The following is a 72,089-nucleotide window of genomic DNA, read 5'->3' as shown; positions in this document are numbered from 1 at the left end:
CTTTATTTCTATCTCTTATGAAATATACATGACTCCGGCTTTTGCCAAAATACCTGTAAATGCGCCCGGATGTTAAATCTCCAGGGGACCTGTCTTGGTAGAAAGATATTTTCTCTATATTCTGATCCGATTCAAAGATGATAAGAACGCTGTATATATCATCAGCTTCTTGAACACCAGTCCCTGCTGTTTTAGAAGAGTTTTTTTTTTGTGCCAGTTCTTATGTAATACATTGATTTCTTTCTGCCAGAACTCAAGTGTGAACAAACTTGAATCCTTATTAAATGGATATCTTTGCGTATCGAATTGATTAATAATGGCTCTGATGCTCTAGAGAAGATGCTTTTCTATATATTTCTGAGCATATTTTGTCACCTACTGTGCCTACATCCTAGTTTCGAGACAATAAATCAGTATTTTTTGAGGATGCTTGCATTTTAGCACAAGTGATTTGAAAATTCTTCTGCATATCATAAATAAAGATTCCTATCTATCACATTAAAAAACTTTGGCTTCATGGTGGTTCCTCCCTATTAAATCAGAGGTCATGATTCAACTTTAAACTTCTCTTTTTAAAAGAAAGTATTCTATTTTTTGGCCCTAATATGTTGACGGTGCGACCGTTGGGGCGAGCGCATTGTTCACTTCATTTTAAGATCCGCCTCTTCAAACCGCACGAGACATTTGGAACGCCTAGACTGTGACGTCACATGACGTATGTTAGCTGCCAATCTCTCACCAGAGGGCGTATTACGCTTCGCTACAACGCTATAAGTGGAACGATAACTCTGGGTAGAGATTGGTTAGCTGCATTTCCATAAACAAAGTTTAAAAAGTGCAAATATTTTAACAAAGAACGTTTAATCTACTATCTGCATGCAATAGCCATTAAATTAAGGTGAGTTTATTTTTTGTGAAATTTTAGTTGTTGTCACCGCATGAACGAAGTTAGCAGCGAGAACAAGAAGCGATGCATTGTGGGTTAGAATAACTGAGGAAAAAAATTCTATTGAATGAATGTGCAGTAGTCCGAATTTTCTCTTCGCCCAGGCGTTGTCGTTAGAGCTCGCAGTGACGAGCGGCGCTTCGCGCCGCTCGCTGCGCTCGCTATTAATTCAGAAGGGAAGGTTTTAAAAGAATTATTTTTGACGATATCTTTATTAATGTTCCTAGAATGTTGGCTGATGAAATGAAGAAACTTGAAATCTCTTCACACTATGATGTCCTGCGATAATATTGAGCTTTATTGATGCATGTGTTCTGGAAAAGTCAAAATTGTTTAAAGTTAAGATACAGAATATATTATAGTTTAAATTTATAAATATTTTCGTTAAACGGATCTAATAGTTAAAATTAAAAAATATTTACATTTCCAATTATTTTTTCTCTGTAATAGTCCTTTGTAAGTTAGATCTATGTTTTGAGTGCCTTAATATTGTATGACGTCAGTGGGCGGGGACTATGGAAATTAACATGGAATGCCTCCTGTATCTAAAATGTATTTTTTTCTGTGTATTTACACTTTTATTTCACATAAAAATGTAAATATAAGGAATCATTGTCCAGTTTGTTTGGTATGCCAGGGATATCAATGACAGTTGGAAGTGTGAGGTAATTTATGCATAGAACGGACTTCGCCCGTTATGCATAAATTATCCTAGGTTTCCAACTATCTCCAAACTAGGCAGTGATTCCTTAAATATCTGCGTTATGCGAATCCATTTCCTTTTGTATAAACATAAATAGGATTTTATTACGCAAGAGATCAAATTTCAGTCAAGTTTGCAATAATCAAAGTACACTGCATAGTGGTACAAAAACCTTCCTCGACATTGAAGATGAAGGACACAGTTAACACATTCTATTTGACCGTAGTCTTGGCATATTGTTTCTGTGAGTATATTTTAAAATTCTTCTGGCGTATGAAATTTAAAGTCAGTTTCATTACAGAGTAATTTCATAAACCTGAAAAACTCAGCTTTTTATGTTGATTAATATCTATAATCTGTTTTGGATATAATCAATGATCTTAATCCATTGTTTAAATAAAGTTAAAATGTTACAAAACTTTTTTAATTATGTCCATTCAATATATCATTAATGAATTAAACTAATTCATGCATAATTATATATATATATATATATATATATATATATATATATATATATATATATATATATATATATATATATATATATATATATATATATATATATATATATATCCTAAATGCACGAAGTAAATGTGATAAAACAAGATGTGTTTGTGAAACACTGATACACTGATGCCCCCATATGGCAACTTATTACAAAGGTTAAACTCTCTCAAGTGCGTGCAAATCAAATATGTTGGTACCCAAAGTAAGGTCTTGTCTCGAAAAATATACCTGTGAAATATGAAAGCCCTGACAACAACCATTGAAAAGATATGGAAAAGATTAAAGTTTTTCAAAAGTGAGCCGAACATCAAAGTCATGGTAAAATGGTCAAAATTAATGGTGCCAAAGGAAAGGCCTTCTCACAAGAAATACACATGTGAAATATGAAATCCATAGCACCAACCATTTAAAGTTTTTCAAAAGAAGGTCAAATTCCAAGGTCAAGGTCAAAGCGTCAAAGCTGTTGGCATCAAAAGGAAGGTCTTGTCACAAGGATAATATATGTAAAGTATGAAAGCCCTTGCACCAACTGTTCAAAGGTTATGGCCAAGATTAATGTTGGGTAAAATTTTGCAAAACTGGGTCAAACTCCAAGGTCAAGGTCGAAAGGTCAAATATGATGGTACCCAAAGAAAGGTATTGTCACAAGGAATCACATGTGAAATATGAAAGCCATAGCTCCAACCAATCAAAAGTTATGGGCAAGGTTAAAGTTTTTGAGGACAAACAGACAGCTGGACAGACAGACAGACGGACGGACAAGGCAAAAACCATATGCCCCGAATCTTCGATTACGGGGGCATAAAAATTTATAAATTTAGGTAAGAGTTAAGCATTATTAGGGGCCACATGAATTTTCTATAAAAATTACTTTAGAATAGGAGCATTATTCCTGTTATTATGGTAAATGTTTAAAACGATTTTATTGCATTTTTCTGCCTCAGATTGAAAGAAAGTGAATTAAAGTGTATATAATGACATTTATAGATCTATGCAGTAAACCATTCACCCCCCCCCCCCCCAAAAAAAAAAAATTACATATATTCATGCCCATTTCAAAGTGTATGTTACATTTTTTCGCCACACAATGATAAATTCTAAGTTGGGATTATCAGAACTTAAATCAAATTTGTCTCTAAATCTTTGTGTATATCTAATTCACTATCTTAAATATTTATTAACTAAATGGAATGTCAATGCAGATTTTAATTTTTTTTTTTTGGTAAACTAAATTGTATTCAATATCTATTAAATCAGATTGCACTGTCATGAAAAAAATTTTGATTACTTTAGCAAAATATTGGCTGGCTTTACAGAATGATGACCTATTTCTATAATAATTCCCCCCCCCCTTTTTTTTTATTAAATCATGTCATATGTAATTATGCTTTCTCTTTGTTATTTTTTTTTTTTTTTATACCTATTTACTTCATTTTTATTATCATTTTTCAAAAAATCATTTCTGTTGCAAAAGTTTTACGTTTGGTCGACATTTTCGCTAAATTGACTGGACTAATACCCGAAATTATCCTTGAATTAAACAAAGAAATGGCTTCAGACTTTTTCCATAATTGAATCGTTAAAAAAAATTATGTTACAGACACAAGCGCTAGTACTCGCATCGAGACCACTGAAAGATATCTCCCAATATCTGGGGAAATCACAATCCAGTCACCAGGGTATCCAAATATAAACTACAAGAAGGATACAATTTACACGTGGATGGTCACAGCACCAAACGTTACAAAAGAGATATTTATTGTTATAAAAATGGATGTTCATCACACTGTTGGTTTCGGCTGCTATGATTACTTACAGGTTTAGTATATAAATAAATAAATTATATAATTATATATATATATATATATAAATCTAAATTCTTCCTGTCACAGTTCTGTTGAAGAAGTTAAACTGTTTTCTTCGCATTCGCTCTGTTTTAAATTCGCCCACTTATGTCTAAGACAAAAGGAGCGAAAATAAGACGGGGGAAAATCTATATTGTATTTATATTGAAAGTATCTTAGTATATTCTCTATGAAAAGTATAACTCAAAACATATATTTTTATTCTTTTAGAATTCGTAAGTTTTTATTATATGATTCATATTATTGAATAACGAACAATGGCCAATCTCAAAAATACAGTAAACAAAATGAATCGTGAACAGGATATAAAATACGAGCCCTAGAATCACCAGAGTTGTAATCAGTGTCTAACAGGAGTACCCCCAGTCGACCTATGTAGTGATCGGGTACTGCGTAGTAAAATCAAATATTCCGAAACACATCAGACAAAGAACGACCCAGCGATAAGTTGTATTTACAAAAAAAAAAAAAAAAAAAAAAAAAAAAAAAAAAAAAATTACCGTCCGCAGAATTTGAGACAATTTTACTTTTAAAGGGATTGTTGAAATCCTTATAATATCAATTCATTTGTCAGTGGCTTGCCATGGTTTAAAAATTGATCGTATTCAGAGCATGCTCTTGAATATTGTATTAGTAGGGAGACATGAACGGAACATGCTAGTGATGTTAGAATATTGCTATACTTAGCGATAGAAAAGCTGAAATTAATCTTTTTTGTCATTTTTTAGTTTAGTAATAAGTTGCCATTTATCGTGTATAAACACTTAAACATCCAAAAATGAAACAAATGTGGCAGACTCCCTGGTGTCTTTTTTTTCATTTCGAGTTAACAGATGTCGTTGAAATATCTTAATGTAGAGGGACATATCAAGAGCTTTCTTCTTCTCTTGTAGACGTTTTTGAATTTAAAAACAGGTCATTTAATAAAGGAGCACAATAAGTAACCATCGCAATTCCAACAGTTTGTAGGAAGGCCTAGTTTCAAAAGACTACAATGATATTGTCAATGAGGAACTCCAGCACATCCTATTAAAATAAAAAAAAATTGTGTAGATGATTCCACAAGATATGAAAATTTACAAGTTCAATTTTTATTGACGATGCAGTTGTATATGACTGTCCAAAAGTCTGCTCATTAATTCATCGTGAGGAATTGTATAAATCAAAGCGTAAAGTCAAAGATTTTGATGTTGTTGAAGTTTTTTTTTTTATAATACCTTTGATTCACAGCACTTCTTGAATATATTGTTATGCAATACGTTTGCAGTTTCACCTTTACAGCAGCTTATAGTTTGGTGAGGGGTAAGGACAGGGGCTTGGTTGTACATTTACTGGACCCAGCAATATATGTTTGTATGTTGAGATTTTTATGAAGTTTTGGAATCGAGTATTGGTATGGTAAATCAAACTAACTTCCACCGACAGGAATGTTAAACGAATTTAAAACTATAAGGTGGTTTTGAATCTATGATTAATATCTCGTAAAATAATATAAACAAAATGGCTGAATTCGATGACTTAGTAGCTGCATGGGTTATTGAACTCAGTACTTCAGTGAACTCAATATCAAGCTTTTTCTGTTGAAAAAGATGAGACTCCTCCCTCCCTCAACAAAAAAGATTAAGCATATTTGCAAAAATAAAAAACAAAAACACCTCCCCCCCCCCTCCAAAAAATAAAAATAATAAAGTCTTTCTTTAAGATCATGTAATTCGTTAATATCATGTACTTTTGATTTTGAATGAATCTTTACTGATAAAAGATTAACTATGAAATGAGAAGATTACGAAAAAAGAAATCATTCTCAAAGGTCCATTCAAACAACACAGATTGTCAGTAGAGCCAATAAGAACCTCTGAAAACAGAAGTGGGATCTCGTGCCTTGGAGGAATAATCATCCCATGTCCACCGGTCACACCTGCCTTATCATGGTCTGGCAAACGGAAAATCCGCAGAGAATTCAGTTTGAAAATAGTGGCCTAACAAATTGAATGACAGACACCAGTCAACATTCGACCTATCAGCAGAATGTATCTGCAAACAAAGCCATTGTATCGACCATAGATTTGCAAAATGTTTTATACGAGATTGTTTAATGTAAGAAAAGGTTACCTTCTAGAGCTCTGCAATTACCATCTAACAATTAAGTCAACGTTTCAATATAGTGTATTTCATATGGAAATTTTTATTAAATTCATCTTATAACTCCAAAAAAGGTCAAACGCACCGTCCAGGACAAACTAACCTGCCTTTCTAGGATAATGACAGAGAATGGTAGATAATGATTTTACAAGAGGAAATAAAGAAATTAATGTGACGTAGAATGGAAAAGAGTGATGATAACGAACAGCCATCGATCTCATAAAAACTTGAAACAATACAAATCATGGACAGGGCATAAACACGGAACCCTGGAAATTCCAGCGGTGGGATCATGTACCTTGGAGGAGTAGGCACACCCGCCGTGAGCATTATGTATCGATCAAGTAGACAGAACATTCCGTAGTCAAACTTAGTATAAAAACAAAAGTCTATCAATTAGTAGGATGCAAGTCAGCCAAAAAACGAGCCAGGGATATGTTATATTTGCATATAGGGTCATTATAACGACTAGAGAATTTACGAAATGCTGACTTCAAACGAGGATAATGAAATCCTTGTAATATAACCTTATGTGTGAGTGGTTTAAAAACTGTTCATTTTCAGAGCATGCTCTTGAGTATCGAATAAGTTGGGAGACATAAACACCAACGTGATAGCGGAATATTACTATATACATGTATTTATAAATAAGGGAAGTCGATAATTGATAAGCTGAAGTCATCTCGTTTGTCATACAATTTGGTTGTTAGTTGAGGAATATTTCTAAACATATACAGATGATAATTTGGTCACTCTACATTTGTAGATTATAATTTATGTAGGATGTACTCATCCAGACAACTTACGCATTCAAAAACATGTTCCTTTTGCAGCTAATGTTATAAATTAAGTAAAGGTTCAGTCGATGTTCAGAAAATGTAGGCATAACCCCAGTGATATGTTTTTTCTTTTTTATTTTCCAATTTTCCATTTGAGGATAAATGTGGATGTTTTTTTTTCCTCGGCATGCAGTACTGGATCACGAGAATCGATATGCTAATTCATTTCATCAAGATCGTTCGTTTTGAAAATAATGTTTATGCCAGTATCAAAAATATGAAGGTGTTATTGTTAAAGCGACACTGTGATGCAAAAAGGGGGAAATTGACAAAAAACGGAATTTTTGCATCACACCTGTAGCTTATGTTCTTTTTATGTTCTATGTTAAATGTATTCTAATTAAACGCTGATGATAACATTGATGCTAATAATCTTGAAAGTAACCGGTTTGAGAAAATTACAGGTTTCAGAATCTGAAAAAAATGTTTTAAAGAGAAAATGCTTTTGTTAGCCCCAAGACGAAAATATTGCTTCACGTCTTCCTCTTTATTGTGCGAGTGTGTAAAAAGGTAGAAGAAGGTACCATGGTCTCAACTGCAAGTTACAAGAAATGAATGTTGGTAGCGGTGCCTGGGAGGACTAAGCATCCCCTGTCGACCGATCACAGCTCTCTGTTTTAATCAGAAGATAAGGTGCAATAAAAAGGTTTCATTCTGTTGAGTCTATAAGGGACACAGACTCTACGAGAATGGTTGATGTCCGTCGGACTGTTCTTAGACATAAAAATTTGTCTTATAAATAGTCTTCAAATAACCAGTTTTGGTGTTAGACACCAAATTTATTGTAAGAAAAGATTGTAAATTTTCAATCAGGAATGTTTTTGACGATTCCTATTCGGACATCATGTATTTCCAAACGTTGTACAAAACATTGTGATATTTTGATAACCAGACATTCTTTTGACAGCAACTTTACAGGACAAAGTTTTAAAACCACAACTTGTGAAACTTGGAGTTGTAAGTTTCTATGTTGTCTTTGGAATTAATTCAATCTTTGTGGTCTTATTTATGTAGCAGAAACTAAGGGCTCCCTAAACAAGAGAATATCAGGGCATACATTGGAAATAAACTATGGGGGTCATCAACAACTTTATAAACATTTCAATTCTATTCTTTCTATGAGGTTCAAACTTTTAGGGGGAAAAATATATATCATCCAACAAATAGCCCCATTTTAAGTTCTCCATTCCGTAGACAGTGAGATAAACGCTGGACAAGGAAACTAGGCACTGCATTTCCATATACTGCAATAAGGACATCAATAATGTAGGAAATCTGTCAAGCCCGCAGTGTACCAATGTGAAATTTGACTGGAATATTTAACAGTACACTATGACGTAAATGTAGTTTAACTCTTTTCTCTGAAACTTTAATATGAATTATTCAAAGAAGCTAAAGCAAGTCCATACTTGGATTCTTTACACCAGAATACAGACTTGTGTTTGTAATTATGGATTTTGCCTATCATAGGCTCTTTAGACCGCCTTGTAGGCGGTATAGACGCTAGTAATATGTGCAACAATCTGAATTAAAACAAATCGGTCTTTTATTTCACCATATTTTAAGTTGAAGAATGCACCTTGTATTTCCTACAGATATACCCCAAACGTTGCACGTTTTCAATTATAAACAATCTCTGATATTGACCGTCTAAAACAAAATCCTGTAAAGTGTTCTTCTTCTTCTTCAGCTATTGTTCAGGTGGACACATCATTACTGGCCATGTAATTTAAAATAATGACATAAAAGCTGCTATTTAAAAGGTCCGAAATTCAGGGAGCCAAGACCTTTCAAATGGCGACAGAACTTCATTTCCATCATGAATTCCGTTGAGGAGTATGCTAAACGATAGGATAAATATGACGGGGAAGACCGTGACTGTCAGAATGGATTAAACTGTTTAGATAAACTGCACATGTACATTAGAGACTCGAATTAGAAAGGGCAAAATGTGAACTATCTATCTCTCCGTTTTTAGTAGCCTGGAGGTGATAAATGAGTAATTAAGAAAGACTACATAAAAACATGTTCGGTTCCAACTGCCAAAGCTGGTAACAAAGCTGGTAACAACACTGTCTTTGTTTGTAACGTTCATCATTTTAGCTGCATTTTAAAAGACTTTGGTTTTAAGTCCATAATTTGTTATTCCCTTTCAAAGCTTTAAATTCGTCTAAATCACATTTTAGTTTTAAATTCATTTAACGTCTCAGTAAATGGAAGTGAGTTCGATTCACCTTACCTTTAAAAAAATCATAAAACCCTCACAAACAAAGCTTTATTGCAGGTTGCAGTAAATGTTAAACAATGCCCTTATCCTTACTCCTCATCAAATTTATAATTAAAATAAATAAAAAAATTAGGAGATTTTGCAGAACGACTTTATTTTTGCAAATACTTTTATCTTTTTTGTTGGGGTAATGACTCTCATTTTAAACAGAAAAAAATTTATTATATCTCCACATTGCTCTATAAAAATTCACAATTAAAGCGATATACAGTAATTATGTATTAATAAAATATACCACTGGTATACATAGATCAGTGGTACATGTATATATTTTTAATACATTGTTATATCGCGTTAATTGTGAATTTTTATAGAGCAATATACACCAACGTATGCTTAAAAAATATATCATGAAAAAACTCGGAAAGCCCTAAATATATAGGGGGGAGGGGGGTCCCTGTCCCCAAGCACCTGTGCTATGTACTAGTAGTCTTTTTGTGACCAGGTCTTTCAACAATCTGTTGGAATTCCGTTGAGCACTAATTAGCCAACCTGTTTTTATATCCTATGAAGTTGAAATTATTGAAAAGATTTTTCACGAGAACGAGAAAACTTATTAATATGATGATTAATTGATTGATTGTATGTTGTTTTAAGTCCCATTCGAGAATTTTTCATTCATATAGAGACGTCACCATATACCGGTGAAGGGCTTCAAATTTAGACTTTTACTCGGCTCTCAGGGCCATTGAGCAGTGAGGGATCTTTATCGTGCCAATGCCTCCCGTGACACGGGGCCTCGGTTTTTAAGGTCTTATTCGAAGGACCCGCAACTTTCACGTCAAAGTTCCGAGCTCTTGGCGAAAGAATAATTACTACGTATTTTTTACCGACTTAGGTCGGTCGTGGCCGGGGTTCGAACCCACGACCTTCTGATTACAGCGCGAGCGCTCTAACGACTGAGCTACCGTGACGGTTATTCATATGATGATTTATCCCAGTAAATTCGAAACAAAAGACGCTATACAGTCTTCCACATCTGTTTTATATTTGGACTTTTTTAAAAAAGTTCTTAAGACGATTATGGCCAATTAATTACTAAACAATAAGACTAAAGCTTTTCAATTGTCAAATTCTCTTATTCATGTAGTCCGGTTATCGCAAATTCGCGTATTTTGTCTGACATGTTTCATACCATTTGTTAGGTCATTGTTTTTGTAATAAATTTGACCATGGAGTTCACCGTCTACCTGATCAATACTAGGCCTGACCTGTCGAGAGGGGATGTTAACTCCTCCTAGGCACCCGATTCACCTCAGTTGTTTCCAGTGTCCCGGTCCTTGTTTTTGCCATGTTCACGATTCATTATGTTTACTGGATTTATCAAATTGGTTATTATTTGTTATCTTCTTCAATTTTTACAAAAATTATTATAAGTTCAGCAAAGTACCTGCCTGTTTGCATTGTTACAAAAATATTTCACTACGTTTGCATCTAAACTACATCTTCTCAAATTTCCATGAATGATTATAGATATTGGAGATGACTGACATTAACTTCAAACTTTTTAAACAATGTGGGAATCGAACAACAATTAGAGTAGCAAGAGGAAACAAACTCAACATCACTCTGTATTCTAACTATGATGAACTTACAGCTAAAGGTTTTCAGCTGCATCTGAAAGGTTGGTATCATAATCTTATGGTTTTTTTAAAAAAAATTATTTATTTATTTATTTATATCAAGTCATATATTTTATGATTTAATTGCACAAGGAATAGGAACTCTAATTTAGACTAAAAGCAGAACTATCCTGGGCGATATCCATGGTTCATTAAACCCAAATCACTACCTTCCTCCCTCCTTAAATTGTCTTTGCCATCGAAGACATAACACATTCTTTAGCCCACGGCCGAACTTTCACCTACAAGTTCAGGGATGGTCTACTGCATCAATTGTAACGGAAGGGGAGGAAATGCAACGGACCAGACCAGGAATCGAACCCAGTCCCCTGAACTTCAAACAGGTGTTCCACGGACAGAGCAACCTAGCTACCCGCTAACAGATCGAAGCCTGACCGCCAAACCTCCACAAAGTTCACAAAGTTTAAATATTGCAAAACTTCAATGTTATTTTTATGAATTGATATCAGTATGCCTAACCATTATTTTCTTTGATGTTCAAATATCAAATGTAAAACAGGTTGCAAGATGAGTGTAAAAGTATGTTACAATTATACAAGTTGATTTAATCAAACTACCTCTGATTTGTGTTACCATAGCGAAATCACAGTTTCGCAGTAAAAGTCACTATTTTATTTAAATACAAAATGCAAAGTCTAATTGATCTATCATATAACAACAGTAAGCCAAAAAAAAAAAAAAAAAAAAAAAAAAAAAAAAAAAAAAGATGTAACGTCAAGTACTGCAAAAGGGGATGGCTGTTTGGTTACTAACAGAACTCTAAGTAATAGATAATATTTAATTATAGTATTGAAAGCAGCAAAACCATCAACAAGAAAAGCAACAACCACGAGGATAACCTCAGCAACGTCAACACTACAATCATCAAAAACAACAACAATCATAAAAGCAACGACAACAACCCCAACAACACAGGCAGGGGTGACCATCGCATCCTCTACAACAAAAACTAGCAAATTAAATACTACCAGTATTTTGAATACTAGTAAAATATTAAGAAAAACAGCTCCTGCAATAAAAGATTCAACTATCAATCCCGAAAAGAAAACAAACGCCTCAATTTTTTTGAAAACTACAGGAAGGAAATTCAAAACTTCAATATTTATACCGGAACTGTGGAAAACTACAGAGGCAACCAAGACAGATGTGAATAGTCAATTCTTGTCTTCCACACAGACTTTATTTGCAAGTTTGTCGCAAACACAACCCTCATCAAGGATAACAGACAGAGCCACTAAAACAAACGTTCCTTTTTCAACTAATGGTAAGAGTGTATAGAAGGAATTAGATAAATTTTGATAAGCATTAATTTCATATTTAAATGCATTCGCATTCTATTTTCGAAATGATTGTTTATCAACAATGTTGAGGGGAAAAAATCAATTCTAAAATTAAATTATTTCGTTATTTTGAAAGATTTTTTTTTTTATTAAAAAAGTCATTTACATAACTGCGACATGTTACAAAACTCTCTCACAAAAAAAAATCTGTCTTAAAAAATGTAGAACTTGCCTTTGACTTTTTTGTTTAATTAAAATAAGCAAAAATCACATAAAATATTAATAATTTTCAAATAGATGTAGACATGCAATACACATCTTCATCAGAAGGACCAAATTTATCCTCGATAGCACAGAGCGTTGAAATCACAAGAAAAACCACAGAAAAAAACGATGGATTTTTCTTTAGTCAAGAAATGGGTAAGACGGACATGATATAGATTTAAATATCTAAGTTAAAATGTCAACATGAATTAAAAGAGATCTCTTTTACTTAGAGAGGTATCTCTTTTTGGCAATATAAAGAGATATCTCGTTAACTTATAGTGATATTTCTTTAAAAGTTAACACTGATAAAGAGATATCTCTTACCATTAAAGAGATATCTCTCTAACTCTAGAGATATCTCGCTAAGTGACAGAGCTCTATCTCTTGGTTAAAAAGATATTACGTTAAGTTCCAGAGATATCCCTTTCAGTTAAAAAAATATCTCTTTAGATTAAAGAAATAATTATCTATCTAGATTAAAGAGATATCTCTCTGAGTAATAGAAATATTATTCAAGGTTGAGAGACATCTCTTTAGCAAAAAATCTCTGATTTAAGGTATATCACTCGTCAGCTTTTTAGAAAGGTTCAGGCAGAACCTCTTACTTCAAAACTATTTATTAAAATTCAATTTTCATAACATATTTAAATGAAATAATGTAAATTGTTCAACATTCAATGAAAAAACTGCTAAAAAATCATAAAGAAGGAAGATTTATGAGGGACTATGTCTTGTGGTGGAAGGATATTTAGCAGAAAGTTTTGCAAACCTGCACATATATTAAATTTAATATCTTGGAACTTTAGCCTCACATAAGTTTACTCAGAGAATATTTTCCGTTATGATATGCTAGGAATATTAAATATAGGTTTCAATATATATTTTTATAACAAATTTTACACCTTCCCTCAACAAACTTTGCCGAGAAATGAAGATATATTAAAGAAGTCAAGATAAAATTTTCACCGTTTTTTTTGCCTGAAAATTGCATATTTTGACCAATAGTGCAAAATTTACATCACTGACCCCAACTTTTTCTTTCATTATTTTAAACTACTCGATACTTGTGACTGATCAACACTTAAGTCGTAAACAGTTTGATACAAGAATATATTTTATTGCCTATTTAGATTCATAGTACCCCAAATATGTTTCTTTTTTAGTGCAAAAAGGTCACACAATAATTTACGCGCATTAATCTGCAAGATTTATTCAATGATAAATATTATTCAAACTATTTTATATAAATAAGATTATATTTATTGCCATGGTTACATCTGATAAAATATGATAAAGGTTAAAGTGGTTAACCAAAGAGTTAAAATTTAAGTGCAAAAGGGTCAACTTAATTGTACCGTAGCTCAGTAAGATGCACACTGACCCCCTGTTCTCTCTGCGATTTTGAGTCATACTATATGAGTAATTATCCAAAATATACTTCTCAAAAAATCCTTGATATAACAAGTTTCACGAGTGACATACCTTAAAAGATTTTTTCGAATTGTAAAAGGGCCTGCTCTACAACATGACTGACTCTGAAAACAACACAGCATTCAATCTCAGCAATTTAATTTTTTTATGTTAATGTTGAATAATTGTCTATGATTTTAGTGTTCAGTAATGACACCACATTTATTATTATTATTATTATACTTTTATATAGCGCCTCATCTAATTTCACAATTACTCTAAAGCGCTTAGTAAAAACAAGTACATAATAAAACGAAGAACATTAAATAAATCAAAGGATATAAATATAACATCAGACTAAAGTTCATATAGGAAATAAAATTAAAGGATTTTTAACAATAATAATATAATAAAAATCAACTGGATGTTTAGTTATTACCTTGTAAATCAAAAGCAAGTTTAAAAAGATGTGTTTATAGCTTTTGTTTAAAAACAACAAGTGACGGTTCGCATTGAAGCTCCAGCGGGAGGCAGTTCCACAGGGTGGCTTAGGAAACATGCGTGGTTTTAGAAGGCACAATGAATCCCCAGACCGAAGTGAAAGCTGTGGGCGGTAGTCATAAACCAGTTCCTAGATGTATGCTGAGGCTAGTTTCTGTAAAACCTGGAAGGTATACTAAAGGATTTTATATTCTTTGCGATATGCCACAGGTAACCAATGAAGAGTTACGAGAATTGGTGCAATATGCTTATGTTTTCTTAAAGTGGCACTAGTCTGACAGCAGTGTTTTGAACTTTCTGCACTTCTGCAAGGATGTGGCATTAACATCATAAAGAAGAGCATTTCCATAATCAAGTCGAGATGAAACGATTGATCTGTACGCATCCTCTGTTATGAGTGATCTTACGATGTTACGAAGATAGAAATAACAGGATCTAGTTACTGAATTCATTTGGAACTCCATACTAAGATTGTAAGATTGTTGTCGAAAAATAACCCAAGATTTTTGACACAGGAAGCATTTGTGATGACAAATCCACCAAAAGCGAGCTGACATCCTGAAAAGTCATTTGCTGTACGTTTTGGGGTAAAGATGATGAGTTCAGCCTTTTCCTGATTTATATTGAGTTTGTTGTTTTGCATCAAGTCATCTATATCAGAAAGACACCTTTCAAGTCTATTTGCAATATTGTCCCAGCTGTCCTTTGAATTTACTATCAGGTATACATGAGTGTCATCCGCATAACAATGATAATATATATTATATCTCCGGCAAATTTCTCCGATTGGTTTGGAGAACATACAGTATAGACAAGGTACTAAAACAGACCTATATGGGACACAAAAATGGAGTAAGAACTCTCTGGTGAATGTGGATCCTACAGCAATTTGTTGACTTCGACCAGATGGATAAGACTTTATCCATGACAAAGCCAATCCTGTAATACCAAACGCGTATCCGATTAGTATCGGGTATATTATGGTCAATTAAATCGAATGCAGTCGAGAGATCAAGGATTACGAGGGCAACGCATGAATTCCTATCCAATGCAGAGGTAATACCATGGTGCTCCCGTAAAAGGGCAGTTTCAGTAGAGTTACAATATCGGTATAGGCAGACTACACCTGGTCATGAAGCTGGTAAGTGTTTAAATGTTTCTCAAGTCGAACTGCCACCGCTTATTCCAATACTTTGGATAGAAAAGGTAAGTTTGGAACAGGTCTGTAATTTCTTAATTCGTCCTTGTCAACTCCCTGGCGCTTAATTGAGGGTCATACTATAGCTTTTTTAAAATTCACTGGCACTTTCGCTTCTAAGAAGGATTTGTTAATAATTTCAGCAATGATTAGCAAAACACACTCCAAACATTGTTTCAAACCTTCCGTGGGTCTAATTTGCAAGACTTTGTTGGCGCATCACCGATAATATCACGTACCTCAGTAATTGAACCTGGCTCAAACATTTCCTAAGGTATACCATCAAACTTGATGTCAGCTCGAAGGACATCATCCATAGAAGGAGATTGCCCGAAGAACATTAGACTTTCTCTAATTTTCTGAATCTTTCAAATGAAAAATTCGCCAAATTTGGTTGCAAGATCCGTTTCATGCTCATGCAAGACTGACAAATTGTGTTTCCCATGAGAGTAAGCTTGAATAGTTGTTTCGAGTCGTTGCCTATATCCTGAATTTTGCTCCTCTCATCATTGAATCAGCCCTCCTGCGATCTCTTTTGGTAGATAGAAGATCGTCCGTAAACCAAGGAGTATTAATATTTGGTCGTAAAACAATCTCCTTTGATTTCTGAGGAGCATGAAAATCAACGGCGGTTTGTAAGACTGTATTGTAGTGCATAGCATGGTTTTCAACGGATGTTTCTTTGTAAGTTATATTTGAAAAATCCAGATCCTTTTTTGAAATTGCCTATGTCGATGTCACAATTTTTCCGAAAAGTAATAGTTTTCCTCTCCCTTGGAGCTTTGAATAAACGCAGCAAAGCACGAATTGCAAGATGGTCCCCACTTGTGTTGCCATTGCTGTCACATATATCAGGATCTGCCACGAACGGTGCTCCTTGTAATGTTCGGCTATCATCCCTATTTATTAACACATCTGATGTGTGGTCATGACGATGTGTTGCATCGGAAATATGCTGCGTCAATCCTCGTCCCTTTACGAGTTCTGTAAACGTTTTAGCATCCTTGTCATTAGGATCATCAACTTGAAGATGGAAATCAACTGTGATAAGTACCTCACCAGGAATAAACATGAGACTGTCAAAGAAAACAGTTACTGAATTCTGGAATTTATTTGATTTTGATGGTGGTGGGGCGATAGAAAACAGATAGGCGAATAAAGTTTTTTTGACGCCCACAGAGCACTCTAGTAGATCTAGAAGTTCAAAATGAGTATAGTTGACATCTTTGTTCACAGGTCTCACACTAACCTGTTTTGCGTGGACAATCGCCAGATCCCCGCCCTTCGTTCCAGCCTTGGTTTATGAATGAAATTATATCCATCTCGTGTTAGTTTAGACAAAATGGAGTTTTATTGTTCTGATTAGATGGACATTAAAAATCTATTAATTCATAAAATTTATTTTCTTTTTTATTGCCCCGAATAATATTTCATACCTGATTTATATTTCAGTGATACTTATGGTTGCTGTGGGGATGGTAGAAGTTAGTCTGGTCATTGTGGGTATTCTAGTTGTGAGAAGGCAAAGAAAATACAGCTACAAATTATCATTTAAAAAGTATTTTCTTAAATTTGGTTAAGATAAACAAAGAAAAAAAAGTTTTTTTTCAATAATCTCATAAAATAATATCAAAATTTATGGTTATATTAAAGGAGTGCAAAAACAAAAAGGACCTTAGAGGGAAAGGATCGTCTCTCTGTTACCGAGAATGCAGTGTTCATCATTCCTGGTGTATATGACACTATACCATTCGATGAAGAAGATGATGGATGCGATGAGAATCCATATAAGGATCTACCTGACGGGTTTTACGATACAATTACAAAACGACGTTCTCATGTCATCGGCAACAGGAGTGATCATTCAAGAGGAAGTTACTTTTCACATTTGTTTCGCAATTCTAAAATTGTGGAGAGGGGGAAAATAGGGGAAAATCAGTTGATGGCCTTCTCAACATTTAGAGGTTCACGGAAAGAAGGAAATAAATTTAATCGATCAATGTACAGAACAACTGTCCAAAACTACGCAGATGGTAACGAAGAGACTGTGAAAATATAAAGAGATGAAACTGCTCAAAAGAAAAACTTAAACTATAATGTACATTTTGAAAAATATAAGTATTAATTAGTAAATATTTGAAGATTCTAGACATTCATTTAATTCAAATCATCAATAGAACTTTTTGTTGATAATTTCATTTTTCTTTTTAACCCCCCCCCCCCTTCAATGTGAAAAACGTTCTATACACCTAATATATGAACGAAAGGAATATATACAGTCATGTACTTCGAGCTGTAAAAGTAGAATACCGGTACGTGCTAACTAATGAAAATGTTTGTTTCTTTAATTACATACTAGTCATATGTACATTAATGTGGTTTATAATGAAATATCAGATGAATTTTATTAACATTGTATTGATATTTTACTTTCATGTGTATCTTTCGATGATAGAATATTGTGTTTCATAAACTTCTTTTCTCGGGCGTTCACTTTGCCCTGCGTGTGTCTCTCTGTCTATCCAAACATTGCATGCCTAACATTACCTTGAAAGAATATATTGCAGTAAGGACGAAGTCAGTCAGAAGTAATTAAGACTTTTTCGAGTTAAATTAAGAATCTGAGAATTCGTTGAATGAAACATTTGAACAAGTGAATTCTGATCATTTCCAATGATTTCAATTTGATCATTATAATGCCTCTTAGTTCTGAGAGCTGTGGAATTATATTTCTATCTGATTGTCAAGTTTTTTAATCGTAAATACTAACATTCAACTATAACAAATACCAGTATAATTATAAACACATATGAAAAACAATTGGTAACATGTATATAAATTAATAAACATGTGTAGCACTTCTACTTGAAAACAGTTTCATTATCCTTTGATAATTTTCAGGCCAGGAAAATAAATTATAAAAATAGTATGCAAAGAATTCAAATCAAAAAAGCTGACCTCACTTTTATTAATTTACATACTTAATGTTACTGTTAAAGGCAACAAGAGCACTCTAGTTTAAAGTATGAATCATGTATACATTGAAGAATATTTTATGGTTTTTTTTTTTTATCTTTTATTTCCCTTGAAAGAGGTTTTGAAAGAAGAAGGATAATGTCCAACTTAAAAGAAACAAAAGAGTATGTAATTTAATGCTCTTACACAATGACAAAGTGTCAAAGTTCGGGTTGCAGGTCAATATACTCAATGACATTCGACTATTCTTGACATTAATTAAAAAAAAAAGAAAAAAGAAAAATCACTTTGTAAATTGACCTTGCATAAATAAGTTACCGGTATAGCATTATTTTTCTAAAAATAAATGTCATAGTTGTCATGGTAAATATTAGATACACACAATATGTGACTTAGTTTTGATTAATACTGCCAATATATTGAAAGGTAAAACTGCGTGCACTTCGTGCTCGGTCGATATGCTTTTCTGTGAAGTCGATATATCTATGGATTGACAGAATGAAAGGGCTACATTTGTTAGATTATTTTTTTTCGAGATTGATAAAACACAATTTAAAAATAATGGGAACAAACCACAAGTGTTCTCTCTTGTCTTTTTTTAACACATAGAGACAAGAGATCAAAATAAATTAAGCTGTTTAAAGTAACTGTGTTTCCTTCATACTGATAGAGTAATTTATGGAATTTACTAATTCAAAAGACTACATTTGTTTTATTATATTTTGTTTCAATTTATGACAAACACATCTATTATGTTTTAATATAAAGTAGATCCCTATTCAAGGTAGTGTTACATCTTACCAATTATAGTAAAACATAAGTTATAAATAGGAATTGAAGTATAATTCTATATCAGAAACATCAAGTCATATTCGCTGTTGTGAAGTCAGCATTATTGTTGTTTTATAGAAGATTATTTCCATTTATAGAATCTTTAAAAAGGAACACAAGTCTATATGGTGTTATATATTTGACATGTGATCAGGTTTGAGTGTTGTATACATGTGTATATTTTATTGATAAAGACAACTCATTAGATATTTTCTTCATGTACTTATAATGATTTAGGCATTGTTTAAATATTTTTTTTAGACTTGTTGAAAATCTGTAATGAAATTTCATTGTTTTGTTTGATCTTAAGAAAGAGCATTACCGCACGTGTTTGTAATTTCTCATCTTGACTTCTCTCTCTCCCGTCCCACGGTATTGATGCCATTCGCTTATAATTGTTATCAGATTTACGTAAACATTACATGAGCCAATCAGAGAGCTTGGAATAATAGGCAAAAATAATATAGTGTAATATAGTTTCCCACTTTTTTTTTTATCATGCAAATAAAATATCAAGTCTTCGACAGCCATTGTCATTATTCTGCAGTAAGCAAACGTTAGTAATTGGAACTCTGAACATATCCATTTTTTTTTTAATTTTTAGGGCATGTTGCCATGGTAACCTAATATAAGCCAACTTTTGCCTAATATAATTTATCCTCTAATGAGTTTGGGAAAAAACATGCATGCCATGTATGGCTCCTAGCTATTAATAAAAAGTAGTCATTACAGGTGATAGCTTTTTAATATTAAAGTAATATGTTTTGCAAAAATAAAAAATGAAGTTTTAGGTAGAGTTATCTTTTCATTTATGATTTTTTTTTATTAAATGAACAGCTTCATTAACATATAAGTACCATTTTCCTGTTTTTGTTCGTTTCCGGACCTCGATAAAAATCACATTTAATCAGTTACATGCAACAGCATGTTTCAAAAAAGTAAATCGCATCAACGTAAATACGTATACATCCATTTTAATGTTCCAATTCATGTAACAATGGATTGATAAATACATAGTCCCTAGCTATAATAGATACATGTACTAGTAAAGTCCAAATTATTTTTGAACTCATATAGTTCCTATGCAGTCCTATAATTTAAACATAAGCATTCACATGATTTTTTTAAAATTACACATGATATGCCATTATACATTATAAACATTACATCCCATTGAATCATAAGGAAGATAAGCAATTAAGGAAAGGACTTCATGTTTTTTTTATGTTTCTGAGAAATAAGAGGGCAAAAGCACGGTCGGATGTTTAAATCCTATCTGTAAAATATATTATTAAAAATGAAGACAATCACGGAAATGCTTGAATTTTTCATTTTTTTTCCTGTGGATATATTTGTATGGACATCTGTTATTTCTGTAAATTGAGTAAAACTAAAATATCAAAATTGATGATTAAAAATTAATTCTGTATTTCACTAACCTTGGTTTAAATGCTATGATTTTTGTTTGTTGGATAGGGAAGGTGTGAATTGTAGTTCACATGGTGTGAATTGTAGACCCACACATATTTAAAAAAAAAAAGCTCAATATCTGCAAGCATGCAGGGAAAAATGTGGAAAACAAGTGGGATGGACTAAGTGACAGAAAGTGGGCAGGCGGACAGACAGACGGACAGGAAACCGAAAGACCCCTTCACTTTCACCGGTAGGGTACTGATAAATTGAGCATGATTTATATCACATGAAAACAACACCAAAACCTATAAAATAATCGAATTCCCTTTTGGTGCTATATATAATCTATTAATGACACATGTATAAAGCAAAAACGATTCACAAATATCCATAATATCCACTATCATAAAAACTATTTGAAACTTCCCTGCATATACCCCCTCCCCCTCCAAGTCCCATTTCAGTTTTAGCTCACCTGAGTCGAAGGCAAAAAATATTTCTTCAGAATAACACAGTTTCTCTAGAAATGTAATGGATCTTTGTTCCATATTTTGGAAAGTATATAGTGTATCTTCAAAGAAGATACTCTATACCTTAAAAAATACACTTTTATGACTCGAAATTCGTATCTTTCCTGGAAATGTTTGGTCCAATTATGTTAGGGTAAATGTACGAGGCCTATTGCTTTTAAGGAAAGGAGTGCTATGCTTATATTGACCAGCTTAAAATATACTGTTTTAAATGCTTGTAATTATTGTTTGTTAATATACAATAAAAAAAAATAATATACACAAAAAATACATTTAACATATCAGTAGTATTTAACATATAAGGAGATAGAGTAAGGCGAGTAAAGTGTTATAAAGTAATTTAATTTAAAAATCCACCATCTGTCAACAGATTCGATAGTGAGATGAATGTGTTATGAAAAAAATAATGCTGGTTTTCCGCTTCTGATAAAAATTGTTTTTCTCTCATATAATTATAATTATCCAGTTACTGATTAAATTGATTGTCAACTCCGGGATCGTTGTATGGAGGACAACTTCTCTAATTCTCTGCCCTTGACCAGATTGGCCAAAGTTAATTTTTTTCTTGTTCCTTTATTTTTCGACATTAAGCTCCAGTTTGGATCTACTTTTCCAAGGATTAACTCCCTCCCGGTCCATAGCGCATCACAGGTTATGGGGAGTGGCCCTGTTACATGTACCCAACCTGTATAAATACAATCAGAAAGAGTCACAATCCAGCAGACCACTACTTGGAAGTGTCTCACTGAGTTACATATTAATATACCCCCTTCCTGCCCTGCACATTTTAGTATTTCTTCAAAATTTGCAATAATGACTTTTAATTTTGGTTTACGTTTTTCCGACATTAATTACATTCCCAGCACACAGTGACCATGTTCATGCTAACATTGGGCCAACGCTGGACTAACATACTGTTACCAGCTTAAATAACCATGCATCTTTTAAATGGCTTAGCAAACATTTAGCCGACAATGGCCCAACGTAATACTCCCAATTTATATGCACGTTGTCCTATAGTTCGCAGTACGACAATGGGACAACGTTGGACCAATTTAAAGAAAACGCATGCTAACACTGGCCAAACATACTGTTACCAGATTAAATAATCAAGTTTGTTAAGGTTGCATTACAAACGTTGGGCCAACGCTGGGCCAACTTAATTTAGAATCCCAGCTTCTGTAGAAAATACAGCAAAAAGGAGTTTTTTAATGTTGGACCAACGTTGGGCAAACGTAGGAATCCCAACGTAGTTGGCTACTACAGGAAAGATTGACATGGTAACATTGGTCCAACGTTGTCTAGTCAACGCCAACCATTGGCCAACTGTACAACCATTTAACAACGTTGGCCCAACATAGTCATGTTATCTGGGTTGAGGGTTATGGAACCATATATTTTCTCTGATTGTCAGATTCTACTATCACTTATTCAGATTCATACTATAATATCCATGGATGCCATTGTTTTTCTTTGCAGGCAAATGCATGAACTGTCAGTCCATCATGCTTATAGTAAATAAAAAGCTGACCATCCTTAAATTTATTTACACTTTAGTGGAGCTACAAAGCAGGCGACACATGCGTTCCTTGGAACACTCTAGTTGTTATGATAAGTGTCTGACTAACCTAGTGAGGGTATCGAGATCGCTTCTCAGCGATACCAATATATTTCTTTTCTTAATAATGAAATTTTCTAAGTTCTCTCCTCGGTAGAGGCACGGGAAGGAGAATTTGAACATAGCAAATACCGTTTTAAATATAATTTGCTACTCTCCATTCCTGAAAAAAAAAAACAACAAAACAAAACAACAACAACAACAACAACAAAAAACAAGAGTGGCGTCAAAATTGAGTGGATTTTAATCAACAGTCATATATGACAATCAAGATTTAAAAGCAGTTTCCTGTTATGAGTTTGTTTGTTTGTTGTTTAACGTCCTTCTCGAGAATTTTTCACTCATATGGAGACTTGCTGGTGGAGGGCAACAAATTTTGACCTAGTATACTCGGCACTTAGGGCCATTGAGCAGTGCGGGATCTTTTTCGTGCCAGCACCTACTGCGACATGGGACTTCAGTTTATATGGTCTCATCCGAAGGACCGGTCTCCACGTCCCGCAGTGGGATTCCAACCCGCGACCTACAATGTAAGGATCAACTCGCGACTCTAGACCAAGCGCTCTACCACTGCGCCACGCGGGCGACAAAAGATGTTTAGTGATAAGTACTGTCAGTCTCTAAGAATAAAATGAAACTCGGGATTTCATCGCTTGTATCCTTATATAATATTTTTTAACCATAGAACAATATCTTTTTCACAGAAGAATTGTTCCACAGAAAGGTTTTTTGGTCATTATTCCATACTTTTCAATAATTACAACTTCGCTCTAAATATTTAATTCACAAATTGAACTTTTCTTCTTTTCATACATTTGAAGCTAGAGGCATTTTATACGCCTTGTTCGCCCATTAATTTATGCGTGCTCAGTTCACTATAATAATATGCATTTGTGTTATAAATTCCCTATAAGATAACAAATATTGCATGTAGGTGAGGGCAACATTGAAAATGTTCACTCCAAGAAAACCATCGTCAACCTCGGCGACTGCTTCGGTTGACAATAGTACTTCCAATGTTACTCTCGGTTGCGCCTTATTCACAATAATTTTCATGAAGTATATACACGTGAAAATTTTCAAATATTCACCTTGTATTAATAATAATAATTTTAAAATTAATAATAATAATTTATCAATTAATTAAAAAAAAAAACCCATTGATTTTGAGGTCAAAAAATCAAAGGTCAAGGTCAGAAATATAAATTGCATATATATGTTTTCGTTAATAATTTTAGTTTTTCTGTAAGCTTTTGCAATGAAACTTTTGCTCATGAATTTCTTTGACTTTAAAGCCAAATGCTTAAAGACCAAGGCTGACCTTTTTCTTTCTCCATCTGCAAATTTTTCCAGTTCTTCCAATTCCTTTTCTTTTTTCCCTTACGCGGGAGATACACATTCTCTGAATTGTTTCTATTGTGCTGGAAAACTTTTTTTTTTTTGTAGAATCAAACTGTGGCTTAGCGAAGGATCATCGGGCGACTGTTGGCCGACTTAGAATTATTTTTGAAAATTATCGGTGCTCCCAGAAATTAATGTGACTGCTCCGCGTCGCCCGATACCAGTGTCGGCCGATCATGTTTTTCAGCCGATCATGATACGAGAAATATTTGATCGCCCGATCATCAGCTTAAATGTGACCTAGGTAGTAGGTGTTAAACAGTGTGGATGTAGATTCTATTAGCAATTGTCATTTTGCAGAATGAAACAAGCCATAAAAATCATACTACAGTGTATTTATTTTAACAAAATAACTGGTGATTGTATAAACCATTGTTAACAAGTTAGGTATAACAAACAAATTCATACAGGTGCACTTTCATGCAAAAAATGAGCAATGATGTAAATAAAAAAAAAAAACCCAGATGTCTCTGATGAGACTGCAGCTCTACTGGTATGTACTTAAAACAAGGGAGCGTAAATTAGCACTTGCAACTATACAACAGTAATAAATAGAATAATAGTCCTTGTTTAGTCTCTTTGTGACAAGATTTATTGTAATCTGACTAAAACTGTTGGAGGAGAAGCCTTTTGAAAGAATTTCACTAAAAATTCTATTTTAACATGTAGTAACATGGCAACACCATTCATCAAAATAAAAAACTGATATACAGAATTATGTATCTCAGTGTAGTTTATGTGTGCGCAAAGTTACATCGAAAGCAGGATAAAACTGTAGAAGACGCAGTTTGAAAGTATTTCACAGTAATTTCTATTTTCAATAACTATAGCAACACCATTCACCAATGTTAAAAAAAAAATGCACTGAGTAATGCATCTTAGTGCAGTCTACATGAGTGCCAATTGATATTTAAATATTAATTAGACCAAAATTGTAGGAGGAATAGTGTTTTTAAGTATTTCACAGAAATTTTTATAATAACCATGGCAACACCGCTCATTGAAATCAAAAACCAATGCACAGAATTATGCATCTTAGTGTAGTCTACTTGCGTGCCAAGTTATATTGAAATCAGACCAAAACTGTAGGAAGAGTATCATTTATCTAACCACAAACCATGGGAGATTCTTTTTACATATAGTTTTTTCATATTTTACACTGTTTTATATTTGTAAATCCAACATATTTGACTTGATCAAATTCACTCAAAAACCATTGTGATATGAAAACAATATCCTATAAGCTATGTGCACTGTAAAAAGGATCAAGTAAACATGTGATAAAATTATGTATCTTAATGTTGTCTACTGTGTGCCAAGTTATATTAAAATCAAACCAAAACTGGAGAAGTGGCGTTTTCAAATTATTTCATAGAAATTTTTATTTTGAGTAACCAAAACAACACCGTTCATCAAAATTTAAAAAAAAAAAAAACAATATATAGATTTATGCATCTTAGTGTAGTCTACATGACTGTGAGCCAAGTTAAATTGAAATCAGACCAAAACTGTAGGAGTAGCATTTTGAAATTATTTCACAGGAATTTTTTTGAGTAACCATGGCAACATTGTTCATCAAAATTAAAAACCTATACAAAGAATTTTGAATTATGTATCTTAGTGTGGTCTACATGTGTGCCAAGTTACATTGAAATCAGAACCAAAACTGTAGGAGGAGTTGCATTTTGAAATGATTTCAATGATATTTTTTTTAGTTACCATGGCAACACCTTTTGTTGAAATCAAAAACTGATGTATATAATAATGTATCTTTATGTAATCTACCTGTGTACCAAGTTATATTGAAATAGGAACAAAACTGTAGGAGGAGTGTCATTTTGAAAATTTGTTTACAGACAATTAGACAGCTAGATGGCCAGACGACGGACACCTTACTATTGTATAAGCTCTTCTGGTCTCTGACCAGTAGAACTTAAAACCATAAGAAAAAATATAAGCTGTATAGAGCACTGATATTTACAGTGTTGATGCTTAATAATCAATATTGAACACTACTGCAGCAAAGGCAGGTTAAAATGAAATAATAAACACATTATTTTGCTGAATCAAAACATAGATTTTTCATATGAAAGTCATCTGGAATGTAATGTACAGTCGTATGACTCCCAAACATAAACAGAAGTCTTTAAAGCATCAATAATGAACATGTATTTATCTAAAAAAGATAAACAGGTCACTATTATATCAACATAAGAACCTTCTGTTATTATACATATACTGTTATTACACAGTCCTTATATGTATTGCACATATCCCTTCACAGATAGATTCCCCCGTGTCTTATTGCATTTTATGTCCATGTCACTTCCTTTACGCCTCCTCCAGTGTGCAGTCTTCATCTAACTCTGTTGGTAAGATCATCCCTGATGATAACGCCTCCTTCTCAAGAGATGCCAATAGCCTGTAATTAAGTGGAAGGTAGGCTTTATACATATGTACTCTCAGGTCATTTAAGTACATTGCAAAAGTTATGGCTGAAAATCATTACACTATTGAGTAATATTAGCATGTTAAACTTAAATTCTTCTCTAAGCCATGAGGCACATAAGGTCGGTGCCTGTACCTGGTTTCTTTTGGTGCAAAGTGGATGAGAGTCATTGACTCCCCCTGGATTGGGACACCAGTCCATCGCAGGTTAACCCCCAGCGTAAGCTGGTAGTCATTGGAACTGGGTGGAGTGAGACAATGCAGATAAAGTGCCTTGTTTAAGAACACAACACACAAAATCAAGAGCCCACAGTGGGGCTTGAACTAGCAATCTTTGGGTTACTGGCATAACACCTATGACCATTATACCATGAGCTTCACACTTACATTGTACTACATGTAGCAGGAATGCTACTATATTTACAAAATACATCTTTTTAACTACAAAGTCATTTATCAGACATCACAAAAGACAACAATCTTGGCTCCCTTTTTTTTTTTCTTTTTGAAGTTTACTGCTTGTTAGTAGAATAGAGATATGAAACAGCACTTCATAACCTGGATTTGAACACACTGATTGTTTAATACCTTCTAAGTTTAGCAACTCTGGATCTCAGTTCTTTGTCATGAGATTGGATCTTACTGATTTCCTTCCAAGCTTCCCTTTGTTTCTTGTCATTCACATAAGACCTCTGATACAAACTGGTCCACAGACCCTAGAAATACAATGTATCTAATTTTAATACTTAACAAAAAGATTCAGGTATATGAATTACTTTAATTAATACCAATTATTACTCTACGTGTTTTCATTATAGGCAAACAAAAAATTGATCATTAAGGTATTTATGATATCCACTATTATCTCCCTCTCTATACATTTATACTTACAAGACTCTGTGGTGCTACTGATGGCCAGATCACATGTGGATTAGGATCATACATTGGATTTAGGTACTGCTCTAATATTTCTGGTCTTGTTAAATATGTCCTAAAGAAAGATCAGATGTAAAATTACATCCAAAGATGTTAACGTCCATTACGTCCAAAGACCTGCTCATACTTAGATGCCAACTCAGATGGAGCAAGATAACAGAAACTTCTCACCAAAAAAAATCTGATAGATCACTACATCAAATTAAAAATTACATGTATAGAGAGTCTGAAAGTTATTTGAATTTTGGAGACTGAAAATACAAATACATAAATTTATTAATAATAAAATGCTATACCTCAATACCAGTATAAATATCCATTCAGAACATACCATAATGAAACTGTTCTTTCTGATAACTTGTACTTCTTCCTTTCATTCTCATTATTACACAGAAATGTTCCTAAAAATATACTCAATCAATGTACATAACACAGGTTATAAATATGGAAACTTAAAGATAAAAAACTAATAAAAGATAAATATGTGATACTTATTCCATCCTAAATGTATTAATTTTACCTTTTACATTATTAACTCCTGCTTATCTGAGCATCTTATAAATTAATAACTAAACACTATCAACCTAATACTGTAGAAGCACAAATTTTCATGGGGATAAAATTTCATTGATTTGTCATCTAAAAAGGTTTCATGGGTATTAAATTTTGTTGTTTCAAAAGTAACACTATTCAATATATAGTGATATAAAAATTTTGTGTGGGATTTAATTTCGTTGCTAATTGTTAACAATGAAATAAAAGCAATATGAGCTGCATTTTTGAGAATTTTATTTTGCTGTTAAAATGTGATATTATGATAAATTTATGTGTAAATTAAACTTTTTTGATCAATTAGACAGAAATAAAGTATCAAATTGTTTCAGGTAAAGGATTCTGCACAATCAAATATATAGCATTATATAAGAAAACAATATTGTACAGGACGACAATAATGTAATTTTACTTCAATCAGAGCTTATAAATAGTTCTTCCGTCATAAATATGAACAACAAAAGTTTATAAACTTTATTTTTTCTGTCCTAGAAATGTTTAATTACAATTTTGCAACAAAAATTTCTGACATCAAAGTTGCAGCTCATATTGCTTTAAATCCCCAATGAATATTTCTGCTTTTACAGTATATCATAAATCGAATTGAATTTATGAGACTTACCAAAGTCCGAGTAATAGGCATGAGTAAATAATTCAATTAAAAAGTCCTCATTAAACTCAAAGGAACAAGGGAATTGTTGCCATATCTAAAACCAGTAAGATTAAAATTAGTAGGGAATGAAGCCACATGGGGATACATGTATATACACTAAGTGTTAAACTTTAATAAGAAAAATTGATTTTAGCATTCAGCCCAAGTTCAAAACAAACAGAATGAGTAGATAACAACTAAGATGCAAAAGAATTGTGTGTCTCTGAATGCAATTTTAGATCTTCAGGCAATAATAATTTCTTATTTGACCATTCATCTCTAAGTCCGATCAAAGTCACCTGATCTCCTTTAGTTCAAGAGAATACTTATATCCATGTTTTATTTTGTGGACATAAGAACTAGCAAATAAAATGTACAAAAAAAAAAATCTTCAATCTTACATCTCCAAGACATGGTAATTATAATCAGTACTTAAGCTTTTAGACCCAGTTTGTCTTTTTTACCTGCCAGACACAGTCTAGAAAAAGGAGGAAAACAGGGGATTCTTGTCTGTTCTTAGAAACTGCAAAGGCTGATTTGGTACAGCGGTCATTAAAGGGATGTCCTGCCTGTAACCATTCCCTCTCCACTAGAGCCTCAAATCTGAGCAAGAAACAAGATAGACATGTAAATAAATCTTAGTTTTCAAATTGCCTGAGGCTTTTGATGACTCATTATGACAAGAAACCTGAATGACATATACAGTTGAACTTTGGTATCTTGAAAGCTGATTTATAGAATACTATGGATATTTCAAAGTGATTTGGGGGTCCCAAACACTTATTCCTTATATATTTTACCTTGAATATATTGAATTCTCAAATATCTTGAAGTATTTTCTCAGTACCATCGAGTTAGAAATACATGTAATAAGGTTTGAATGTAAATGCATAGCAAACTTGAAGAACTACATTTTTACTTTACACTCTCCAAATTTTATTTACTGATTACTTATACAAACAGTATGTCGTCTAATTCAGGTTTTAATGTATTCCTTCCCATTGTTTTTGAGTTTGCATTATATTAACAGTCTTACCCATTGATAGTTCTACAGTCATGATCAAGGACTATCTGGACTAGAGATGTAATCTGAAGTGTGCTGTCAAATCCTTCTGATCCATGTACAAGAACATTGGCTCCTATAAAAAAAAATCAACACTCTTGCACATTTCTATCTTTATCACTTCATGTGAAAATCAATGGTATCATTTTAAAATTTTTTATTGATATCATTAGCTCAAAAATTAGAGCTGATGCTGACAAAGAAGAATGTTCGTCAGCTTCTGCTACCTATAGAATAGGTCAGTACTGTAGGTGATAGTCAAAGCAGTATGACCTTACCCTGCTACCTATAGAATAGGTCAGTACTGTAGGTGATAGTCAAGGCAGTATGACCTTACCCTGCCACCTATAGAATAGGTCAGTACTGTAGGTGATAGTCAAGGCAGTATGACCTTACCCTGCTACCTATAGAATAGGTCAGTACTGTAGGTGATAGTCAAGGCAGTTTGACCTTACCCTGCTACATATAGAATAGGTCAGTACTGTAGGTGACAGTCAAGGCAGTATGTTCTTACCCTGCTACCTATAGAATAGGTCAGTACTGTAGGTGATAGTCTACCCTGCCACATATAAACTAGATTAGTACTATAGGTGATAGTCAAGACAGTATGACCTTACCCTGCCACCTATAGAATAGGTCAGTACTGTAGGTGATAGTCAAGGCAGTATGACCTTACCCTACTACCTATAAAATAGATCAGTACTGTAGGTGATAGTCAAGGCAGTATGACCTTACCCTGCTACATATAGAATAGGTTAGTACTGTAGGTGATAGTCAAGGCAGTATGACCTTACCCTGCCACCTATAGAATAGGTCAGTACTGTAGGTGATAGTCAAGGCAGTATGACCTTACCCTGCCACCTATAGAATAGGTCAGTACTGTAGGTGATAGTCAAGGCAGTATGACCTTACCCTGCTACCTATAGAATAGGTCAGTACTGTAGGTGATAGTCAAGGCAGTATGACCTTACCCTGCTACATATAGAATAGGTTAGTACTGTAGGTGATAGTCAAGGCAGTATGACCTTACCCTGCCACCTATAGAATAGGTCAGTACTGTAGGTGATAGTCAAGGCAGTATGACCTTACCCTGCTACCTATAGAATAGGTCAGTACTGTAGGTGATAGTGAAGGCAGTATGACCTTACCCTGCTACATATAGAATAGGTCAGTACTGTAGGTGACAGTCAAGGCAGTATGTTCTTACCCTGCTACCTATAGAATAGGTCAGTACTGTAGGTGGTAGCGAAGGCAGTATGACATATAGAATAGGTCAGTACTGTAGGTGATAGTCAAGGCAGTACGACCTTACCCTGCTGCCTATAGAATAGGTCAGTACTGTAGGTGATAGTCAAGGCGGTATGACCTTACCCTGCTACCTATAGAATAGGTCAGTACTGTAGGTGATAGTCAAGGCAGTATGACCTTACCCTGCTACTTATAGAATAGGTAAGTACTGTAGGTGATAGTCAAGGCAGTATGACCTTACCCTGCTACATATAGAATAGGTCAGTACTGTAGGTGATAGTCAAGGCAGTATGACCTTACCCTCTGAATCCATACACTGTGCCACTGTACAAGCACAGGTCAGGATGTCCTTGACATGAGACAGCCAGCTACTGGACTCCAGCTTTGACAACCATTTATCCATACTACAGCCATCATCAGTACATGCTGTAATCATTCAGGAAATATATTTTTATGCAACATCAGTCATCCACAGAACTGTTTTCAAACTTTACTATAATACTGTCTAAGCTATTTCTCCATAAGAAGTGGATATACAGTAAAAGAATGCTTACAACCAAAGCCCTATTAAAAGCAAACTTAAAAGAGTGAATGTTCCATCATTATTTCTTTTTTGTAAACTTGCTTCATTTATTTGTAATTAATATGGACACACCTTCCAATAGTTTGATCAAGGACTCATGGAATGTCTGTCTTTTGTCAATACTTTGGTGAATTCTCCTCCAGTGTGAGTAGTGTGCATCAGGTTCATAACCTCCTCCTACAGAAAGGTCAAAGTTCAATTCATACAACATGTACAAGTGACTTTCATCAAGTGTTTATGAATCTTTAGATTATTTGGAGGTTTCTTCTTTATCTACTACTTTGTTTATATTTGATTAAGTTAATTACATGTAATATGAGATCGATAAGTTTTAGTCTGTTTAACACAGACATAGATTACTCTTTGCAGTTTCTTCAGATCAGTTCTGAATGCTTATATCAATTTATCTGTTTATTATTCTCAAATAAACTGAAAATAAACTACATTGTATGCACATATCTTACATTAGCAAGTTATATAACATGTTATTTCTTGTCTGTGCAGCAGTAATATTACACTATATTACAACCTCTCATTTGTGCAGTAATAATGCAAGTATCTTAAAAGATAATTCTCATACTCATTTCGTATGAGCAACAGTATTCTTACAAAACTCTTCTTATCTATGCAGCTGCACTCTTAAATACATGCATGTACATGTACCTTTTGTCTGTACAACAGTAATGGTACAGTACCTGTTGTTTGTCCTGTATAGTTATGTTATTTTACCTTTTGTCTGTACAACAGTAATGGTACAGTACCTGTTGTCTGTCCTGCAGTTATGTTATTTTACCTTTTGTCTGTGCAGCTCTGGCTACTGCCTGAGACCTTGTGTCAATGATGTAGCCTTTTCTTCCTATTCCTAGGACAGCATTCAGCAGTTTTTCGTCCTCTTTACAGCGTTTGTTGTTTGGTCCTGTCAAGGGTTGGCTACACCTCATCATAACAGCCTGATTCATTTAATAGCAGAATATACCAAACAATTGATAATTATAAATTACAACTATCAATGTGTAATAGACTTATTAACTGACACAAAAATAATGACATACTTATGACCTGATCAGGTGAATATATATTCTCAACCTGCACTTACAAATAAGTCATTTCATATTAGTTATATTCATGGTGAATTTAAAGCTTAAATGACTTATTTTACCTTTGTTTGTCTGTGATAGTAGCTTAGAACAGGAAAGCGGCCATGTTGACGGAACTGTGAAGATTTGATAATGGTGTCATCATCCACGGACTTTGGAACAATAACGGAATGAGAGTAGGAGGGGCAGATCTACAATATAAAAGCAAGAGTAAGAGGGGCAGATCTACAATATCCAAAGCAAGAGTAAGAGGGGCAGATCTACAATATCCAAAGGGAGAGTAAGAGGGGTAGATCTACAATATCCAAAGGGAGAGTAAGAGGGGCAGATCTACAATATCCAAAGCAAGAGGGGCAGATCTACAATATCCAAAGGGAAAGTAAGAGGGGCAGATCTACAATATCCAAAGGGAAAGTTAGAGGGGCAGATCTACAATATCCAAAGGGAAAGTAAGAGGGGCAGATCTACAATATCCAAAGGGAAAGTAAGAGGGGCAGATCTACAATATCCAAAGCAAGAGGGGCAGATCTACAATAACCAAAGGGAAAGTAAGAGGGGCAGATCTACAATATCCAAAGGGAAAGTTAGAGGGGCAGATCTACAATATCCAAAGGGAGAGTAAGAGGGGTAGATCTACAATATCCAAAGGGAGAGTAAGAGGGGTAGATCTACAATATCCAAAGGGAGAGTAAGAGGGGCAGATCTACAATATCCAAAGCAAGAGGGGCAGATCTACAATATCCAAAGGGAAAGTAAGAGGGGCAGATCTACAATATCCAAAGGGAAAGTTAGAGGGGCAGATCTACAATATCCAAAGGGAAAGTAAGAGGGGCAGATCTACAATATCCAAAGGGAAAGTTAGAGGGGCAGATCTACAATATCCAAAGCAAGAGGGGCAGATCTACAATAACCAAAGGGAAAGTAAGAGGGGCAGATCTACAATATCCAAAGGGAAAGTTAGAGGGGCAGATCTACAATATCCAAAGAGAAAGTAAGAGGGGCAGATCTACAATATCCAAAGGGAAAGTAAGAGGGGCAGATCTACAATATCCAAAGCAAGAGTAAGAGGGGCAGATCTACAATATCAAAAGGGAGAGTAAGAGGGGCAGATCTACAATATCCAAAGGGAAAGTAAGAGGGGTAGATCTACAATATCCAAAGGGAAAGAAAGAGGGGTATATCTACAATATCCAAAGTAAGAGTAAGAGAGGCAGATCTACAATATCCAAAGTGAGAGTAAGAGGGGCAGATCTACAATATCAACAGTGAGAGTAAGAGGGGCAGATCTACAATATCAAAAGTGAGAGTAAGAGGGGCAGATCTACAATATCCAAAGTGAGAGTAAGAGGGGCAGATCTACAATATCCAAAGCAAGAGTAAGAGAGGCAGATCTACAATATCCAAAGCAAGAGTAAGAGAGGCAGATCTACAATATCCAAAGTGAGAGTAAGAGGGGCAGATCTACAATATCCAAAGCAAGAGTAAGAGGGGCAGATCTACAATATCCAAAGCAAGAGTAAGAGGGACAGATCTACAATATCCAAAGTGAGAGTAAGAGGGGCAGATCTACAATATCCAAAGCAAGAGTAAGAGGGGCAGATCTACAATATCCAAAGCAAGAGTAAGAGGGGCAGATCTACAATATCCAAAGCAAGAGTAAGAGGGGCAGATCTACAATATCCAAAACAAGAGTAAGAGGGGCAGATCTACAATATCCAAAACAAGAGTAAGAGGGGCAGATCTACAATATCCAACGCAAGAGTAAGAGGGGCAGATCTACAATATCCAAAGCAAGAGTAAGAGGGGCAGATCTACAATATCCAAACCATGCTATGATCCTTACTATCTTATTACATATTATCATAACTGCTGACATATCAAAACTTTGTTATTACACTATAAGTAATTAGGTAAAAATGCAGTTAGGTAATAACATGAAGCAATCCATTAAATACAAAGATAATAAGCATTAAATAAAATATAGAAATGAAAAAGATTAAAAGAAGTGACAATCTTTGACAATCTTATAATGTTCTTGTCACAGTGAATATGTTTTGGGAAGTTGATCATTCCAGATGAATAAAAAGCTATAAATGTAAATAAAAAATATACATATGAAGGTAAGCTTGAAAAAATCTGCAGAGTTCAAAAAAATTTGATAAATACAAATTTAATAGTGTGTATAATTTGCAGTCTATGTAAAAAACACCATGCTTGTGTAACTTTTACATACGTAGCAATGCTCTGAAGTCTCAACATGCAGCTTTACATAAAATGAGTGAATTAAGGAATATCAATCAGCATTCATGAAAATAAACGAAATGAAAAGTCAGGGCAAGTAATAAGGCTTACGTAGAAGACCTTGGGCAAGTTATTTTGCTACACAAATATATTGTTCTTGCCAACATATACATGTAGCTGGGTATGAAGTTTCATAAAGTTTAATCTTGAATAATTTTTTTTAAAAAAAGATCAAAATGCAAAATGGGACCTTCAGAAAAGAGAGAAATATTAACAGAAAAACCTACAGACATGATATATTTTATATCCCCACATCACTGGGCAAGGATTTAAGAAATATAACCTTTAATTCAATCACTTTCTAGCAAAAAGATTGACCTGAATAGAAATTTCTGTCTCTTACTTTATACTCTCTGTTGATATTGGTCACTCTCCACTCATCAGCACACTCTTTAAACCTCGGGTAATCATTCTCTGGTTGGAATGCCTGCCATCCATCTTCTAGTGGTTCAAACATGGCTCGATAGAAGAATGGATACTTCAAAGTGACATCATCTACAAATTTATATTCATTTAGTGTCATATCTATACATATACCAGACTACTATACATTGTAACTACATGCAAATACTGTAAAAAGCTTCTGGCTAACTTTAGGATTCTTAGAGAGCTGTTTGAATATTATCAAATGAACGTGATATGATATAGCTAAATGGCAAAATAGGGGATGTAAAATTCGGTATCTGAATATCTACAATGAGAAATGAGAATTATTTTTTTATCAACAAAAAGAGCTAAGAGATGCAGCTTTTTCTGTACTATGACAACAAAATGAGTCTATATATATATTTAGTTTGTATCTCAATATAATGTGCAGGTGAGTTTAGCTAAAGCTAAAAAATACATGTATAAATATGGCATAATTGGTAAAAACTTTGACTGGTTATCATGTGTTATAGATTTTCATGAAAGGAATTAAATATCGGTGAATAAATATCAATTTCAATTTGTGCTTAAGTTTCATTTTCTTTGAAATCTGATTTTTTTTTTTTTTTTTTTTGGATAAACTAATGAAAATTTGTTTATATATATCTGAAAAATTTACATGCTTTTGTGTAATTGTCTGAAGACAGAAATAAATTGCTGAAAAGTATAAAGAAAACTTTACTTACTTAAAATATAGAACTGTATGTTTTAATTTTCCAATCTTGATTTTTTTTTAAAACCCTTTCCAAATATAGTACATAATTTTGTGACAATTAAATACTCTGACTTGCATTTTGACAAAACCATACTGAAAATTGTTCTTGTGCAAGAGCCACTTAATTACCTATGTTAGAGAGTTGCTCTATGTATAACTTACCTATGTTAGAGAGTTGCTCTATGTATAACTTACCTATATTAGAGAGTTGCTCTATGTGTAACTTACCTATGTTAGAGAGTTGCTCTATGTGTAACTTACCTATGTTAGAGAGTTGCTCTATGGATGTTGCCACATTGTTCATAACATCAGCATTATCAAATTCTAGTGATAACAATTTAAAGTCTTTACACTTCAGGATAATGGAAAATCTGCCATTGGGCTGCAGTGCTGTTCTTTTCTCAACGGCATCCACTGCACTATGCAAGAGCTTTGAAAGAATTAAAGCTTATCAGTTTTAATTCACTCAAAAGTCATTTATACATTTCTTTACAAATGCAGATGGTTTATTAATCTCTATATATATTCATCCATTTTTAAAGTGATATTAACCAGAAGAACAGAGTACATACAGTGCAATAGTAATGTCACAGACAGTGCAATAGTAATGTCACAGATAACAAATTATAAATTTGTATGCAATAACTGCAACAGTTAAAACCAGCTAAGAAACTGTACAGGAAGAAAGATGTTTTCCTAAACATACTCATGGGAATTAGGTTTCACAAACTATTGATACATGATTTTAATGTGCAAATAGATATTTCGAAATCATTTTCTACAAAAGTTTTCTGCATGAGCAAAATTTTGCTGCTACATTGTATATTGTCTTTATAATCTTGATTACATATAATGAAAGCAATTTAACATGTACCTTTGAGGGTTAACTGGTTTATATGGTTTATTATTGACCAGAACAGTAACAATATATCAAGACAAGGCAAAGAATATTTCATCATGTCTATTAATACATGTAACATACCCAAAGTTCTTCCTGATTTTCTTTTTGTCTTGTTGAAAATATCATATGATGGCCTGTGATACAAAGAGTACCACTGTCTGGAACCTTGAATGGCCTGTACAGAGTGACATTGTCTACCATAGGTACTTTTATGAATTCTGCAAACTCCATTATTAATTGTGTCTCAATGACAGCTCATGAATCTTAATCTGTCACAGGCCCAGCTTTAACAAATCATTATGAATTCTAAAAAAACAACAACAAAAAAACAAAAACAAACATGTTTAAAAGATATTCAATAATATTTTAATTTAAAGGTATGAAAAATCTGTGTGAATGTGGCTGTTTTTGATACATATACACAAAAATACTAGTACATTTATGCTATTAAATTTCTGTAATTAGTAGTTGTTCTATTTTGATAAACATTATTTACATTTAAGTTCATATGGTATGTATAAATAATATAAGTTTAACCACTAGCTGCACAAATCTAAATACTATAGTGCTGCTCTTTTGCAGGGCAAAATTTGTTGTTTGTGAAATATACATCAGGTCCAGAACAATCTCTTGATTTAGCTATATAGCTTAATTTAACTATATAGCTTTATTAAGCTATTCAGAATAGCTTGATTTAGCTATTTTATCACATTTTTTTTTCTTAGATGTGTTATTTTCTCAGCATGCACAAAAAGTCGCATCTTGCTGCAGTGATAATATTCAACCTTGAACTCTTCTGAAAATAATGTATGTATATAAAAATCACTCATCAAATTGCGTCTCCTTAAGAGACTTTGTACTAAAAGTTCTAAAAGTTTTGGGGCTATATGAAGCAAATGATATAGTTACTTCTGCAATGAAATTATAAAGGAGGCCAATTATGGTCATCAAGATAACTGATTGGTAATAATTCAGTACAATGAGAAGCAATCATACTTATCCACACCTCAACGCACACAAGGTAGTGTACAGTTACTCAAACAATGGAAATACATCTTTTGCTTAAAAGTATTCAAATGCTGCAATATTAGAACTAACTTTGATTTCAGTTGTTGTTTTGATAGTCCATAGTACATATACGAATAGTCAAATACTTGCGACTTTCTGTTTTTTACTAAAAACATTTTTCTGAAAAACTGCATATAAATAGCTTTATCAAGCTATTTTGAATAGCTTGATAAAGCTATATAGCTATTTCAAGCTATATAGCTAAATCAAGAGATTGTGCTGGACCTGCACATGTACATATTAGTATGATGTAACAGCAATTGTTTAATAAAGTTCATTCAATTACCTGCCAATAAAAGCTTTGCTGAACATTATTTATTTGCCCTGCAAAGGGTACAAAACACAGTACCAATTTCTTGCCACAAATATATAATATATATATATGCCCCCCTCCCCCAATACAGTATTCCTTGCCTTAGCTTTTTCGTAAAAAGAAATGAAATGTTTCAAATAGGTTTGCTTCATAAGATTATCTGAGAATATAAATATACATAAGTAATGATTTGACAGTTGTACCAACCAACAAATCGTACACAGTACAGTGTCTTCTAAACGTAACTTCAAATTACTTCTTTTCTGTTTTCATAAATTAGTATACACCGGAAGTAGCAGACACCTGCTTTGCAGCAAATAGAATATTATTTCAGTAAATATTTTCAAATCTCTGTGCATTTTTGTGCATATATTATTATACATTTTCTATTAACGATAATGATCTATCCTTAAGATTTTTAAATTGAACTTTTAATTTCTTTTACCGGCTTATTTACTGCTGAACACCAAATATTTTTGAAGATGGAGGATTACGACGGTAAACAATTTGGTTACTACCGAAGTTTTTTCGAATATAATGTTTTTGTATAGATAAAAGAAAGTTTAATTATTATTGAACTTTTAGTTATATTGGAATATTCACTTACAACATTATAAACATAATTTGTTTTGCTTGTGAAATGAGATGAGCTCTAGACTAGAATCCGCTGGTTAGTATACAGGGGCTTGTGTGGAAAAAGAAAAAAAAAGCTAGTAAAGTTAGTAGCTCGGAGGAATAAAAACGTTATTTTTTTCCTCCGTGGTACGAAGTTTTCTAACTGATTTTTCTGTACACAAGCCCCAGTGGTCAGCAGCTGGTCAGAGGCAGGGACCTATATACTAATTTAAAAATAGGTCTTGTTAGAAATCTTAGTTGCAAAGTTTGTAACTGCGTTGTGGTGAGGGAGTGTATTTATTAGCATGTCAAGACAGGACAATTTTAAAAAATAAAAAAAAACAAGCAAACTAATTAACTAACAAAAACCTAAACCAAAAAATATAAATAAATAAATACAGAAGATTTATATTATATTTTGTAGAATTGAAGTGATTTGCAGCTAATTTGCACAATTTTTTTGGTATCCTTGCATGCATATCTCATGCTTCTTCTCACATGTGTATAGTTGTGTAATTATTGATATTGAGGAATGGATGAAAATTGAACATGCTGAGATGCAGTGAAACTGTGAAAGGTGGAGATATAAATGTAATTTTTACACTTGAGTCAAATCTAACATGATTCAGAGTTCATTCACTCCAACCCCCCCCCCCAACCCCCCCGAAACAGCTTTTTTCCCTGATGCCCATTCGTAATTTGATTTTTTATTTTGTATTTTTTGTAAGAAAGATGTTAAACATGTTAAAATATTTATTAATGTTCATCTAATAAAATGTAGACAAAAATCTATTTATTATCTTTATACTACAATGTAGAGTAACATTGGTGTACATGTAGCTCGAAAAATTTTATTACATACTTTTATTGTGGTCTAGGATGAAAATAATTTTTTTTTCCCATGGCATGCCATTTCAGGGCTTTCGAAAGATCAATAATAAGCGGATGATACTTTTACAAAAATAGGAGATAAAAACCTTGTTGAAGTGATTTTAAGTAAATATGTTGTCAAATTTTTCTCCATCAAATATTTTAACTGGTACACTCATGATTTCAGCTGGGTAGAAATACCAGGTACTGGCAGATTTTGAAAGGCCTGCCATTTTGACTTTTTGGTATTTAAACATGTTGAAATACATGTAGGAGTATCAGGAAATTCTTTTCCTGTCAATTCCTATGTAATTAGATAATGATGATTAAATTCTGGCCCTCTTTTAGCATGCTAAATGACAAATATATACTGGTGTATATAGTATGATTTGGGTTTCCAATTAAAATTTGCTTTTATTAATGAAGATATGGCAATAAAATCTGAGCAATGATTTTTTTAGGGGAGAGGGGGGTAGGATCAGCATACAAAGCTCAAAAAGTTTTGAAATGTATAATTTTATTTTTGTAAATCTATATGAGGATAAAGAAGGGTAGAAATAAATTTATATACTGATTACAGTTGTTATTATTTAAGTATTATATAGTCCCTAAGATTTCTACACCTTAGTTAAGGTTTATTGGGATACCTTAAATGATACTGAACATTTTTCTGTATGGTGATTGAGTATGGACAAAAAACAGCTTCAAGATAAGTAACTCATTAAGCTGGGAGCAATACCTTTAAATTAAAAATCTGATTTATTTCATCACGAATGTTTAATCTACCTGAGCATGCTGAGCACTAGGTATTTAAATATTAGATATCAGCTTGTATATGTTCTGTCAAATGAATGTTTAATGTAAACTCCTTTAAAGTCTGTAAATATGATTCAGGATTTATTGGCATTTCAAAACTTCATCAGAAATCTGTATGCCAATTAAAGTTATAAAGTTTACTTTTTACGCATACATTATAAATCTAGAAAGTTTTTGTTGTTAGAAACTCCATAAATATTTCTCACCAAGGTAATGAAGTTGTCAATAAATTCCTTGTAACACAGGTATTTTACTGTGCAATATAATTGACATTTGATAATTTGATAGGTCATTCTAGTTTCAGAGATAGGAAAAACATAAATGCAAATGAATCATTGATATACACTATGAGGGTCATTCAAAAATTAATGCTTAAACAATGTCACAATTTTTCATATGAATTTTACACATTATCATCTGTAAAAAAACAATTAACATTTACTACTAGTACTACTAGTATTTTGCTGATGTGTGCAGTTTCATTCCATTTGATCAAATTTAACTCATGAATTGATATCAACATGTTTTGTAACCATTGGACACTCTTGACAACACATTCTGTAATGTTTAAACATGAAAGTTTCTCAAACATGGTCTTTGATGCATTACCAATTCATAAAAAAATGTTTCTATACACTTGACACTTAGTAAATTGTTCAGTTGTCAGTATATATTTTCAAATTGTTTGTAGTGTAACTCTGCATTCAAAGTTCCACAATTAGTGAAAGGCCTATTGCTTTCTATAACATTTCTAACTCTTTTGACCAGAATTTTATTGTTGCAGCTGTCGCAGAAAAAATAGCTGCAACGTTTATTCCCATATATATGTCATTGTATGTTTCATTGATGGAAGAGCCAATGCTCAAGAAATCTAAGGGATGTTTACGTATTGATAAAGTCACCCACATGGCACAGTAGTTAGAGCATTTGCTCTAGAGTCATGGTGTAAGGAGCTGATCCTTAAGTTGCAGGTTTGAATCCACTACAGAACGTGGAGACTGGTATTTCGGATGAGACCGTATATACCGAGGTTGCGGTTGCAGTAGGTGTTGGCACGAAAAAGATCCCTCACTGCTCAATGGCCCTGAGTGCCGAGTATAAGTCAAAATTTGCAGCCCTTCACCGGCAAGTGATGGTGTCTCCATATGTATTGAGTGAAAAATTCTCAAGAGGGACGTTAAACAACAAACAAACAAATGATTTTTATTTTTATGAAATAAAGGAGATAATATCTATTGGATGTAAGGCCAAAAAAAATAATAGTCTTAATTCCTGCTACCCGACCTACCCTATTTTTTTTGCACCCGACCCTAAAGTTTTTTTTTAAGTTTTGGAAGAAAAAAAATTGGGAATTTCCGGAATTTCAGCGTTCTGTCACCGTAATCGGTTTCCGTGTTAACACAAAACAAGCATTTCATGAAATTCTTGTCTTAAATATGGACTTTCATAAAATACCACTTGAGTTGTGCATAAAAAGACATGAAATTTAATTTTAAAAGACAATATTGACCTGTGACATGTTTAATTTGATCTTGTATTAGTTCTTATCCTAAAAAATGCTGTTGGAAAAAAATAAAATAAAAATATAAAATAATTTTCCTACCTACCTACCCTATTTTTTTTCAGGCTTGTAGCAGGAAACAAGACTATTATTTTTTTTGGCCTAAATCATGTAAATATACTCATATATTGTCTGTTTATTTTTTGTAGCCAATCGTAATGTTGCTAGGAGGCCATGTCGGCAATGTGGCAGGCAGTTTGTTCCAGAGTCTCTGGTAAATATTTTGTATTTGTATTTTATTTGTATTTATTACCTGATACTCCTGTATTTGTTCTTTTATGATATACTCTGTACTTTGTCTCTATAGTTTGTTTCACTTGTTTTGCATTTCTATCTATTAATTGACTGTCGATCTATTGTCTGTCACATGACTGATCTATAGACTGAGGATGTCATCCCTATTTCAGTAGCATTGTGATGTCATTCTCGCAGTGTTATTGTATTCCAAATACTAGTTTATAACTTTTATAATAATTTTTTACATTTTTTTGCCTATAAACTCCAGTAACAGGTAATAAAACAGAAGTTTATAAAATGCCTAATCATGCAGACACATTAATTTGGTTGTCTTGAGTTGGATGAAAATCAATTATCTATCTTTAATTGACTTGAAACATTGGGAGATTGTTTTTTCACATTTTTCACTTAATTTTGATCATTTTTACTCCTTTTATGGCTTTTACATCCTCTCTTTTCATTATGCTGACTTATAGTCAAAATATCAGCCACAAAAAAAAACTGCAATGACATAAATTAGAAGCTCTCTTTGTATGTATTATTATACAATGTACATGTTACTTCAGGCCCATAGGAAGCAAATTCAGTTTGGGGGGGGGGGGGGGGGGAGGGGGGGCACAGCCGTACATTTTCAGTTGACAGTTGAGGGGGCACTACCAAAAAATTTCCTGACAAGCAAAAGACTGTTTATTGAGGGGGCACAATCATATATTATCTATGTTTACTATAGTAATCTATATATCAGCAAAATTTTTTTTTGGGGGGGGGTGCACCCCCCCCCCCCCCCCCCCCAGGTTCCTATGGCCATGTACTTGTAACTATTATTTCCTTGACTTTTAGCTAAACATTTGAACATATTTTTGGTTGTACAAAATTTCACAACCAATTGTACAAAAAAAAACAAAAAAAAAAACATAACAAATTTCGATCTACACTTCTTAGCTTTTTTATATCCAACTATCCATTTAGTGATGGTGTGAAAATAATAGAGGGAAATTCACACAACTTTTAAATTTGCATGAAAGTAACATCCTCTCCCTTGAACATCTGTGCATTTAGTGTGATTTTTTTTATGCCCCAGCCATATATTCATGGTGGGGCATATAGTGTTTGTTATGTCTTTCTGTCCTTTCATCTGTCCTTCTGTCATACTTTGCATTTACATGTATCTTAGTTACAAAGAAACTATTCAAGATGTTATGAAGCTTCATTTTTTAAGAAACTATTCAAGATATTTTCATTAAACTTCATGCACAGTGCCACTATTAGAAATTTTCATGTTACATTACTAATGAAATGTGTGTAGGACATTCATGCCCTATGGACACATTTCTAGTTCAAGTTGTTGCTCAGTGGTAGGTAAAATCATTTCAAACAAAATAAGAATAGCCACTGAGAGATAAAAGCTAGCAGTAAGAATGTCAGTGAAAATGACTCAGAATTGTCAGTGATATGCACAACAAACATTGATGTTGATATCTCTTTCTACTTTAATTAAAAGTAAAGCATTTTAATTATCATAGTTTAGCATGTTTTTTTATGCCCCACCATGAATATGGCCTGGGCATATAGTGTTTGTCATGACCGTCTTCCGTCCTTCTGTCTGTCTTTCCATCACTCTTTGCGTTTAGCTCTGTTTAAAGCTCAGTATCAAAGAAACTATCCAAGATATTTATATCAAACTTCATATGCTGATAGATATTGATGAGAGCTATGCAACTGCATCAACATTTTTGACCTTGACCTTGACCTCACTTTTTAGGTCATCTGAGTCACTTAGGTGACCTATTGCTATCCGTTTTTGTCCGTCATCGTTCGTCGTGCATCATGCATTAACTTTTGAACATTTTCAACTTATCTAGAACCGCTCAACCAATTTCAACCAATTTTGGCATATAGCATCTTTGGGTGAAGGGGAACAAAAATTGCGAATTTCATGGTCCCTGCCCCCCTGGGGCCCCAGGGGTGGGGCTAAAACCACCAAAATTGATGCAATCTTTCAAAATCTTCTTCTTTACTCCTGGACATCAAGCAGTCAATCTGTTGACATGATTGTAATAAGCATTAGGCCCTCTACCTAAATTGTAAAATTCATGGCCCCAGGGTCAGGGGTTCTGGTGCTAGGGCGGGGCTATATAGATCATATAGTGAAAGTGCATTATTTCTTTGAAAATCTTCTTCTCTTCTCCTGGGTATTATTTAAACAAACTAAGTGCATGGTTATGACAAGCAATAATGCCTTTTCCAAAATTGTGAAATTCATGGCCCCTGGGTCAGGGGTTCTGGTGTTAGGGCGGGGCTCTATTGATTATATAGTGAAAATACATTAATTCTTTGAAAATCTTCTTCTCTGCTCCTGGACATCAAGCAGTCAAACTGTTGGCATGATTGTAATAAGCATTGAGCCCTCTACCAAAATTTTGAAATTCATGGCCCCTGGGTCAGGGGTTCTGGTGTTAGGGTGGGGCTCTATTGATTATATAGTGAAAATGCATTAATTCTCTGAAAATCTTCTTCTCTGCTCCTTGGTATTATTTAAACAAACTAAGTGCATGATAATGGTGCACAAGGATGATTTTTCCAAAATTGTGAAATTCATGGCCCCAGGGGCAGGGGTTCTAGTGTTAGGGTAGGGCTTTATTGATTAAAAAGTGAAAATGCATTAATTCTTTGAAAATCTTCTTCTCTGCTCCTGGATATTATATAAACAAACTAAGTGCATGGTTATGATGAGCATTGATGCCTTTTCCAAAATTGTGAATTTCATGGCCCCTGGGTCAGGGGTTCTGGTGGTAGGGCGGGGCTCTATTGATTATATAGTGAAAATGCATTAATTCTTTGAAAATCTTCTTCTCTGCTCCTGGGTATTAATTAAACGAACTAAGTGCATAGTAATGGCGCAGAAGGATGCTTTTTCCAAAATTTTGAAATTCATGGCCCCAGGGTCAGGGGTTCTGGTGCTAGGGCAGGGCTATATAGATCATATAGTGAAAGTGCATTATTTCTTTGAAAAATCTTCTTCTCTACTCCTGGGTACTATTGAAACAAATTGAATACATAGTTATGAAGAGCAAGGGTGACTTTACCAAAATTGTGAAATTCATGGCCCCAAGGTTAGGGGTTCTGGTGCCGGGGGGGGGAGGGGCTCTATCGATATAGTGAATCTGTAGTAAAAATACATTATTTCTTTGAAAATCTCCTCTGCACCTGGGCATATCAGAGGCAAAAAGAGTAAAAGTTTTAATAAAGATTTTTGAACATCTGGACCATTTGGTCAAGTGTTCTGGTCCTGGCCAGGGCTCTATTAATTTGTATTCAACTGTGAGGAGTTATTCCCCTATGCCATTTACTTTTGATAATTAATCACTGTAAATAATGTACTTGAAAGGTTAATAGAATAGGAGAATTATGCAAGATTTTTTATTGTATAATACAAAAAGTATTTTTAAAGTTTAAGTGATAGACTTGTAAGTTATAGATAAATAAAAATGAGAGAAAAATAACTTGTCTTATTCAATGTACATCAAAGACTAAGAGAGTCCAATGTAAGAGATTTCATCAAGGAGTTAAAATAGTACAGAATCACTGATATTTTGTTAATATTCTGTGTGGTGATAGTGATAAATGGGGAACAGATTAGAACCTAATTTATGAACTGTTAATGAACACACGACTAATTATTTTGTTGATCCTGATCACCCTATTTTTCTAGCTTTTGGGCAACAAAGCTTCACCTTTCAGTTCATTTTATACCCTATGGATCCTCTAAATTGTTGTATTATACTCAGATGACCGTTAAGGCACTTGGGCCTCTTGTCTTAAATTAGTGTTTAGCTCAGTTTTAAAGATACCATTCAAGGTAGTGTAATCAAACTTCATATGTTCATACATACTGATGTAAGCTATTCAAGTGCATCATCATTTTTTTACCTTTCCTTTGACCTTGACCTCACTTTTCTTAGATTAGTGTTTAAATCAGTTTTAAAGATACCATTCAAGATATTTATATCAAACTTCAAATGTTGATACATACTGATGTAAGCTATTCAATTGCATCAACATTTTTGACCTTGACCATTCCTTTGACCTTGACCTCACTTTTCTTAAATTAGTGTTTAGCTCATTTTTAATGAAATCTTTCAAGATATTTTGACCAAACTTCATATGCTGATACATACTGTTAAGAGCTATTCAACTACATCAATATTTTTTTACCTTGACATTTCCTTTGACCTTGACCTCACTTTTCTTAAATTAGTGTTTAGCTTAGTTTTAAAGATACAATTCAATACAGTGTTATCAAACTTCATATGTTGATACATACTGATGAGAGCTATTCAACTGCATCAACATTTTTTGACCTTGACCATTCCTTTGACCTTGACCTCACTTTTCTCAATTTGTGTTAACTCAGTTTTAAAGAAAATATAATATTTTTATCAAACTTCATATGCTAATACATACTGATGTTACCTTTTCAACTGCATCAACATTTTTTGACCTTGACCTTTCCTTTGACCTTAACTTCATTTATTTTAAATTAGTGTTTAGCTCAGTTTTTAATAAACCATTCAAAATATTTTTATCAAACTTAAATATGCTGATACGTATTTGTGCGAAGTATTCAACTGCATCAAAAACATTTGACCTTGAACTTTCCTGTGACCTTGACCCCACTTTTCTTAGATTTGCATTTTGCTTAATTTTAAAGAAACCATTTAAGATATATTTATGTAAGTTATGCACTTATACATAATTTGGTGAGAATTTTTCATCTATATCCAACTTTTTAGATTTCAATTAAAATTTTAAAGGAACTTTTCAAGATATTCTTATCAAATTTCATACACTAATACAAATTTTCATGTTGCATTACTAATATACCCTTGGCGGGGCATTCATGTCCTATGGACATATTTCTAGGTTGGTTTTTTTTTTTTTTTTTACGACTTATCGATATGTTACAAAAATTTATTCGATTGCCATATCCCCACGTATTATAAACATTGTTTTATTTAATATACATGTATCTGTCACATATGTCAGAGTATGTAATTTGTGTTAATTATTTTCCAAAAGGTGAAATAGAAGTATGATGTGTTTTAGGCAAAACATGAACCTGCATGTATAAAAGCAGCAAAGAAAAAACCCAAGGTTTTTGATTCAGCCAAACAGAGAGCAGATGGGACAGACTTATCCTACAAACAAATTAAACAAGCTCAAAGAAAGGTATTGTTGAAATTTTAGTGAATTTCTTGTAATTTATTTTTATAACTCAGCAAATCTGATATGGACAGAAGGGATTTTTAACTTGGAATAAATTATTTGACCCAAATTTTCAGTTGTGACATGGCCAGGAATATTAGTGACTGATACATGTATTGGCATGTAAATTTAAACAACTTTCACAAAATGAACTGCACAGTTTCAAAATTTCATTTGGAATTTAATACAGGCATGAACAAAAATGTTACATGTATCTGTTCACATGAATAACGTTAGGCTTGAATGAAAAGTGCTGAAATAAGATAACTATAATGTATTGGATTCAATTTCATTCTGTGTAGGAGTTGGGATGCAATTTCCATTTATTTTTTTAATATGCTACACTATTACTTGGCAATTGAACGGTTTTATCTCCCTACAAAATGATAATGATTAATAAAACCTAGACAATTAATTCTAAAGTGATGGTTGCTCATAAAGCAGAGATATTTCTATCATAGAGAAAATATGAAAGAGACTAAAACAAATTAAAGCAGTGTAAAGACAATTGCTTTTCAAGTGCATAGTGATAAAATGAGAAATTGGATCGAGTGTATCATTTGATGTGCTATTTCTAGGACAGGTTTTTTATTTGGTAATATAACGAGGCCTCCATACATTTTAAAAGAGAGAAAATAATTTAATGTTATAGCCTTATTAATAATGATTTTATAATATCTGAAAAAGAAATTTATGTTGTTCTAAAACTCCAAAATTTAAATGTTTGGTGGTATTTTAGGAAGTGAAGCCCCCCAAAAGTAATTGGCGAGCCAAACATGAGGACTTCATTAACACAGTCAGGGCCGCTAGGGGAGTCAGTGTTGCTATGCAGCGAGGAGAACCCCTCCCTCCACCTCCACCACCCTCAATAAATCCAGGTATGAAGGGTTAGAAAGATTGGAATATCAGAAAAATATGAAGATACTACATGTATGTTAATTTGTTTAAAATCTAGATTTTAGATATGGAATATTTACTTCTTCACAGGTGATATACATGAACATGAATGAAAGTTGGAAAATTTGTTTCACTAATTCTTGTTAAAAAAAAAAATGGGAAAATGGATTAAAGAAATACCAATTTTTAAAAATGTTTTACACCAAGTTGTACATGTGATTCCCTCATCATCAGTTTTTAGTATCATTCCTTATTAACATCAATCCCTTTATTTTGCATGTACCCTTTGTTTTGACAGATTATGTGCAATGTCCCTATTGTTCCCGACGTTTCAATGAGAAAGCTGCTGAGAGGCACATACAGTTCTGTAAGACTCAACAGCAAAGAATGCCTAACAAACCTAAAGCAGATCCAAAGGCCACCGCTAAACAGAATATAAGGACACAGGTAGATATACAGAGTTACTGCCCTTAGATTGAGTAGCTGAACTATACATGCTTATGGTATTTATTCTGACATTCAAGGTGTATATTTATATAAGTATATATGAATCATTGTCACTTCCTGTGCCTGCACTTTAATCCATATTTGTGTTTTGTAACTGTGGCATATCTTCAACACAAGAGGCATTACATCTCAAATGACACACAAATTTAAAGAGCAGAGCATGTCTTATAACCTAGAATGAAAGTCATTGTGACAACATAATTGTAGGGAATTTGCATTATAAACCTGTTGTTCAAACCCAAAACTTTTTTATGCAGGAATTGCAGGACTTTATTGCCACAAAGCTGGTTCATTTCTTTTGTAGTTTCTAAATGGTAATTGAATTTATATATATTCTCAGACTGACAATTAAATTAAAAAAAATATTCAGAGTAGAATTCCTGCTATTTCTTTTCAGTACCAGCCACCCAAACCAAAGGCCAAAACGGAAAGTTCTCCTGGGTATGGAGGAGTAGCTACTACTAGGGCAAGCCCTGGAGGATCAAGGGGGAGAGGCACAGGTGAGGTTCCACTCGTACATTAGGGAGAGGGTTGTTTGCATGCTAACAGCTTGAAGCATATCTTAACATTTTACTATAAAGTCAATAGGAACATTAAGTTGCTTCTACACAACACAAATTAGCATTTATCTATCATCGTCCTTAAAAGTCTTACAAATTACTGCAGAAAAACAAGTACTCATTACGGTAAGCTCTATGTATCCGAAACATCTACACTGATTCAGTTGACACCTAAAGTAGGACTTTTATCATAAAGTCTGGCATGCTAAGTACAGGACAAACAAATTTATTGATTCATTTCTTTTCTTTATCAATCGCATTTACTGAATTACCCTGGTAGTATAACATGTATAATTGAGCTATTTTATTGATTTTTTAAAATAACAATAAGTATCATTTATGATTTAGTTGTCTTTATGTACATGTATAAAAGAAATCAATTTTATGTAGACAGAGTGTATACATATGTATTAACTAAAAGGAAAATTATATTAATTGCACAGGCAAATAGGATGAAGAAATGCAATTTAAATTTGTCATTTTTTAAATATTTTATTTCAAGGTAACTGTTATAGCTTTAAAAAAAACAACAATGTTGGTGGTGAATGAATGTTCAGTACATCATGAGCTTTTAATACTATTTGTAATATTTGTAATGGGTGCTTGGAATTTTGATTTTCATTACTATATAGATAGATAGAGATGCTTGACTACCATGTAAACATTTTGTAACTGTAGGGAGTAAAAAATCAACTAAAACCTCGACAAGAGACCCTCCTCCTAAGTCGTCCTCCTGTACTATATTGTGACCAGGTATATGCGGAGGCTAGTCTCGTCTGTTTTCGTGTATATTGTTGGTACAGCTGTGTTTTTAGCTTGGCTTTTTTATATCTTGCCCATGTTATAAATACTAATCTGACTAACTGTCAAGATTAAATTTGTACTAAAGGTGTGATTAACTAATTGAAATTTTAACAAGTTTTGTATGTCTGAGTTATCAAACAGGTATCAATATATAATATGGTTGCAAGTCATAGGTAGCACAGTTGTAAATTATCATTGTCCCCTCAGTCAGATATATATGTATACATGTATGTACATGAATACCTTATGATCTTTATTTCGTACGTTATCGTGCTATTACAATCATTAAAGATTGGACACAGAAATTAATTTAAAAATATGTCTGAAATGCTAAATTTACCGGTACATGACTATGAGATGCTAGCAGTTCTGTAAGTGTTCCATTTCCATCTTCTTAATCTTCCTGCAGATTCAATGTTTTTGTAAATTTTAGAAATTTTGGCATAAAATAACACAGACAAAGAATGTGATTATGAGAACTGAGCTTGTGAGTGGAAAATCTTAAATTGTTTTTTTATACAGTGGGAGTCTATTAATCTGTATTTCCAAAGGAGAGCCCCCATAAAGCACCTTCAGGGAATAATTTTCACATGCATAAAGTTTCTAGCAAGACACAAGATTTGTGGTTATTGATTTTGAAAACTTGAGCAATGATGTTATCTTCCTGCTCAATAAATCACAACAGTTTATACATTTAAGTAGGCTAGAGTGATTTGATCAGCTTCCTTTGTTTTATGTTAGAGTGATTTTGAAGAGAATGATTATAGCTGAAGTGTTACTTTAAATTCACAAGGTAATACACGGAAATCTATTTTCTGTGTAGGATGGAACAGTCCATCAATTTAGATATCTTTTGAGAATTTTTTTTTATAGAATTTTACTCAAAATTGTATGTAGCCTTTAGTAGTTATGAAATTCACAGTGACATAAAATTGTTCTCAAGATCATAAAACTGAGAAAAGACTTAAGTCAATTAAAATTTCAAATTAGTATAACTTTTGAAATAATTTTGAAAATGAAACAAAATTTTTACAATTTGTTTGTATTTGAATATTATGTACTGAAACACAAAAGAAATGCAACATCCTATTTTAGGGGAAAATATTATACAGCTAAACTTCGAAATCTCGAACACGGATATCTCGAATGCCACGGATATGTCGAAGTAAGGCCGACGAAATTTGCTTTATAAATGATTAAAATAAACCCCTCTATGTCGAACACGGTAATGTCGAATACCCCGGTTATCTCGAAGTAAAATTGTGTACCCATTTATTAAAATCACATGCGATATCTCGAAGTCAGGATAATTTTCCGCTCTGATGATCAAGTCCGTTAGGTAAACTGACCGCTCTATTGACAGCCACCTGTCTGTCAAGCACGGGTTACCTATGTTCCTCTGATCAACAAATAATAGCTCGATAATTATACGAGGTGTATGCATGGCTTACCTTGATTTTAATTATGCAAGCCAAAGGTTATGTGTATTAGTCTTATGCATACGCGTGGATGACACATTAATTGTTTCGTGGCTGGGGTACGTTTATCTTGATAATCGCTATTTAATGCTATGTGTATTATGCGCGCTTGCATAGTTTATGCATATGAAAGCGAAAATTATAAACATCAAAGTGAAACAAAATTCTGTAATTTAATGCAATTAGAATTTATTTTTCCTACACGTGTATATAAGCGCGCAGAATTTACAACCGTCAGTGCACACCATCATGTGAGCGTGTGTCGCAGTGAAAATTTTTGCTCTAGTGCCCTGTGATTCAGTGTTCTGTAGTTAAACAAAAGTGCGTGTTTCTTCTTTTGCATTTGATTTTATTATGGTAAAATATTTTATTTAAATCATTATACACGTATGAACATGTTTTCCCAATAAAACAATTGTATATTTCGTTAGAGTTATTCTGACAGCGACCAGTTTTAAATTTACAATGCATAGACGATATCCGGTTATGTATGCTTTGGGAAACGATGCTAGCGGTTGACTTGCCGGGTTGGTAGAAGGATTATACGTCTGTGCATATTATACAAAGTTTTCATTTTGTGAATTATAAAGAGGATGTAAAAATCCCTTTAATGCTAATTACATGTATATTAAAGAAAACGTATACAGATTTCAAACAAGAAGGAATTTGACATGTTTCTACTATTAAGAACATGTTCCCTGCACTAAGTTTATTTGAAGTTCATTAGAATTATAACCCTCGATATGTTGAACCCCTGGATATCTCGAAGTTCATCAACGGTCCCGTCAACTTCGAGATAACGAAGTTTAACTGTATATAGGATATAATTTTGTATCTAAAAAATAAGGACATCTTCATTACTTTGTAAATATCTGTAATTTATCAGTGGAATGATTTTCATACCATTACTGGAAGTTAAGTTTTAGTCCACTTAACAGAAATCAAAAATTGCATGTTTAAGAAAACATTTGGCAATAAAATGGGGTTTTAAGGGTTTGTTTTTGTATCTGTTCATCATAAGTAATGCAGCAATATTCAGAAAAATAAATTCTCCTTTCTTTTCCGTAAGCGATGCCAAAGCTTCCTGAAAATGACTTAAGTATACACATTTCCATTGCTCTAGCTGGAAAATCTCAAAGGTGATGGAGAGTTGCAGATGAAAATATGCACTACATCACGCCTCAAGAGGCTCTTACATATTATTAGCATGAATGACAGTCCTTACATGTATATTGAAAGTCCAAGGGTTACTAACTGCACTAGGCTAAAGAAAGTTCGACCTATACATCTGAAAAACGGGCATTTAAAAATGGCAAAGAATTTTTTTTTTTTCGCTCAGATCTTGAGATTGATGAACCTATTGCATCGTAGAAATCAATTACATATAAGCTGCAACTGTTGTGCATGGCAGTCTTGCATGCTGTAATTGAATGGCGGGGTTGGGGTTGTTTTAACAGTCATTTGTTAGTTTCTAAAGTTAAAAGATAATCATTTAACATTTTTGTCAAATCTCTGATGTTTTTAAATCCAGTTTTACCTTACCGTATTTATTTTTGAAAATCATTAGATAAAGAATTCAAATGTTTGCAGATTACTGCTTGTTGCGTTTTTTTGCATTTCAGTATATAAACTTGCAAGCTTTCTAGGTATGTTTGGAATCTTAAGATATTCAAAATTTTGATTTAATCTGTTTTAAGTTTATGATCTTGGAGGCTGTATAGGAGCCATGTTTGTTTGGTATTGAGGTATGGAATATACAGTCTGAAAGTTCATTGATAATCTGAAAAAAAAAAGAGATAACTCTCAATGGGATAATGAATATTTTTCTTCACAAAAAAAAATTAAAGCCAATTTCTTTGAAATTTTTGCACTGCAAGGTATACTGAAATTGTTCACATTTCAATTACAATTAGGATATCTTTTGGAAAATCATTCTCATTAAAGCAAAATTTATATGATTGAATGGAGGGTTGAGGGACCTTAAGGATATAGGATACTAAAAAAAATATGTTCTAGAAATTTGTAAAACAGTTTGTACAGACTTTTTTTTAATTGCTAAAACACAAAATTATCATGAAGCTTTCCTTCAAGCTATCCTCTCTTTTAGCAAGAAAAAAGCCAGTATGTCAAACTAATTTACAAATATAGTTGAACTAGATATCTCAATTACCAGGGATATGTCAAAGTGATTTTGCAGTCCCATCCACTTTTTCTTTATGTTTTTACCTTGTTTTCTCAAATCCTTGGATATACATGTACATGTATATTAAATTTTAATTTCAGTCCCATTGAGTGCAAGATAATGAGGTTTGACTGTATAAGATATTTTTTATGAGTACCCTACGTTTTTAATTACCTTTTCAGATATGAAGTTATACCTCTTTGTAAACACTAAGGTTTCCTTATATTGTTACAGCAAATGATATACACTGCCCCACAAGTGTTCAATTACAGAAGTTTGTAGGATCTGATTTTGTGTCATTAAAATCTTATAATTGATTTTTCAAATACCACTAAGTCAGATTGAGTAAAATAATCATTTAATCCTTTGGAATCTTAATCTTAAAAGAAATGTTGATAGTAACACTACTAACAAATTAAAGTTCTGTAAAATGTAGGTGAATGAATAGTCAAGAAACTATATCTTTTAAGTTGCAGACCACTTCAGCTCTTTCACTTTTTCAACCTACATGTATGTCATGTACCCAATATTGGATATGACTAATGACTTTTTAGCTCACCTGAGCTGAAAGCTCATGTGAGCTTTTCTGATCACCTGTTTTCCGTCATCCGTCCGTCTGTCTAGCTGTCCGTCCGTCTGTAAACTTTTCACATTTTCAACTTCTTCTCAAGCACCACTGGCTCAATTTTAACCAAACTTGGTACAAAGCATCCTTGGGTGAAGGGGAGTTTAAATTGTTAAAATGAAGGACCAAGCCCCCTTCCAAGGGGAGATAATCAAGAAAAGACAAAAATAGGGTGGGGTCATTAAAAAATCTTCTTCTCAATAACAACTGGGCCAGAAAAGCTGAAACTTATGTGGAAGCATCCTGGGGTAGTGTAGATTCTTAATTGTTCAAATCATGACCCCCCAAGGGTAGGGCGGGGCCACAATAGGGAATCCAAGTTTTACATTGAAATATGTAGAAAAATCTTTAAAAATCTTCTTCTCAAGAACCACTGGACTGGAAAAGCTGAAACTTAAGTAGAAGCATCCTGGGGTAGTGTAAATTCTAAATTATAAAAATCATTACCTCCGGGGTAGGGTGGGCCACAATAGGGAATCCAAATTTTACTTTGAAATATGTAGAAAAAATCTTTAAAAATCTTCTTCTCAAGAACCACTGGGCCAGAAAAGCTGAAACTTATGTGAAAGCATCCTGGGGTAGTGTAGATTTTAAATTGTTCAAATCATGACCCCCGGGGGTAGGACGGGGCCTCAATAGGGAATCCAAGTTTTACATTGAAATATGTAGTAAAAAATCTTTAAAAATCTTCTTCTCAAGAACCACTGGGCCAGAAAAGCTGAAACTTAAGTGGAGACATCCTGGGGTAGTGTAAGATTCTAAATTGTTCAAATCATGACCCCGGGGGTTAGGGCGGGGCCACAATAAGTACTACAAGGGGGGAAATCAGGTGAAAAACAACAAGGCCAAAGTTACTTAGGTGAGCGTAGTGGCCCAATGGCCTCTTGTATAAATTACATGTAGCAATGATTGAAGCATAGAAAACAACTACATGACTGTACATATACATGTAGATGTTAGTTTTTGAAACAGCACGCTTATTTTTAAGAATGTAGTTCTCACTCATTGAAACTCCTTAGCTATTTTAATATTTATTTATAAAAAAAAAAATTCTATAACTAAATGTAATGTTTTCGATTACTTTAGTTAGAATGTTGATTGTTTATATTTTACTTAACAGGTATTGGTGGAACCCCTCCGAGCATAAGTGGGCGTCAACCTAACTCCTACGCCAGAGGGCGTTCCACGACCACCACCACCAGCACCTACCAGGTCAGTAGTCAATAGTCTCTGTTTGATTTTATTAGAGTCTTTCATTCAATCATGTAGTTTAAAAGTAAATTAAAATCACTGTTATAAAGAATATATAGAGTATACATGTATATAGCATGTATTTACATTTTTACTTATTTTTCTTTTGTTTAGTTGCTTCACTATATTATAATTTTGCACTTTTATGGCACATTGAACTTATTAAGTCACCCCACAAGGTGTTGGTTGCTTTCATAATATTTTTCTTTGGGGATTGAGAACATATATTGATGATGGATGTATCTTGGTGATGGTCACATTAAGTAATTTGAACTAATCTGATTCTGAAGCAGGTGTTTGGACCATGAGTAGGTCTCCGGAGAAAGGAATGAATGACATCATTCATTAGAAAAAGTGATTGAAAACTATGGTTGAGTGCTTCTATTGATTATAAATATCAAGTTATTTCAAGTTCAGTAAAAGTCAATAGGATGCAATTAAACATTTATTTTACAGCAAACCACTCCTAGAATAGAGCAATATCTGACAATAAATCACTCCAACATTCCAAATGTGGAGTCTGAAAGTCAAACCTCACCCCCAAAAGCAGTCAAGTTCTCTGCGTCGTTGCCTCCTAAATACCCCCTCAAAAGGGGAGAGATAATTACACATGCAAAGATTCCCGATGACTTGGCAACTGGTTCTCTGATAAATGATAGTTCTGCTGTTGTCTGGGCAAAGCCGATTGCTCACAAACGGATGTTAGAGCCCCTAAGAAATGGACAGGATTTGGTAATAAATAGGCCAAAGTGCTGATAATAGAATGGAATAGCATGCTTTTTGTTGATGATGCTTAATTTTAACACCGTGTGTCTGTTACCTGAAATGAAGTATTTCCTGCATGGCTATGTGATTATCAGAAGTTCAGAAATGTAGTCAATCTATTTTAATCCAAAGAGTAGTAGTTTTTCTTGTCATTTCATTTATAAATTTTTAAAGTGACACAACTGAATCTCCTCTTTATTGAAGTATTGAATTAAGATCCATTCACGCATAGTACAGAGGCTCTTACAAATTGACCGATGATGTTCAAATTTTGTAAAATACAAAAAATCTTTCAATTTGAAACTACATAAACAACAATGATTGAAATGTTATAGGATGTTTTGGTTTTATTTGTCTGTCTGAATTTCTAATTGTTTCTCCTAACCTTTATCACAACTTCAACATGAACAAACGAACATGGACACTTTAATTTGCACTTTGTTTATTTGTGGCTTGAATAACATAATCCAACTTCTTACCAGGATCTGCTTGTACTGCAAGGTCATGAATCAGTTTGAATTTTGACAAGTTTAGGGGCATTGTTCCCTGCTGTATTTATAAAACATCTTGCTTAAAAGATTCACCCTGCTGATAAAATCGTACTCCGAAATATCTGACGTTTTCCTGGCTTTTTTTTACGATTTTGAAATTTTACGTGCCAGGAAAACGTCAGAACCGGCTCCATTACGAAAACTGGGAATTTGCCGCCTCGAACTGAAGGCGGCATTCTCGGGTTGATTTTCGATACTTGCGAACCGAATTAAATGTCAAACTCACAATTTATCAATAGTACAATACTTTTAGTACTCACCACCATCGTTTTTATGGGTCGTTTATAAAATATACAATCCAACGAAAACATTTTATCTGACTGTCGAGATTTGTTTTCATTTCGTGCATTTTAAAATCTTCCAAGTCCTGTATCGAAATTTGGAGTGATGTTTTCTTTTCATCGATATTTGCGAGTACTAGAAGCATTGTGCTATTGATAAATTCTGAGTTCGGCATTGAATTCGGTCCGCAAGTATCGAAAATCAACTCCGGTTGGAGTCGAAATTTCCAGTTTTCGTAATGAAGCCGGTTCTGACGTTTTCCTGGCACGTAAAATTTCAAAATCGTAAAAAAAGCCAGGAAAACGTCAGATATTTCGGACTAATAAAATCGGTGATGTTTGATTATTGTCATAAAAAAAGCTCGAAAATGGTTGGTGGAGATTACAGGTTATTAAAGTACATATTTCAACATCTCTTTTAAAATACTTTTGTATAGCATATTTTAGACTGTCACAATCTCTTGTTAATAGATAACATACTGAAAGTACTAAAAACGCCAGTTCAGTTAATAACGGTACTCAGAATTAAGCAATCAGCAACAACCCTGCTGTGCTCCGAACTTTCTCAATCTTCCGATTCGTTTTTCCCTTTTAAAACAGAATACCACATACTTTATGCATCACTTTAACCACTTCTTCATTACAGTTTTAACATTTAAAGTGCTGTTCGTGTATAATAACAAAATCTGCAACTTTTCAATCGCACGACTGACACAAAACAATGCAAACGATTTGTGTTTTCTGTGTCTGGTTACGTAGTATTTCTTTTCAAGAAAAAAATTACTGATTTATACATAAATTAATCCGATAATTTGTCAGGTTGTTCTTAGATCACTTGCTTTCAAACTTTATTGTCTTACTATCACAAGTTATAGTTAAGAAGGCCATATCTTTGCACGAGTTTGATAAAATGGAAAATCAAGACAGACTTGTTTTGTACAGTTAAAATGTTTTCGTTTACAATGTTTAAAGCATCTTTATTTTCTTCATGAAATATATAGATAACGAACAGTATTCAAGCTCAAAAGTCCATTAATACAAAATAGGAGCAGAGCAAACACGGACCTCCAAAACATCAGAGGTGGGATCAGGTGCCATGGAGGAATGAGCATCCCCTGCCGACCGATCACACCCGCCGTGTGAGAATCGTTTAACTCAAACACAACGAAACCAACCTAATTTTTTTTTACAAGTAGACCCTTCAATCATCGTTGGAAAAAAACCTGCTGATTTACAAACCGTTTATGTTTGGTTTCACATGTCCTGAAATGTATCAAAACAACTATTGCCGACTTCCGTAGAACCGTTGAATTTCTTTCAGATCCTACGGGGAATAGGAGATCTGAAGTGTAAAACCATTGTCAACTTGACATTTTATTCTGTGAAGTGCTACTGGAATCATCACAAAAAAACATTATGAATATGATATTGCTACAAAAAAGTTCTTTAGTATAACATGTAACTACGTTGTGCAAACTAATTTATTTGCACTTTCATTCAAAGATTGCATTAACAGACATGCAATAACTGCCTTATTTTATTAACATTCAGAGCATGATTTAAACTGCGGTGGATGACTAATTAATATGGATATTTTATACAAAATTCTCTTAATTAACAACATTGAGCTGTAGTTTGACTAAGTAAATATAATAAGTATGGAGGTATGGAAGGATATCAAATCAATAATTGGTTAAAATCTGTTTGTTTATAAATAGTAAAAACAAACAGAATATGGATTCTGTGACGTTACCTTTTGCTGTGTGTATTTAGGCCAGTGAGTACGGGGAGGAATCCGTGTATGATGGAAATGGGCGTGCCCTTAGAACTGGCCGAGATGGCCGGGCTTATCAAGAAGCTCGGCGGGAAATGCATTCGGCTGGCATTAAAAGTGCTTCAAACAATCGCCTAATGAGGTATATTATTGCATTTCTTCAGCACTGCAAGTTGCTACATTTGCGGTTGTCAAATTTCAACTTTTTTCTGTTGCCAAAACTCAATTTTGTGTGATCATCAAGTTTTGTTTTACTAAGGTAACACATGTTCCTTTTGTTCAAATACAGGTTGTAATTTTTTTTCTGTTGTACTTTAAGTTTATGATATATTTAATTTTTTGTTTTGTTAATAAGACGACACAAATCAGCGTAAGTAAATGCATGAGCATGACTATGAACAAACACTGCATGACTCTTTTACATGTTTAGATAAATAGTAATGTAACATTGATAATCATCGTGTAACCTCTGACTATTTTATCGGAATTGGTTAAAACTTTGCAAAAGGGACAGCCTTAAGCTCATAATGGAAGAGCAACCGGCTGATTTGGCATTTTTATTGTTGGAGAATAACTTATTTAATCGCTTATACTAATGGGATCAGACTTAAGTTTCCAGATTTTTTAAATAATCTTGGTGTGGCTAGTCTAATTTGCAGTAAAGGAACCAAACTTAATAATTTACTTCCTTGAATTAACCATTGGAAAAGCTAGGTCAATTATTCGTGAATGAATGGTTTTGTTGCCATTTTGTATAATTCATTGATGCTTGGTAGAAAGACTGAGCTTTTTTTTTACTTGGTTGACATTAACGTTAACTTTGTTTTTGCAGAGCATTTTGTTCATAAACAGGTTCAGCTGTACTTGTTCACTTGAAATAGATAATTAATCCAAGTTCTTATTAGCCGAGAAACAAAGCTAGTTTTTATACTTTGCCAACAGAAATCCATTGTTTTCCATTTGCAGAATTAATTCCTTGTGGTATTTACAAGATCCTAGACGGTTCTGTGACTGACTAATACATTGTGTATTAAATCTGAGTGCTTGCAGTTTGCATCCTGGTGTTAGAGAATTGATATTTACGAGGGTCGATCTTTTAAGAAACTCGTTTGATAAGCATTTATTGACTTGAAATCCAGCATTATTGTTATTGTTTCTAGCTGTTTTATTTTTCGCTGTCGCCACAAATCACAAAGTATTTGTACTTTTACATACTGATTTTCCTGATTTTGTTTTACAGATTTCACCCTGTTTTCCGCTCTTTTGTTAACAACAAACATAATTTCACTGTTTTCTTCTTCTTCTTTTTTCGTCTTAGTAAAAATTACGGGACGTACCTCCTTTTAAATACTAGAACATATAATTCAAAGGGATTCATATTGCTGACTTTACTTACTGTTGTATCATATACATTTTAAAACACGTGATTACCTTATATTGAGGACAAATTATTTCCCTTTTATGTTTCAGGAACTAGAGGACCTATATTGTTTCTCTGCTTTATTTTTATAGTCTCTTCAAGTTAATAATACCCTGTTTATACGGCGAGCTTTACTCATAAAATGATCTGCATATGTGTAAATATACTCATGTAAGCTGTATAAACGCACCTATATACATATATATGCAAAAAATACTCCTGTGTGAATATTTGCACCTAGTCAGGGGCAGGTGCAAATCTGTTAACTCATATGCAAAAAGCAAATAATGTGTGATAAAAGGTTCATCTATGGTGTTATTTTGATGGAAAAAGATCAGTCTTTTTGTTAATTCTAAAATTCTGCAACCATTGTTCATCATTTTCTTTTAGAACATCATCTCAAACTAGATTGTGGATTTATTTTAAATTTACGATCAAGGAAGCATCATACTGCAATTCCAATGCTTTATACATATGAAAGAACTCTCTTTCTCAAGTATGAGTCCATTTTATGGAATCTTGATAAAAACTTAATAAAATTGTAGAATAAATAATTATGTATATACTCATAGTAAATGAAATCCCAGGAGAATGCGTGGAAAATTTACTTTTGCACACAGTAACAAATTTGCTCATGAGTAAACGTGTGTTTATTCATCAATTAATTAAGGGCCCCCAGGGGATACATATTAAACAATAATATAATCATGATTATTAACAGGTAATGGTGAAATATTGCCCAGATCCTCACACTGCAAACATTCTCAACAATGACTAGTATGAGTTACATAATGAAATGTAAGCATCACATGCAATAAGGAAAAACAAACTGCTATGCACTTCAATGGAAAAAAGTAGTTATAATACAAATGTACAATATGCATGTGAGTAATTTTCTCGCCGTATAAACACAGTTTTAGAATCATTGAAAGGATTGCTATCAAAAATATCAACGTTCAGTATATTTCATTTAACATTAAAAGTTGATTTTCTTAACTTTCATTTATGCATCAATGTTTCGTTTCTGATTTTCTGCATTTTGAGAAAGCATTTTATAGTAGAAACTTGATTATAGCTTATTTATTTGGAAATTATTGAACTTGCCGACAAAGTTTCTGAACAAGGTAAAATTGTGAAGGGCATTTTTATTTATTTTTTCTTCTTTCTATTTTTTGCTTTCTTCAGTACAACATGTACAACTCCCTTTTCATTTATACTTAATTTTTTTTTCTCTCGCTCAACAGAGGCGCTAATAGGGGAACCAGTTCACCTGGAGTCATACATTATGGAACAAAAGAGTCGGAATCGGGATATTATAGCAGTAGTTCAGAAAATGACCATATGAATTCATATTCAAATGTGAGCCATGATAAAAGGAACTCTCTGGGCAAAACAGGTGCCAAATTTTGTCACGAATGTGGCTCCAAGTACCCATTATCGGAAGCCAAGTTTTGCTGTGAGTGTGGTGTGAAAAGAATGGGCTTTACATAGTAGAAATAGGTAGTTTGCTACACATTTTAATCATAATGCTGTTATTTGCTAAGCAACAAATATATGTATGCTTTTTTTCATTGATTCAAAACGCTCATTAAGCATGTTTAAGAATATTTCCAATGTAAGGATTTACCAGATATAACGTAATTTATTTAAGCTGACTTGTGTGAAACCTCTGCAAAAACCTACAGGTTTCAATGATATCATCAGAAGTTTTCTAATAACTTCTTATGATATTTCATATACTGTACAATACATGTGTCCCACGTTTGAATACTTCAATAGTAATCTAACATGTGAATTAAGGTTGTGACGTTCTCCAGGAATGTTCAAACATAAGTGGTTTTTTAAAAACATGTTAGTAATGTAAGTAAAAGTTTATGTTTAGTACATTGTGATTATTTTAAAGAGAGATAAACTAATGTTATATGCATACATGTATAAGCAAACTTTACTGCATGTTATTTTTATGCTGCTCACTTAATGTATATAGGAGAAATAATAATTCATGCTTGTGTGTTCTTTAGTTTTTCTTGCCACATTTTGACAAGAACAAAGATGTTTGAAATGTTCTTAGACTGATTACTATTGTTTATTATAAAGATTACTTGTCAGATACTTATTTTTTTCTGTTGCATGTTGTATAAATTAATTTATTGTATAACAGCTTATCCGTCCATTTAGTAAAAATTTTGCGTTTTGATTTTTATACTTTCATATATTTTACCGGATGCAATGAGAATTTTAAATTTTATTTGAAGTAGTTTCCATATTTACGTACATACTGTAATGCAGTTGTAGTACCCCCTCTGTAATTTTGTCCGTTATCCAGTTGTAAAGGAGAGTGCATGTATTAGAATAACAATCGAGAGATTCTTTAATGTTTGGCGTGATCTTTTAGTTATTTGATCTCCAACCGGATTTTACAGATATATACTGTCGTTTTAAGTCTTACTGTCAAAAAGAAGACCTTAAATATCTGGTATTTTGTGTGGGCTGCTATCAATACACGAATTGTTTTTACAAGATGTATTTTTTAAGAGAATAAAATGAGAATTAGACTTGTATACCAGTATATTAGGACTGATACAAACATGGTAAGTTTCTGTGATAAATCATATGAACAACATGGCCTAAAAGGGCATCAGAATTCGTCACTTTATGTTTTGTGTTATATGTCTGATATGTTACATGGCTGTATACATCTGAATAGAATAACAACAAAAGTGATATACATGTATTGTCCCCAACAAATTCTTTACATATATAAGTACAATATAAATGTTTTTGCTCTAAATTATACACTTTATATGATCGAATATTTATTTTTTATTTCAGAAATGTTCATTCCACTATTACATGTATAGCTTAGACTGATATTATTTATGTGAAAAAATTGCAATAAAATGCACATGTAAAAAAATGTCTTCTTCACCAGAGATATACAGAATACTGTTGTTTGACCATCAGACTTGAGGCAACGGAAAGGTACAAATATTGTGCCATTTTCATTCACTAAGTATATGCAGTGTTACAAATTTGTAGCAATTATTGTTTTCTTAATCTGTCAGGCAATCTGAATGTTCCGATATTAGAAGAGGTTATACTTCAATGCCAGGATCCCAACTTTTCAACTATTTTGTAAAATATTTTTAAAAAATACATTGGCGGAAAGTTTTACATTACATAATTCATATTATTATTGGTTTTGTTTCAAATCGTACATTCTGATATTGGAGGTGTAGTCTGTAAAAGTCTAAGAATTGTATTTTATGATTCGTGAATCCAGGTATATATTTGTTACATTTACTTTACACGTACTTGAAATATATATCTACAGCAGACATAGAAAGGTAATAGTCCTTTGGCAGTTTTCATGTAGATTCTTTTTCCTTGTAAACCAAGACCTTCAATTTTCTTGATATTTGACAGGTCCATCAAAAGGGTCTTTTGTACACATGCCCGCAGAACGAAATAGTAAACATACCCTAACAAAAAAAAAGGGGGGGGGATATAGTAAACAACATCTTGCTAAGAGGTTCATTCATAAAATACGTAGACAATGTCCCTTATCATCATATAATTTTTACAAGATTTAAGATCAACATATTTTCATATGTAAAACATTTATTTTGTCGATATGTGATGTTTCATCATTAAATTTGATTAAACGGAACTCATTACTCAATTTTAAAAGCAACATGTTTTGTCAACAAGTTTCTGAAAAACTACTCTGCCTTTTCATTCCAAAAACGGTTTGTAGCGTCTTACACATTTATAAAAAAGTATCCAAATTTGTATGTAATTTGAATATTTTCGATCAATTAGACAGAAATAGAGTATCAATTTGTTTCAGAATAAAGGATTCTGTACAATAAAATGTATAGTATTATATAAGAAATCAATATTGTACAGGACGACAATAATGTAATTTTACCTCAATCAAAGCTTATAAATAGTTCTTCCATCGCAAATATGAACAACAGAAGTTTATAAACGTTCTTTTTTTCTGTCACTGAACTATTACATGTAATTACAACAAAATGTACAACATCAAAGTTCAACTCATATTGCTAAACTGTATGGATATATACAGTATTCCAGAGATAATGGAATAAAAATGTTTACATTAAAAAAAAAAAAGTGACTTTAAAGAGCTAACAAAAAAAGGTTTTATTAATTGATATAAATATATATTTATAAAACATTAAGGCGAAAGACCAAAACATTTAAGGGGAGGGGGTATTTTAATTTTGAAAAAAAAAAATGAAAATGAGACACACTATTTTTTTGAAATTGTGGGAAAAATCAACAAACGTGTTTTGTTTTTCGGTCATCTGAGTCAGTTGACCTACTGCTCTCGTCCATCTTTGTGCGTTGTGCGTCGGCCATCGGTCGTAGACTGTTTTATATATATATATATATATATATATATATATATATATATATATATATATATATATATATATATATATATATATATAAAATATGCTTCAGCTTCTCTGAAACAGCTGAATCAATTCTGATTTGAATGGGGTCTGAAAATCCCCAGGTCCTGTAGTTTCAAGTTTGTTTTAGAGAATGATTTTAATTTTAAAGTTTATTTTAGTCAGGGACCTAAGGGATAGGATGGGGCCACGATTCTGAAGAACAACAGGACATAGGTGATTCAGGTGAACACTATAGCCCATGGTCCTCTTATTAACTGTATTTGCCGAAATGTAATTTAATTGAAATGACCGACTTTAAGTTAAATGTTCCTTCCATACATGTATATTGTAAAAAATGTGTTCAGAAATAGATCATTTGAGTAGGAGAATACATGTAACTTTCATCCTGCGACAAAGTTTTTATGACATTTTGATTTCAAAGTAATCAGAACTTCAATTAATAACTACGTTTACTTTGTTGGCAATTTAAAAAAAAAAAGCTATATATCATGTTTATATTGAGATGGCGTTTATGCTACATTTATAAAACAAAATCTTATAACCTCATAACTAAATTATTGTAAGGATAAATTAGTCACGCGACATGGTATAATTAATACTTCCATAAAATTAAGCATTTTATGATAAAAGTGTGAAATTCTGTGTGTATGTAGAGTAATTAATTTAAAAAAATATCTTCACAGGAACCAATGGACCAGAAAAAACTGAAATAAACTGTTTTTTTGGATGTCTAGTTTCAAGTTTAGTCAAATCATGGCCCTTAGTTGTAGGGTGGGTCACAATAAGGGATTAGGGTTTTGCATAATGAATATATAAGGGGGGTGGGGGTTTGAAAACCTTCTCACGAACAAGAAGACTATGATTAATGATATACATGTAAATATTTTCTGTCAGGGCTCGATTCCTCGATGGTACAATATCCAGGTTTTTTTTTTACTATGTCAATTTTTCTGCCAAAAATGACGCTTAATCGCATAATGCTCAATGGGTTACCCATATAGAACAAAAAAGTCTTGTAATTTAGATCGTAGTAGTATAGAATATAAAATGCTTCCTCATACAATGTGGATTTTTGTTTCATTAAAACATCTCAAAGGATTCAAGGATCACAATTGGAGGCTGAGGGTTTTATAATGGAATATGGAAACACGAATAGTCTGTGTTCAGTTTCTGCTTTAGTGGCAGGGATAAAGCCATAACGGGGTTAAAAGCTTAACATATTCTGCTGACCATTAAGCCCACAGACGTTTCTCATTGAGTACATGATCCTTTTCCTTTTATATTGATCTAAATTAATACGTAGAAATGTTGATAACATGGGAAAACGTATGAATAATACATGTGTGTCCATTTTCCTTCTTTTAATTTTCGAAAGCAATTGTAAGTTTACAATAAACTATTTCCATTTTTAAGACATTTATGCCGGAAATTAAAATTAAAGGAGATTTATTTCGACCTTTTTTCTTAATTCTGACATTAGTTAAACATAAACTTGTGTAAAATGTGATCATGTTCAACATTTTAAATCTTTACAAAAAACGCACACAAAAAAGAAAAAAAACCTTGAAATTTGGGGAAAAATAGTCTCATATTTCGACATTAATAATATTTTTATATCCATGCATCACATTAATGTTTTTGTTGTCTTGAAAATTTCTACCTGGCAATGTATATTTTTTTTTTCATGATACCATTTCCTAAACGCAAAAGGTTTGATACCCTTACAAACTATAGTTAATTTTAGTATTTTCTTGTTAGGGCAGATAGTGAACTAAAGTTTACGATAGTTAACTATTTGCCTAGTATCAAAGTTTTACTATAGTAAATCAAAGTATTTTTACTATACATTTCAGATTGTTACATTTTATGTTCTCCAATTCATACAGGCACAATTTTTATATTAAATGGAACCATTACTTGTATATTCACATGTTATTTCCAAATTTATCATCACCGTAAACGGTTGTCGAATTCAAGAAATTTTAAATTTTTTGGAATCTCACAAAATTTCTAGAGTAAAGTTTCATAGTAAATCAAAGGATCAATTAAAGTTTTTACTAAAGTTAACTATAGTTAAAGACTATAGTTAACTAAAGTGAATTTTTGTTAGGATTATGACAAAATTTTCTGTATTACATTAATATAAAAACCTTATCATTGTTTCTACTTGTGTATTCAAAGACTTCCCCATGAAATACAGGAATATGGTATAATATCTCAGTCAATTTACTGAGAATTAAATTAAATTGTCGACATAAAGGATTTTATATAAAGTTTTTTTTTTGTATTTTATCGACAGAAAGAGAAATATGACTCGTGTGAGATCACATGCAATCTTAACTGAATGTGGAGTACCATCTACAAATGTATAATGTCTTTGAAATGTTAAATATTGATAAAAGAAACGTTGCTCTTGACACTCTTTATCTTTAAATCTACTGTATATATTCAACCACAGTTCATGGCCAGAAAAAGTTGACTTTATCTAGAAGTGCAAATATATTTTCACTTATAGAAGTCATTGATTCCTCTAACTATAAGTGGCACAGTCGTTTTGAGGAGCTTTCAGCCACATTTTGTCAGTTAAGGATCTGTATTACCTTAAACAACTTTTGTTTAATTACATTTTTACACACTATATCAATCCCTAGTGTTACAGTGGATTATAGATATCTGCCAAATTGCATGTCTGTTATCTATAGTCATGATAAAATCACTCATAAAGATATATGATACATGCCAGGAAGAATATGACTTGCTTGGGTTTCAATTCATCAATTTAGTGCGGCTAAGCATACCTCATTATCTCGTTTAAAGTCAGCATTTCGCAAATTTTATGGTTGTTATAATGACATTGTTAGCAAAAACAACCTATCTTTGGGTCGTATTTTGACTAACACGTTTCCAGCGAATTATTAAGCCGTTGTTTCAATATCATTTTGACTATGGGATTCTCTGTTTACTTGGTCAATACAGAGGGCTTACTGTGGGTGTTACCTGTCGAGAGAGGTTGCTTAAATTACTCCTCCAACACACCTGATCCCACATCCGAGGTTTCAAAGGGTCCCTGCTTTTGCCTTGTATATGCTTCGGATTCTAAACTGGATTTATAATGATCGATGGTCGTTATCTTCACCCTTTTTCATTATTTCTCTAAATGTTGTATAATATTTGCTTCTACTCTAAGTGATTAATAAGTCTTATGTCAAAATAATAAAATAGAATAGAACATACTACTTCAATTTTGAACAATTATGCATGTGGTTCTAAGAAGAGAATTTTCCCCGAAAATCTGATGATGGAAAAAAGATCTTCAAGCTCTTCATTTTTTAAAAAATATTTGGGATTTCCAACGTTTCGGCATGAGCATCACTGAAGAGACATAAATGCGCATCTGGTGAATCAAAATTGAACCGTATAAAATTTACATCTTTGTGACTCAGATGTACATTGTGAATCATGGGCCTGGGGTTCTTTCTTCATTTTCTGGACTACCAGTATTATCAAAGAGACATTTTAGAATGACCTCTCTTACAACTTTTCAAAAAGAAGTCACAGTTGAGAGACTCTGGCGCCAAAATTTAACCCAATCACAATAAATTCCTATATAGGAGTGGAAACGGGCTTATAATGATAACAGTTTCTCAATCCAAAACCGTTAGATTACGATTTTCAAAACAGCTCTAGATCTTCGACTATGGTCGGTAATTTTTTGTATTGAAAAGAGTATATTGAATAAGAAGCTCTTTCTTAAAGTAGATGCTATTATATCAATTGACAGTTTTGGACAGCAGGTATATCCAAATGAATGTCACCCTTTTCTTCAATGTAACCCAAAGATTTTTCATGATGAATAATTCCACAAATGGAAGAAAGATTATCACAATTTGAAATGATATCATTATTCAAATAACAAGATGCAGTTAGATTAAAGGCCATTTCTCAGATGATCATAATGTTTTTTGTTTTCGTTTTTTTTTTTTCAAAGTTCGAATTCTTTACTTATAAGGTCACACTTAAAGACATTATACTTTCATGTAAATTAATTGAATCCGATTCGTCGAGAAACATTTGTTAAAAAAAACACTTTACCCGCTGAATGGTGAAGCCACGCCCTCCAGCATAACAACAGTCAACATTGCTTAACGACGGATGAAAAAAAATTATTGCCTCAGAATTTATGCGCACAAGACTCACTGTTATATGTATTTGTAAACAACATTCAGTATAATATAATAAATATTGCATGTAGTTGAGTGTAACATTAAAAATTTTCACCCAATGAAAACCATTGTCAACCTCGGCTGCACCTCGGTTGACAATGGTTTTCTTGGGGTGAAAATTTTTAATGTTACACTCAACTACATGCAATATTTATATAGTATTTAATAAAATTATACTTTCATGTAAATTAGTTGAATCTGATTCGACGAGAAACATTTGTTATTAAACACTGTTACCCGCTGAATAATGAAGCAACGCCCTCCAGCATAGCAATAGTCAACATTGCTTGACGACGGGTGTTATTCCCAAAAAATATTGACTGCGCAGAATTGATGCGCGCAAGGTTCACTGTAATATGTATTTGTATAAAACATTCAGTATAATATAATAAATACTGAATGTAGTTGAGTGTAACATTGAAAATTTTCACCTCTCGAAAACCATTGTCAACCTCGGCTGCGCCTCGGTTGACTTTGATTTTCTTGGGGAAAATTTTCAATGTTACAGTCAACTACATGCAGTATTTATATATTAACATATTAGTACCAAAAATTGTATTTCTTGATATTTTTTCTAGTGATTGATAACTCAGGTGAACATTCAAGGTAAAACTTTGCCCTGCATTTATCTGCTGTCTCCATCATGCACATTTACGACATTTCTTTCCAGGAACAAAATATCTGTATCCGAACCGGACGCTGTTTATGTAATTATATATTAATCCTAAAATGATGGTTGACTGGTATAGGAGACATTTAATTGTTTAGCTAATACTGGCTGCTAAAAATTGTGTAGGATTATCTTTTTTTAACATCACAGTGCAAGGCGTTCAATTAGTTCCGAAATTTTTTCAGTTCCCTAGATATTGAACTTATTTAAAGTGGCTTGGACACAGATTTGAAATTCATATTTTTCTAAAATTTTCTAAATAATGTCATGACTTATATGTTGCTAGAGAATTTCACTCCGAAACATATTAAAAGCGTGTTAAGAAAATTCTTTTATCTGGAAATTATTAATACTACGATCTTCGGGACGCGTTTGATTGACACATATCCTTGCATTTTCACAAAGTAAACTTTATCCATAATACTTAAGAAAAGAAGAAATTTTGTCGTGTATTAATGAAAAATATATATATATAAAAAAACTAACCAGAAAGTTCAGGATAGAAATTCGAGAAAACAAAACCAACTCACCAGTATTGTCAGTCGATCCGTGCGTAGTGATGTGTGCAGACTAAACAAGTTGAACACACCTTGTGAAACATAAACATTAAAATAACAGGGCTCTTTCCCTGGTTATAAACACAGGTGTCTGACATGACGTTATGAAGATCGTCGTTGTCAATGAATTCTTAGAATATTCATTTAAATTCAAATCAATAAACTGAAGTTTTTTTTAAAAATGAAAATAGACAATTAAAACTGTAAACAATGCAACTGTGTCCAGATCCCTTTAACATTGATTTCTAGATTGCAACCGTTTGGATAGGAAAAAAGTAAAATAAAAGAAACATTTCAAAAGAGATATTTCAACGATTCAAGAAATGTTTTTTTTTATGTGTGAGAGTTTTATATATAGAAAAGCATGAAAGGCTGAAGGGAGGTGAAAAACAAATAGAAATTTCGTTTTGCTCCAACAAAACTGTAGGAGCTAGGCGGGAAAGATAGAGGTCATTAACAAACTTCTGAAAGCAAGCAATTTCAAAGAATTGTGGTCCCCCGCTTTCGGTGTCTTATAGGTTGGTGTGCAATTATTTATGGCACATTGCAACTGTCCTGTCTGTGTGTCCTTCAAACTTCAAGGTAGAGGTCTTGAAGGCAAAAATTACATTCCTCTCTGAAAAGCGTTGTCATAGGTATGTACATGTAACGTAGAAAAGCCCTATATTCTCTCATTCAACCAATGTAAAAAAGAATGTACATTTGGAAAGGTCTTGATACAGGTAATCAAATATTAATGTCCTATCTTCTCTCATTCAAAAGTTATCAGCAATTTTAAAGTTTTGAAAATTTAGTAAAACTTCAAGGTCATGGGTTTCAAAATCACAGTACATTTGGAAACGTCTTGTCAGAGGTAAAGCACAATTCAGATATGAAATGCCCTCGCTTCTCCTTCAGAAGTTAGCAGCAACGATGAAATTTTTGAAAAGTAGGTCAAACTTGAAAGTCAAGGTCACAGGGTCAAATATCATAGCGCATTTAGGAATTTCTTGTAATAGGTAGTACACTTGTTAAATAGAACGCCAAAATGTTTGAAAATTAAGACAGTCTTCAAGGTCACGTAGTCAAAAAT

The 72,089-nt window shown here is 33.0% G+C and overlaps 2 protein-coding genes across 4 annotated transcripts; one reads left to right on the top strand and one right to left on the bottom strand.

Annotated features, from left to right (window-relative positions):
* Positions 1-24,680: 24,680 nt before the first annotated feature.
* LOC133190595 (myotubularin-related protein 9-like) lies at positions 24,681-38,942 on the bottom strand. The gene is made up of 15 exons (XM_061326291.1): positions 38,871-38,942; positions 37,364-37,588; positions 36,643-36,811; positions 35,584-35,735; positions 33,002-33,130; positions 32,636-32,792; positions 31,915-32,019; positions 31,560-31,685; positions 29,985-30,087; positions 29,413-29,551; positions 28,919-29,003; positions 28,076-28,145; positions 27,700-27,799; positions 27,397-27,524; positions 24,681-26,782 (listed from the first exon to the last, which is right to left on the bottom strand). The coding sequence occupies exons 2-15, from the start codon at positions 37,511-37,513 to the stop codon at positions 26,692-26,694; spliced, it is 1,704 nt and encodes a 567-aa protein (XP_061182275.1). The 5' UTR covers positions 37,514-37,588; positions 38,871-38,942; the 3' UTR covers positions 24,681-26,691.
* Positions 38,943-39,139: 197 nt separating this feature from the next.
* Positions 39,140-63,988, top strand: LOC133190570 (zinc finger C2HC domain-containing protein 1A-like). 3 transcript variants are annotated; one of them, XM_061326274.1, is made up of 11 exons: positions 39,140-39,161; positions 42,675-42,739; positions 47,869-47,991; positions 48,767-48,905; positions 49,223-49,371; positions 49,829-49,931; positions 56,201-56,292; positions 56,788-57,063; positions 59,702-59,844; positions 60,058-60,072; positions 62,367-63,988. In XM_061326274.1, exons 1-11 carry the CDS (start codon positions 39,146-39,148, stop codon positions 62,611-62,613), a joined length of 1,368 nt encoding a protein of 455 aa, XP_061182258.1. In that variant the 5' UTR covers positions 39,140-39,145; the 3' UTR covers positions 62,614-63,988. The 3 variants fall into 3 exon arrangements, with proteins under 3 accessions (XP_061182258.1, XP_061182269.1, XP_061182262.1); XM_061326285.1 differs by lacking the exon at positions 56,788-57,063; XM_061326278.1 differs by lacking the exon at positions 60,058-60,072.
* The last annotated feature ends 8,101 nt before the right edge of the window (positions 63,989-72,089 follow it).

Source organism: Saccostrea echinata, unplaced genomic scaffold, assembly GCF_033153115.1.
Source record: "Saccostrea echinata isolate AGI-Se365-2 ecotype Australia unplaced genomic scaffold, CSIRO_AGI_Sech_v1 ptg000001l, whole genome shotgun sequence".
NCBI classification, from domain to species: Eukaryota; Metazoa; Mollusca; class Bivalvia; order Ostreida; family Ostreidae; genus Saccostrea; species Saccostrea echinata.
This window is presented reverse-complemented; position numbering and strand designations above follow the sequence as displayed.

What these genes read in the sequence shown, in the direction of transcription:
- LOC133190570 (XM_061326274.1), top strand. An exon ending in AGTTTGTTCCAGAGTCTCTG is followed by an intron (nt 42,740 to 47,868) that starts GTAAATATTTTG and finishes GATGTGTTTTAG; the next exon opens with GCAAAACATGAACCTGCATG. An exon ending in ACCACCCTCAATAAATCCAG is followed by an intron (nt 48,906 to 49,222) that starts GTATGAAGGGTT and finishes TTGTTTTGACAG; the next exon opens with ATTATGTGCAATGTCCCTAT.
- LOC133190595 (XM_061326291.1), bottom strand. Translation starts at nt 37,513, where the DNA reads ATGGAGTTTGCAGAATTCATAAAAGTACCTATGGTAGACAATGTCACT. An exon ending in ATATCAACAGAGAGTATAAA is followed by an intron (nt 33,131 to 35,583) that starts GTAAGAGACAGA and finishes TTTATATTGTAG; the next exon opens with ATCTGCCCCTCCTACTCTCA. An exon ending in GAAAGAACAGTTTCATTATG is followed by an intron (nt 27,800 to 28,075) that starts GTATGTTCTGAA and finishes ATCTTTCTTTAG; the next exon opens with GACATATTTAACAAGACCAG.